The sequence below is a fragment of the Gavia stellata genome, chromosome 1 (assembly GCF_030936135.1).
Source record: "Gavia stellata isolate bGavSte3 chromosome 1, bGavSte3.hap2, whole genome shotgun sequence".
Taxonomy (NCBI): Eukaryota; Metazoa; Chordata; class Aves; order Gaviiformes; family Gaviidae; genus Gavia; species Gavia stellata.
In genome coordinates this window covers 116,292,484-116,362,059 of record NC_082594.1, presented here as the reverse complement: position 1 = coordinate 116,362,059, position 69,576 = coordinate 116,292,484, and the positions used below count along the sequence as shown (strand labels likewise).

The window sequence follows — 69,576 nt, the reverse complement described above, 5'->3', positions numbered from 1 at the left end:
ATGCCCTGTATCAGGTTTCATTCCCACTGGATTTTTTCTTTCTGAGAAGTACGGAAAAAATAATTCAATTGGTTTTGAATCACATGAGTGGGAGCAGGAACCAACCCCAGAAGATAAGTGTTCTGACCTTTACTGCACTCAGATAACTGAAAATAATAACAAATAAATACATCTTGTTTCTAAACCTGAGACTTAGGGATGTGTCCCTGCCTTATGCAACAAGAGCCTGAGCCAGGGCTGTTGGGAGGGTTGAGGATATGAACTGGCAGCTGCCTGCAGTGAGCAGCAGCCCCTTTGCTTTCCTTTTGGAAATGCAGCCGGTACTAACCAAGATATTCAGGATGGGAGGGGACAGGGCCAGTGTCCCCACTCTCCTGCCATCTTGCTGCTGGGACCCTGGGTGTTTTCCCGTGGTTAGTGCACCAGGAGAACAAGAGTTTGATTATTTCTGGCCTGTGTCTGTTTCCTTGCACTTTCTGCCTCGTCTTTTCACATACAGTGTTGGCCATATAGGGCCATGCAGGGCTGGCCACCAACTGGACCTCTGCATGTAGGCAGACACTGAATGGGAGTATGGGATTTGCTCTGCAAAAGTGTGTTAAACCCCCCAAACTGGTGGGTGTTTGAAAATAACTGAGGAAACCTGACAGGAAAGCGGACATACTGAATTGTGACTCACAGCAAGCTCCCCAGGACTGGGTCTCAGGTCAGTGACTCAAACCTCCATCACCCCCTGCAGATGCCCCTGGGGAGGTCCTTCTGAGACAGCCTGTCTTTGCAGGTCGCTGGTAACACTAAATATTTGTACACTGCATACTGAAGTGCTGATAGGGGACTGGGGACCTGTTGTGCAGTGTGCTGTCCAGACACTGGAAAGAGACAGTCCCTGTCCTGAAGGACTTATTGTAGTCCCAAATTAGAGCATTCATGGTGCTTTCTGCAGTCGTTGTGACTTGATGTTCCTCCACCAGGATGTTGCTTCCCTTCCCTCCTCTGTTACGTAGGGAGGTTGTTTGCTTGGTTTCTGCCATCCAAACCACCGCCGACTGAAGAGACGCCTGTATGCCGAGCTTGGGGAGGATGTTAGGAGGTTTCTGGCGCTCTGTCAGTATAAAGCATCTTATTTATTAGAGTTTAATGCCCAGTTGGGATGCACTTCTGATCTAAAGCTCCTGAATTCCTCCCTTTTAACACTAAAGATGCCATTCAGAGAGGCCCCCTGGGCCCAATGTGTGCTTCTGCTGAACACTGCCCTGATCATCTATCTACCGCTGTCTTGCTCAGACTTTGGGTTCAGTGATTTTGTTTCCATTAGAAGATCTCTTCCTGCAGGGGTTCCAGCAGATACCCAAATAAATATGATTCAGTGGGCCGTGGGCTGCTGTATTGCAGCGTACGGAAGCATGTGCGTTTTGAACATGCGACCTGATATGTGTATGGATACTTGCATTTGTGTCTGCTAGTGTATTTGGGCTGGAGGAGGTAGCAGCCAAGGCCTTGGCAGCTGGGAAGAAAGGAATGACAGGCTTGCCAGGGGAGGGAGGAGAGAGTTTGGTAGCTGAGGTGAGGATTGGGTGACAACTGGAGGGGGAGATCAGATTTAGGATCCATGTTGCTCACTTAAGAAAATAGCAGAAGAACTAGTACATTGTTTATTGGGGATTGTGTTTTTTCTGTGCATTATTTATTAATCTTCTGCTAATGGTACTGCATAAAGATGTGGCACTTCTACAGAGATTTCACAGACAGCTGGAGGATCAGTTCCAGGAGGTATTGTAACCAGGTCAGGCTGGTGTAGGGAATCCTGCTGGGCTCAGTTTTGACAGGCTTTGGAAAAGAGAAGATTGTTCAGGAGGCATTTGGAGGAGAGAAGGGGGCTGTCTGTGACTCACCAGGGAACAATGATGGCTGTGAGGATAAAGGGGCAGGCTGGAAGAAGACCTGCAGACAATGGTGAATTCCTGGTTTCAGCAGCTTCAGGATTCCAGCCTGAAGTACAAGAAGGCATAAGAAAATGAAGTGTTTAGGAGGAAGCTTTAGGAGTAATAAAGGCAGCTGGTTACAGAAAGCCAGCAGTAAAGAGAAAGCAGGTTTTACTACACGCTGCGCCTTGAAACGGATCCTGGAAGGCTTGAATATGAGGCAGGAGCTGGAAGAAGGGATGTACAGAAAGAGATGGCCTGTGCAGTGAACGTGACTGAATCGTTCTTGACTTACCTGTACTGTCCGATAGCACAGACCCGCCAGTTTGCAGCCTCAGCAGACGTGACAGGCTGAGCAGAGGTGTTGAGGTGCTCTGACCACCCAGGGACAGGAGGCCATGTAGGTTTGTAAAGTTTGTAGTGCAGACAGGTGGGTGCCAGGATGGGTGCTCCCAGCATGAGTCCTCCCTTGCATTTGAAAGATGTCCAGTCACTTTGAGAGGTGGGACTGGTATTTTGGTAGGTGGCATTCTTCTTTCGCTCAGTAAATACTGCAGGTGGAAATCACGCTACTGGTGCAAACCATCTTTGGGTGAGAAGCAACAGCTGAAATCCTGGCCAACTCGTGGTCCCCAAAATACCCAGCAAAAATGCAGGGCTCAGAGGTTTTGTTTTTAAGCTTTGTTTTACCCACCAGTTCAGCCATGTCAACACTAGGCAGGGAACACCCTACTTACTGCCTGCGAATGTTTCCATGAGCCAAGGGCAGGTCTAAATGGTAGTTGCCTTGGTGTCTCTTCTATCTGAGAATCTCAGTGCTGAGATGGTGCAGAATTTTTGGGGTTGGAGGGGAGAAGGAGAAGCTGCAACATAAACACAGCTTCATGGGTTGTCCTTTATTTTTCTGACTGCAGTGTAAAGCCAACTTTGTTAGATACAGTCAGACTGTGAACATGGGGAGTCTTGTAGCACAGACGGGCTTTGCAAGGAACTGCATTAGCTAGAGTCAGCCTCTTCTCTCAGCCATCACATACAGTACAGCTGAGCTGCTGTTACTGAATAGTGTTGGGAGGTAATCTCTAATTATACGCAGCATTGATGCAAATCATGCAACGAGTACATATGGCTATCGGCGTGTTTAAGAATTATTATTGTTTTTAAAGTTATTGTAAGTAAGTCTTAACGCTGCACAGTGCCCTACAGCAAACCTCCTTATTCTGTCCAGCAGTCGTGGCGGTATAGGTAGTGCTAAGTGCACTGAGAAGTTGTAACCGTAACTGTGTGAGAGTGGCCTGTAGGTTTTGAATGAACCAGGCCATGATGGGACACAGCTCTGTTAATCCACTGTGTCTATTAGAGCAGAAGGTGACTTGGGCCAACCAGCTGAAATGCCTTCAGAGAGCGTTTCTCTACTTTGGAAGAATCTGAGATCATCTGAGATCTGGGACTTGAGTTTTAACAGGGTTTATCCATTGGGGAGGGACAGTCCTTTTCAAAAGCAAAGTGTTGATGAGTCCAGGAATGATAAAATCACCCTTGGATTTTTTTTTTTTTTGTGTGTGAGCTCCTAGAAGTCATCTATGTTGGTATAAATGAGATAATTTGGCCTAATTAGTTCCAAGCTTAATTAGCAGTAATTATCCCAACATGGGAGTAATACCCGAGTAGGAAGTACTGAGTCCTCGATTAGATAGATCTCTAATTGGTGTTACAATATTGTAATTAAAGCATGCTTATACGCCTCTGCCTCTGCAAGTGATTTGTTTTATGTCTGATTAAACAGGGAGTCCGGCAGCCTCAAGGAGACCAGGACATCACCACTGATTGAAACAGTGTATTATTCTTTGTTATAGGAAAGAGATGATGAATCACATATACTAGGAAACACTGTGGGCCAAATTAGTCCTTTGAGTAATTGCTACTGGAGTTAGGGAAATTACAACAGGGGTGAATTTGGCCTCAAGTGCATAAGCTCTATCTGTATATCACACAGTTAAACAAATAGTCATTTGAATGTGCAGTCTGGCAATTACACCATCAGACAATTGCAAGTAACTTAATCTGCATTTGCGATCACTGGATTGCACGGGTGAGTTTGTTTGGCTGCTGGGTGATCGTTATTAGATTGCACATTCTGGTCAAATTTTGCAGGAGGTGGTGCCGTGTGTCCCAGGACGCGCTGCACCCCGAAGCAGTCAGCAGAGTTCCAGGTGGCCGCTGCTGGCTGCAGCGTCCTCTCCTTGGGGTGAGACCCGAGAGGTACCGCTAGGGTCACCAGGAGCCCCTTGCAAATGGAGGAGATGGACAGACAAAGTGTCCTCTTTTCTTCCAACATTGTTAACCTTTAATCTAGCTGGTCTGACCCTCCCTAGCAGAAGACACTTCAGAAGAGCGGGTAAACAGAAGTTTTTTGAAGAAATTTAGGAAAAAGAGAGCAAAACGGGAACTTTCTGAAATTAGTCAGCTTCAAAACATGAAAGCTTCCTATGTCTTTTTAAGAAACCACCTCCTTAGGAGTTGGCAAGTGTGCTGCTTTATTACTTATCTGTTCGCTACATGAGTGGGCGACTGTACTTCCTGATTTGGTTCTTCAATATAGAGAGATCATCAGCATAGGTCTGTAGAGGACGGTAACTCCTCGCCTACGGAAAGTAACAAATAGGAATAAGGATGCATGCATCTTCTGGCCGTCACAGAGGATTTCAAAGCACATTCAAGTCATATCCGAAGTAAGACATCAGCTTATTTCCATTTTACAGCTGCAGAAACTGAGGCACAAATCAGTTAGTTACTTCTCTTGCTGTAGCTCATGGAGCTGGTGCATATGGCAGCACCAGGAATGCGGTGTAGACCTCATCACCTTCTGCTTCACCCACAAAACCATCTTTCTTTTCCAAGGGGGAGAGTCCAGAAGGAGGGAGATGACTTGAGCAAGGAAATAAAATACATAAAATTCTGTTAAAGCAGTATTAGGGATAAGAATTTAAACACCCCATAGACGGGAATTCAAAGCAAGGGTTTCCATAGCAGCATTGCTTGGCCATATTGTATATACACTATTTTGCATTGCTCTCATGATGTCAAAGGCATATTCTAATATCTGTGTGTGCAATATGTCTGAATCAGAGTTGCTATGAAACTTAAGGCTGAATTATACCACGGAGGCATATTCTTGTGCAGTGCTGGGAGGAAATAATAGAACTAGGTTTTGTTAGGGTTTTTCTCCAGTGATACATTTTTCTTAGGAAATTGCTGATTTGCCAGAACTTGCTATTTTCGGGAAAAGTTGATTCCAGTTTCATGTCCCATCTTGAAAAAAAATGCAGAAAAGTTTTGAAGCTGTCAAAATGAAGTAAAGTGCTTCAAGAAGGTAAAATGAAATCTTGTGTTTAATTCACTTGCTCAGAGTTTCTAGGTATAAGTTGTGAAAACATTTTCTTTTTTTTCCTGATCAGATATAGAACAATGATTTGAAATCTCTGAAAATCTTGACGGAATAAAAAGCATTCCTCTTTACCCTAAATAGTCCTGAACTGTCCTGGGAGTGGGGGGCGATAAGGGAGCGACTGCATCACTCCATACCATGTGTGGCTGCCTGGTGCGCTGTAGTGGGAGCAGTAGGGGAGGTGACCCCCCCCGAGTACCTCTCTGCCTACCTGGTATAGGCAGTTGCCAGGTAGAAAAAAATGCCTGTGCAGCACTGTTCAAATCTTTCACAAGGCCCAACTCTCTCTAAAAACCCCCAATATCACCTGGGTATCATAAGGTTAAGTAAGCCTTTGGACCAGGAGGGTTTTGTGTGGGAGCCACTGTCTCTCACATCATTAAATCTCCCTTCAGCAGATGATGGAATCTTAGTGAGGGGGGAGCCGCTGCCTCTCCCTAATGGATGCCTCACACTAGGGATGATGGGACCTGTCCTTCTCACCTCCGTATGCACGGGCTTATGTGGCAGCACAGCTCTCCCCTGCACTCGTCTCCCTCTGCCCCCCACTTTCAGCACCTTGTCCATGCTTTGAAGCTCTTTGGGGGAGAAGGAGGGATGTTGCACCCCAGGGCTGGAAAGGAGTGCTCGCACTCGTGGAAAAGCCCTGCGAGTCGGTTTGGTGTCACTCTGCTGGCAGCAGCGTTTCCTCGCTGCCAGCATTCCCAAATGTTGGTGTAGCCTGTACGCCAACGTCTCCTTTCTCCCTGCTCCCTCATGTCGCAATTGCTAATTTCTGTGCCTGAAGAGCTGTAGTTTAGACTTGCTTTGCCATGCATTGAAGCCATTCTTGTTTAGGAAAGAAACTGCAAAAGGGGTGTGGGAGAGAGGAAAAAAGAAGAGAGCTTTTTTTTCCTATGTGGCAGCGACGGATGCTGGGTATTAGAGAGAGACAAGCTGACAAACATCTGAATGAGTGGAAGAGACTCCTAACCCAAAGGGAGGAGTTGTGGTTTAGGTTAAAGCCACAAAGGAAGTGAAGGAGGTTACCACTTTCCTGTCTGTGGGCAGGAGGTTCTCCTCGTGCTCATTTGAAGGCTTAGCTCTAGCTGATTCTTCCCTAGGAACATACTCATCTGTGTACTTCTTGAAAAGCATTCGGTCTGGCGTCTGATCTTGGGAGTGACAAACATCCCCTTTATCCACAGAAATCAGCAGGAGCTGGGAGCTAAAGAAGTGGGAATCACAGTGTAATTTATGGATCCAGATATTCTAACGCATCTTGTTAAGCCATGTGTCTTCTTTGGTGCTAAAGCATGTAGTGTATTTCTCCGTGCGTCTTCCTCTTGCTGATTCTACTCAGATTTTTTTGCTGTAAATATCTGTACCTCCGGGGCCTGCTGGCTCCCCGCAGGCCTCTCTTCTCTCTTGTTCCCAAGCGACTGGCAAATTGCGTAGCCATTCTGCTTGGATCTAGCAGTCTCGTGTGCTGATACAGGGCAGATTCTGAATGCCATCGGGTTCCTACCAGCATGGCCTGTGATCAGTAGTTTCCTTGATTTTCACTGTGTGCTGTTCTTTTAATGGCTCAGAGGCTCTAGCTGTACACAGTCAAAAAGTTTGTTGTCTCGGCTCTATAGTTTCACTCTTCGTCTGTGAGGAGAGAGTGAGTGGTTAACCCTGGTGTGCTGCAGAAGGCACGCTAGGAAGGGGATGAAAGAGTACAGGATTGCTCTTTCGAGAGAGCAAGCCTTATCCTGAGTCTGAGGAGCGTTGGCTTGCAAGCCGGCTGTCTTAACCTGAGCTGTCAACTGGCGACTGCACGGTTAGAACCACTGTCAGTGACAGTGACTTTAGTATGTGCCGCCAGTGCTTTCTGATCACTGTGCGCTACTGTACATGAAAAGAGCATCTGAAAGGTGCTCCCTGAAGAGCTGTTAATGTGGTCTCTAACCTTCCATTAACAGCTCACCTTAGCCCCTAACTCTGGCCTCAGGATGCAGCAGTCATTTCATTTACCAGGTGTGAAAACCGTATTTTGCCATGTGAGGATGATTGCTCTATCAGATGTATTAGAGTATCTATTTTGTTTTGTTTTGTTTTGTTTTGTTTTTTAAAACGGCTTTGTTAGAACTGCAAGATATCATTAAAGATTTGTATGTGGCAAGTGTGTCCTTTTTTGCAGTGTTTCCTTTTAGAGACCTTCATGGTATTGATTTCAAGTAGATTTTCTCCTCTGTTTTAAAACATTTCCTTTGCCTATGGATTTTCAACATTACTCACTGGATCTGTGTGCAGTACATTCCCCAGAGTATGTTATCAAGCCAAAGTCCCTTACTGCTGGCCTTCAGGGACCACTTCTGAAGCTGGAAAGACCATTCATTTGCTGTGTTCACTCAGTCCTGAGCAACCATCCAGCATTACATCCTTCTTACTCCAGGATGTACCCTGGCATCTAACTAACTGAGCTGTGGGTCTGCTTTCAGCATGTGCCAATGGATCCCAAACCTAGTCTGGCAACAGCCTCGAGCTATCCCATGCTTGGAGTGAGCCGTGTTTGTTTGGGTGTTTTAGATGTAAAGGGAGAACGAGCTGTATCAAGGGGAAGTAAAGAAACTGGAGCAGTAAGCAGCTGAAATTGTAAGGTCATTTGGTTTTGGTATCAGCATTTTATTGCTCGAACTCATCCTTGTGGCCATTAGAGTAGGGTGCGGCATTTCTTTTTGGAGAGGGCAGAGGACTCAGCAGAGAGGCTGGGAGTGCTGACACAGCACAGAGCCTAGAGAAGCGGGGTACCGCTGCCCTTTCAAGGGGAAGTGCTCGTGAGGAGCAGGCTGAGGTCCACCAGCCATCGCTGTGCCTCCGGATGCGGCCCTGGGATCCATGTTCTGCTCGTGGGTGAAAGAGCTCTGTGACAGCCAGCTGGAGGTCTGGGTTCAGCCATCTTTTGGTGAATCATATGGGTAAGACATTGAAGACACGGATTCAGACCTTAAAGCATCTGGCTTACGGTATTTGGCTTTGTTTACTGTTATAGCCTTAGGGACACAGAAAGTGCAGCTTTATTGAAATCATTGGAGTTGTGCTTGCTTATGGCAGCAGGGAGCTGGGGACATGTTTTTTTGGAACATGGTGCCAGGAACATAAACCCTTTTCTTTGGGAGGTGCTTTGTAAGGATGGCTCAAGTGCGTGCCTGGGAAACATTGTCCTAATGGAAACAAAACGTGGAAATGATCGGCTCTCACCACACCTCTTATTTCTTGCCCCCATTTGTGACTTTCAGAGTCCACCATCCTAAGGCTCAGTCCTTCTCTCCTTCCTCATTACCATCAAATCTTCGTTTTGAACATCGTATACACCACCAAGAGCTGGGACACCATGGGGGACACTGCAGTCTCTGCACATGGGGGAAGTAGGGACCTGGATGAGGAAGCTAGGTGACTTGCATGGGACCCAGGCAGGCTGAAGTTGTGTTACTGGACAAAGCAGCAGCAGTCTTTGTTATCTGATTCTTAAGTGGACAGTACCTGTGCTTCAGCATTTAAATGTTTACAGGAGATTTGTGCTACAGTCTTTGATACCAGATACTCATATAAAAGCAATTACCAAAAATGCAAGTGGTTCTTAAAGACACTGTAGCCAGAGTATTACCTGTGTTCCTTGCATGCTGGCTGGACTGCTGGCATTCATTTTGTCTTGGTTTGACAGAAAGGACAGGCAAAAGGTACAGGCTGTGTGGAGGAACAGCCCATCTTGTAAGCAAGCCAAGTCACAAGGAGTGTATCCCATCCAAGTTACATTACCAAGGCAGGTCCCCTATGCAGCACCATCTCACATGTTAAGTGGATGCTCTAAAATATAAGGATATAGATAGAAAAGAAACATGCTGAACTAGGTGTCTCTCAGGACCTGCAAGGCAGGTATTGTAAGCAGATGTATTCATGCTAGGGAGTAAACAGATATGATTTAAAATAAGCTGGCAGATTTTGTGCTCAGATGGACTAGGAACATTCACGCAGTCTGTTACTGCAGTTCAGCTGTGAGAGGCCAACACCTTCAGCAGAAAGGGACTTAGCAAAATGTTTGGGCAGCAGTATGTCCAGTCATGGCATCTGTTGCTAAAGCGGTCCAGAGTTTGCACCACAAAAGTGCACAAGTAAAAATGCAGAAGAACGAGAGTGAAACATTTATGTAGCTAAGCCAAAACTCTCGAGTGCCCTTTAATAATGAAGACTCCTGTTTTTGTTGGTATTGTCCTCTATCATCTAGGATCTCGCAGATCTGAAAGCTGGTGATGATTACTGCAGAAGAAAGTCAGCACTGCAGTGACGATAAGCCGATGTCTAAACTAAAGAGCAAGGGGGAAATCTGCTTGTTTTCTTTGGAGGGATCTCACTGTTTTATGTAATCTTTGTACAGCACCTGTAAATCAGTGACTGGTACTTTTTGAAATGTATTTCCTTCATCAAAAGCTATTTGAAACAACAGGTAGCACCTATCCATTCAGTCTAAGCTCCCTTGACATTTTTAAATGACAGATAATGAAAACTGTCTTCATTATAACTCAAGCAATTTCATCAGACTGTCACCAGCAAACAATGGCAAATTAAAGACTGAACAACCCTCAACTCTACTCCCCTAGGTACCTGTGTGAGAATACCCGATGTCTTTTCTACAGCTTCTAGGAAATATAAGATGTGATTTCTCAGGTGGAAAGGGTTCTGGTATGCGAGGCACTGGAGGCCAACAGGAACGTGTTAAAATCTGTCTGGAAACCAGTGGTCAGATGGCATAAAAATGGAGCACAAATGTGAGAATGATCGTGGGTGAGAGACACGGCTTATCTAACAGAGTGCTGAATTCTGCACTGCCTTCAGTTTATGAATGGATTTAAAGCATGGTGCCAAACAGAGCATATTGCAGTTGTCTAGTCCTTAGGTGACAGAGGCAGGCATGATAGTAGACAGAGCTGCATCCAAGAGGACTCATCAGAACAGCCCAGTCAGCCTGGCATTGTTGCTACCTGATCTGCGGGAATCAGTCCAGGCCCCCGAATCTGAACTGCCGAAGGGAAACCTAGTCGAAGGAGCAGCTGTTGAGGTATGGTGCTAGCTTATCTTACCCTGCTTGTCTCTCCCCAGCCAACATTGCTCCAGGCTGGCCTGGGCTGAGCATCAGTCACCCAGCTCCTTCCCCCTTTGCTCCCCCCTCCCCAGTTTCGTAGACTTAACCGAGCTACCCCCCACAGTTAGATTAAAGGGAGACAGAGAGCAGAAGGGGCATTTTCACAATAAAATATCATTTATATGAGATGGCCATAGTATAGAAGAGGCTAGCACCAGGGAGTGAATTATAGGGGTCCAGAGAAGAAAGAGGCTCTGGCAGAGAGAGGGTTGTTATTGGAGCACACAGGGAGCAAAATGACTGAGAGAGAGGGTGTAGAAAAATAGTTAGAAATAGCTGCAGTGGTGTCATTTGGAAGGAAAATCAGTCACTACTTCCGTCACCAGTCGTGTTCAGTTTAGGGAGCTGAGTGGTAAATTACAGGCAGGTTAGGACTCCAAGAACATCTGTGACCCTGTGAAATGCTGGAGAGAGAAAAGTTGCAGTAACAGTGAGTAAGATTCAGATCTCATCTATTTGAGCATGAGTATCTCAAGGTGAAATAACAGAAGGAGAGGAGGCGGGAATATTGATTTCTGCCTCACAAAACAGACAACAACGCCTACTTTTTCATAGCAAGAATTTAACCATTCGCTTTAATGGGCCAGTCTGCTGTACAGTGGGGGCTTCGTTTCTTCTTCGTTTGCAATCTAGAGGGGAAATCATGCTGAAGTTATTTTTATTTTATTGTAGCCTTGCAGGAGAGACATGAGCAAAATTTTACCCTCAAACACCTGTGTGCTGACTGTAGGGGCAGCTGTAGTCCATGAGCGTAACCCGTCTGCGCTGCTGCCCTTTTGTACAGCAGGCAGATACCCTGAGCAGCCGGATGCTGGAGGACCAGCACTGGAAGGCACAAAAAGCCTGTTATGCCAAGAGGGCTGTCCTATGTGTTGGCGACAGATGACTTCTTCTGTCTGTTTGAGGGCAGATTTAGCCTCCTTCTATTTATCCCCTGAGAAGGATGCTCCTAATGAAAGGTGCTTTCTTCAGCTGGTCATGGCTTTCTCAGAAATACTCCTTTGGGAATGAAATTTCGTTTGGTTGGTTTTACACCATGAAAGTGCACACGTGTGTACCCCAGCGCTGTGGGGCAGGCATTACAGCGAATGTAGCTGCGTGGCTGTGCAAGGGGGCTTGCTGTCTTGGACTAGGCTCGGCAGGTGGCTGAATGGAAGCAGGAGGTGAGTTTGGCAATTTTCTGAGCTGCTGCTGTGTCTTTTCTCATTGAAGTCAAAGATGGTCATACACATACAAAGGGAGTGTAAAGTCATGGCTGAGAATCTTAAAAGGCTCAAGGGTCAGGCGATTCCACAGCCAAATTCTCCTGGCGGCACCACAGCACTCGGTGGATGTTAGCAGTTCCCTGTAAAACATGGGGACAGTGTAATGGGAGCAGCGTTCCTGAGCAAACATTGATTTCGGAGTCTCCTGTATGCCAAAATTCCCCAACTTTGTTTAGTACGAATTAATATTTTTCATGTGTTGCATGAGTATGTTTCCCCAGATTCTGTTTACCTGCTTTCCCTTCTGATTCAGTATGTCTTCTCTCCTCCTTCTTCTTCTCCCTTTTTTTTAATCATAGGAGATAAAGCTGAGCATTTATCTCTATGGCTGGGTGGTATTTGCCTCATACCTGCTTATTGACTTGAGAGATGACTTTCTAAATAGGGCAAGAGCTTCCTGCAATTGCAATGTTATAATACGTGAGATTTGTTCATCGCATCAGAATTTTGATGTGGTATAATGCCTTGAAGGGAGGCAGATCAGCTGGAAGGCTCTCTGGAGATCCAGAAGAGTATTTTAAGCATAGGCCCAGTTCCGTGCTCCAACCTAAACTTGATTAAGGCTCAGATTGTAGGGATGTTCACGTGTGAATAGGGAAACACAAGATCAACCTTTTGTCTCTGTTCTGTGTAGATAGGAAAGGTGAGAGCAAGGCCTTTCTTGCCCAGCTGAATTTGCCATCATCTGTACGCTGTTGCTGTAGGGTGATGTTGTGCAGCCAGTGCTGGTCAGATCCATCAGTTAGTCTCCTTCCTAAGAGGGCTCTGTGCACTGTGCCGCCAGCGAGGCAGTAGTAATCAGTATAGGTGAGCTACAGGTGGTCTTGTGCCAGCAGTGGGGACAGAGGTAGGGGGGTGTGTATGTGTGTTTTGGGGGCAGGATGTAAGTGTGTGTATATATGTGGATACTGACATTGATATGGATGTATATGCATTTCCCTCCTCTGTGAGTCTATGAAGTCCCACACAAGTCAGGGTGCAGAGGGACTGCTCACCTGAACCAAGTGAAGAATGTTTGCAGGACTGGGGTTTGGCAAAACTGGGGAGGCTCAGGGTAATGTCTGATACCAAAGGACACTGAACTAGAGAGAAAGACACAACAATCTCTCCCCCTCCCCCAGGCCTGATTTCCTAATCTTTTAGGAATGATTTACAATAAATAAAAGACTTTCTGAAAGAAGGGTTTTTTTCCAAGTTAGCAGTGGATGTTAAACTACCCTCCCCTGTGGTCCTTCCCCATCTCTTTCACACTGTCCAGCTTTGGACTTCATCCTGCAGCAAGATTCATGAAGGCAGCTCCCCTGTGCCCGTGCAGAGGTATCGCAGCAGTATGCGAACCATAATCACCTGGATTCCTTACAGAAATGGGTTGTTTCCTTTTGAGAAGGCTCATTAGAGCACACAGCCATGTAAAACTCAAAGCTCCTAAGAAAAAGATTTCATAGAGCCTCATCTCACTCTCATCCTGCAGCTCCTCTGATCATTTACACCAGAGCAAAAAGAGGGCAAAACCCCCCCAAACCTGAAGCAAACAAACAAAGCAAAACATCCTCCTAATGATGTGTGTTCTTCACTTCCAACAGTGACAGCGTTTTACACCCATTTTGCGCAGGTGTACATGAATGCAGAACTCAGGAGGCAGTATAGAGAGAAAAGCTCTTAAGGAGTTAGTGGAGCTTCCCTGCTGGAAGGTTATAATCACACTGAAAGAGGGAAATCTTGCCTCAGCAGACAGGAAATATGTGATGCAATTTCAGCACAGAGTTGCTAGAGATAAAATAGCCCATAAACTGAAAAAAAATGTAGGGAACACTTTGCATGGCCCAAATGTGCCATGCGAAAGCTAATAGTGAGGGATCCTTTGACTGCAGAAGTGGTGTACTGGCTGCAGATGTGCATGGTGACTACCATCCTTTACCTGCAAGGAGGAGCAAGCGCACATCCCTGATTCTGGGTATAGTGACTGTTGGCAGATCCTTCTTAATGGTGACAGATTTTCTTGAAGGAAGGTTTTTAAGCATTAGTGACTGAAAAGGCTCAATCTGCTGTTGCATTTGAGGTGAAAGTTCTTTCATGTGGAACGACTGTGTGGTTGGGGAAGAGGCTCCGCTTCAGAGAGCGGATGGTCAGGAGCAGGGTGTAACTTCAGAAGAGAGTAATGCCTCCAGCCTTCACATGCTAAGGCTCTGTGTCGCCATTTCGCCTGCCCTCAATCCCATCTTCAAAAGTTCCTGTTCCTCAGATGTTTCCACCTCCTCCAGTTGTGCCAGTTCAGCCGCTTGTGGGGATGAAATCTACATCGGAGCTGATCTGGCGTTAAGGATTTGTTCTTGTTAGTAGGGCTTTTAAAAAAAGTTGGATCATTTAAACAGCTCACCTATGAGTGTGGCTACATAAATACTTTAACTGGCACAAGTGAGCAGCAATAACTGTAAGAGTGCACGGCAGGATCCTCTTGAACTGGGTCTTCTGCAGATGGAATAGTGAAATGGAGCCACAGCCCTACACACTCTTAAGGTTATTTGCATGAGTAGCTCCATTGTGTTTCAGTGGGACTCTACTTACACATGTAAAATTAAGTGTTTGCAGGGCCGGGCCCTTGAAGAGAATAAAAGCCGCGATTGGGGTGTGCCATGCTCTGAACCATATATAGAAAGAGTAATGCAAATGTATTTTGCTGGCTGGCCTATCTCGTCTGATCTGTCTGCTCTGAAGAACTGGAGCTCCTGTAGCAACTTTCCTTAGGCTTGGTTCGCTCTAATGGAAGAGGACCCTGCTTTTGAATAGAAAGGCTGATCTTCTGTCCCTGCTGCAGCCAGGGAGTTGTGAGGAGAGCGTACGCAGTGTGGTGAGAGCTGTAATGTTTCCAAGATGTTCTTGGATTTGCCGTAGTGCTCTAGAGAGCCGGGACAGCTGGTTTCTCTGGGGCAGCTTTTACGCGCTTGGCCGAGGGAGGGCAAGTCCCCAATACGGGGGGATGCTCTCGAGGCTGGCAGTGGCGGTCCTGTGGTCTGGGGCTCCGCTACCTGAAATCCTGCCTTACAACCTGTCACTGCAGTTAAGATCATTTGGGAGCCTGTTGTTGTCAGTTCCCATGGTAAAACCCTTGGAGGACAGCAGGAGGGATTTCTCAGCTGAGAATCCCTGCCTTGGGAATTTACTGCTCATGGCAGTTTACTGTGGCAGATTCCCAAAGGTGGTGGGTGAAGTAGCAACTTAACTCTTGGGAGTGAAGCAAAACACCTTGATAGTTGCTATCCGGAGCCCCAAAGAGAGGAAGGAAGAGACATAAAGCCGTTGGAGGGGAGAGGCTTGGTGTGGTTATTTGAGACCGCTGCCTGCAGAGTTGCACAGTCATTTATAACTGTTTGAAATGTGGGGGGATGGGTTTGGGGGGATGGGAGGGGAGTTGGAGGAGCCACAGCATCTGTGAACTAATAGCATTTTGTGCTCCTTTTCCCTGGTCTAACTCTGCAAGGGACAAGACAGCAAAGTACCGGGTCAGAGGAGGGAGGAGAACAAAAAAGGCAGTCCGCTAACACCTCGTATTTTATCGCTGCTGTTGTATGTGTCAGAATTGAAGCACAGAGTAGGATTTTCAAAGGTACCTTCAGGAAACAGAAGTTGGGTGCCTGGCTTCCTTAGGCTCCTTAGGAAAATCCCAGCCTCTACTACCCAGGGGAAACAAACTTCCTTTTAAGCAAACCATGATGGGTCCCTGATGTCAGTGAGGGTGGGACTGGGTCTTCTCCCCAAAGCACCGTAAGGCATATCTGTTCCTTACACCTTGTTTTGCTGCCTGGCTGGTCTACTTCACACAGCTACTGCTGTTGCAACCTTTCCTGGGCGCAATCCACTGAGCCCTCTCTAGTGTGGGATGCGTAAAGGAGAGGAGGAATTGTAGGTGTTACATAAGGAAAGACCTGTATCAATGTAAAAATAGAGAAGGTTTATATGTCAGGTAAAGGAGCGGGCTGAACCGATGGCAACAAAGGTGGTGGTTCAAGTGGAGCTGATCAGTCAGGTTTCACCAACACTTCAGCTTTAGGAAGTGCTGCCATGATCAGTGGAAAGGTACAGGTAGGGCTAGCGTCAGTGGATGCGTTGGAAGGACTGGCCAGAGACCAACGGTTTCCACCTCTGGGTTGAGGATCCTGGGAACTTGTAGCCTGAGGGGCTTGTGTGGAAAAAGTAACGGAGAGAAGTAAGCAAGAGGCATCAGTGGGCTCAAAGTCTGTTCAGCGGGAAATGTTTAGGGGGTCTGGTCTGCAAATCATGAGAGATTGAAAACCGCTGTTAGGAAGTATCTACCACAAGGAAGAGTATCTATCTAGGGTAAGAGGTGTGAATTAGCTACTGTTGCAGTGCTCAGGAAGTTGTAAAGAGTTCTTTAACAATGTTACCAAGAGGGCACGGACAAGGGAAAGGAACATGGAGAGGGACAAAAAAAGGAAAAGCCCCGTAGGGGTTGAGGGCTGAGCAGAGGAGGTGGTTTTATCTGCCAGAGCGACGCCCAGTGCGAATGCTCAGTGCTGAAAGGGTCTTCTTCCAAAGAGCTGGGTTATTTAAAAGTGTGAGTTGGACAGGGTAAAGAGCGGGTCGTTTGAGGATAAAGGGAGAGGGAGAACACACTGCCTTTCTATTCATTTTTCTTGTATTGGCAAAACAGGTTATTCAGGCATCGCGGATATGCAAAAATGATCAGCCTGCTTTCTCTCGTTAGACTGCAGCGGTTCTGTGCATCTGTGTGTCACCGGTGGTTTGGAAAGCCCTTCCTCACAACCCACAAGATCGCCCATTTTAAGAACATTTTGTGGAGGTGAAGGAGAAGGATTAGTGGATGTTGAAAGCGCTCTTTTCACAGAGTAAGTCGCAGTCTGAAAAGGGCGGGGGATTGCTACAAATCTTCAAAACTCTTAACTGCCAGCTGGTTTCAAACTACATTCACATTTAATCCCCCAAACATGGAGCATTTGTTCAGGATAGGGCCCTTGAGCACATTTAGGAGTTGATAGGTTGTGTCTGTTTGTCATTACTGTCTGGTTCCTCCCTGCTTAGTTGCGAGCTGCTGCTTAACCCAGTGCTTTCTCCCATCAGAAAAGGCCCTCAGATCTCTCAGAGCAGCTCCATCAACACGCCGGCCGCTGGTGGGCAGAGCCAAGTCGCTCAGCCACCAGGTAGGAGAAACATGCTTCTCCTCCAGAAGTTCCCTCCTGCTTTCTTTCTGCCTTGCCGATGGCCAGCCGTTCCCTGCCGCCTTCAGCGATACGTGGAAGGGAAATTCCATGCTTGGTGTCAGCGGGCCGAGCCAACGTTTTGCTCCGTAAAGGTGCTGCCTACCTGCCAGCCAGCGCCTCTGGGCAGTGCCCCTTTCGGTATGACGGCTGTGCCGGTGCCTGGCTCCAACGCCCAGGGCCTGCCTCGGCTTCCCACTGTGTGGGAGCCCCTCCGCAGGCAGCGGGGGCTGAGGCGGCGCCCGGCGAAGGTGCCGTGGCAGGAGCTGCCCTGGCAGCCGAGGTGGCTCTGGGCGGGACGGCGCTGAGGAGGGCTGGCGGGGCGCTCGCTCTGGGCCGGGCGGCCGCCTTCCCGCGGCCCCGGCCCCGGCCCCGGCCCCGGCCTCGGCCTCGGCCCCGGCCCCGGCCCCGGCCCCGGCCCCGGCGTGCGCCTCCCCCGGGGCCGTGCGAGGCCTCAGGGCTTGGCGGCGGGCGGGCGCCCCCCCTTCCTCCCCGCGGGGCCCGCGCCGTTTCCGTTAGGGGTGCCGTTAGGGGGCGGGCCCCGCGCGCCGCCTCAGGGGAGCGCGAGGTGCTCGCGCGCCGCCGGGCGGGGCGGGGCGGGGCGAGGCGAGGCGAGGCAAGGCGGGGCGGGGGGCGCCGGCTCCCGCGCCCCGCGCTGACAGGGGCCCGCGCCGGCCCCTCCCCGGGCGCCTCCCCTGCGGCTGCGGGCTGCGGGCACCGGGGCACGCGGAGCCCCCGCCCCCGCGGCGGTGCGGCCCCGCCCGGAGAGCGGGGCGCGGGGGGCGGGGTACTCTCGGCGCTCGACTCCGCGGGGGGGAGTTGGGCGGGGGGGGGGGGGGGGTAGCGCGGGAGGGGCGGTCCCTTTAAGAAGCGCCCTGGGCGCGCGGTCTCTTTAAAAGGGGAGGAGGGGTGGGGCCGCCCCGAGGCGGGGGACAGGCTATGTTAATGGCGGGGGCGGGGCCGCGGCGAGCGGGGACGGGTGGGCGGTGCTTCCCGCGGGCCCGGGGGGCGCTCTCCGCGGCGGGCCTGTCCCTTTAAGAGCCCGGCTGCTACCACTGTGTAGGCGAAGGCGGGAGGAGAGCGTGTGCGAGGGGGAAGGGATACAGTCTCCGCCCTCTCGCTGGGGAGGGGCGGGGCGGGGGGGCCGGGCGAGACCACTGCCCGGAACGGGGAGTAAGAGGCGGTCCCGCCGGCGGAGTGAGTAGGGGACAGTACCATTCCCGGGGCGGGGCGCGCGCGACGGGCGGTACCATTCCTCTCTCCGGGTTGCGGGACGCGGCGGGAGGGGGGAGGCGGGGGGGGGAACGGTGTGGGGAAAAGGGGGGGGGGGGGAAGCGGGCGGGGGGAGCGGGCGAGAGGGGCTGCGATGGGCGGTACCATGTGTGCGGGAAGGAGGGGGGGGAGGCGCTGGCGGACAATGGAGCCTGTGTGTGTTTGCGGGAGGGGGAAGGACCCGCCGTCGCCGGGGGGAGACGCTGCGCCGCCCCCTCCCGCCCGGGGCTGAGAGGAGCCTCGGCCCCCGCCCCTCCCCCACGGCCCGGCGGTGAGTGAGGGGGAGGCGGCGCGGCGGGCACCGGGCGACCACCGGCGCTGGCCGCCGCCCGCCCAAAGTTTGAGAGTTGGGGGAGGCCCGGGGGCGGCGGGGGGCCGGGGGGGCGCCGCGGGGAGGGGGCGCCGCCGGCGGCTGAGGGGAGCGCTGCCCCCGGGACGGCGGCGCCCCGGCGGCTCTGCTGGCGGCCCCCGGGCGCCCGGGGCTCTGCTCGGCTCCGTGGCGTGCCCCGGGGGCTGCGCTGCGCTGCGTGGAGGAGTGTGGGGTGCCCTGGGGGTGTGCTGCGTGGCGGGGGGTGGAGGATGCTCTGAGGTGCGTGGGGTGCCCCGGGGCCACGCTCTGTGGAGGGCCTTGTGGGGTGCCCTGGCGTGCTGGGGGGAGCCCCAAAGGAAGGGGTGGGGGGTGCTCCGTGGTGCAGGGGGTGCCCGGGGGCTGCGCTCTGTGGAGGGATGTGTGGGGTGCAGGGGGTGCCCGGGGGCTGCGCTCTGTGGAGGGATGTGTGGGGTGCAGGGGGTGCCCGGGGGCTGCGCTCTGTGGAGGGATGTGTGGGGTGCAGGGGGTGCCCGGGGGCTGCGCTCTGTGGAGGGATGTGTGGGGTGCAGGGGGTGCCCGGGGGCTGCGCTCTGTGGAGGGATGTGTGGCGTGCTTTGGGGTGCACGGGAAGCCCTGGAGGTGCTGTGCGGAGGGGCACATGGAGTGCTTTGCATTGCATCGTGGTGCAGGGGGTGCCCTGGGGGCTGTGCTCTATGGAGGGGTGTATGGGTTGCTCTGGCTTGCAGGGTATGCCATAGAGGTTGCGCCGTGTGGACAGATGTGTGGGGTGTCCTGGGTTGCACTGTGGTGCATGGAATGTCCTCAGGGCTGTGTTACATGGAGGGGTGTGTGGGATGCTCTGTGGTGCAGGGGATGCCCTAGGGCTTCTGCTGTGTGGAGGGATGTGTGGGGTGCTCTGAGGTGCAGGGGATGGCCACATGGCTGCGCTGTGTGGGGTGCCCTAGGTTGTGCTGGGGGCACTGGGTGCCTGCATGGCTGTGCTGTGTGGAGGGGTGTGGGGTGCTGTGGGTTGCAGCACTGGGGTGCTCTGGAGGCCGTGATGTATGAGTAGGTGTGTGGAGTGCTCTGTGCTGCGCTGAGGTGCACCAATGTGCTTGGGGTGTCCCAGGGGCTGTGCTGTATGGAGAAGATGGTGTTGAGTGGATTAGAGAGGTAGTTCTGAGTTTTTAATCCCAGTGAGGGACTGGGGCATAGATAGGAAGGGCTGCAACACGAGGGCTAGGCTGCTGGGATTGGGGGTGCGGGCTGTCCTAGGAGAAAGAAGCTGGTGCAAGTGGGATGAGAGCTGGGTGTGTGGACTCTGCGGTGGAGCTGAAGTGAGGGGCTGGGGCACAGAGGTCTACAGTAGGGATGTAGGGAGTTGGATACGAGGTGAACCATGCAGTGAGGGGGTGGGAGATGGTACGTGGGACATGAGATCATCTGGGATGTGCTGTGAGGAAGGGATAGGGTGCTTTGTTGCAGGAAGAACTGAAATACAGGTGTCTGCAGGAAGGGATGTGGAGAGGTGGATGAAGAAATGTGGAGTATGAGGTATGCTGGGGAGAAATAAGTTGATACACGAGGGGATGGATATAGTGATGGGAGGGTGTGAGGAGCTGGGACTTGAGTGATTGGGAGAAAGGGATATGGGAGTGGGATTGTGGTATGGGGAAGCGTTGGAAGCCAGAATATGGGGTAGGAAGTGCTTTCAGCACGAGGGAGGTGGTGCATGTGGTTGTAAAGGGAATTGTAGGGGTCCAGAGCTGGGAAGCAGTGTAGGTAGTTCAGGGGAGCAGGAATCCAGGCAAGCTAAGCATGTAGTGTTGAACTGGTATGTGGGATAGTTGTGCAAGAGGAGTTTGTGGGATACTGAGAGTGTGGGAGGGGATCCTGTATATAGGGATCGTGGGGAAGAGCAGTATCTGACAAAGCAGGGGAAATGTGTTTATTTGGAAGTGTTTCTGCTAGGTAGAGAAGAGGCTTTGTGCGTGCGTGCATGAGAGGGACTCTGTGCCCTGGCCTACTAGAAAGGGGCATATGGGAGGCTGTCAGTGGGATGAGAAGCTAAATCTATAGAGATACTGCAAGTTCATGAGGTTAAGGGTTGGATGACGGCGGGGGGTGGGGGAGGAAGCCCCAAATCTCAAGAACCCCAAATGCTTAGGAAAATGATGGGACAGGTGGATGTATGCAAGCAGCAAGGCTCTACTTCTAGGGAGAGAGAGTACCCTGTATTTCTGTGCTGTCCAACTTTCTGTCCCTGAGGCCATTGTGTAGGTGATGGGATGATGGGACTGAAAAGGCCTCTGATGATGGAACCTTTGGGATGTGGAAGGTGGATGTTACTCTGGGAGGGCAGACAAAGCATAAGGATGCAGATGGGAAGAATCCGATGTGACAGTCAATTGTGGGTTGTTATCTGGATATAAAATATTAAGGTGGGATGATTACATGGTTAGTGGTTTAATAGTAAACAAAATAAGAAATCATGAAATTGTCATGCAGCAAAGAAAGAAAGTGTGAAATAGGAAGTGGCAGTAGGGAGCCAATTGTGGAACAGTTCAAAGCTCACCAATGTGAAAGGGAAGATGCTTTTATTCTCCAGATGCCAAACCTAACTTGGACTCTGAAACTGGTTGGAAATAACCATGAACCTCACTTTCTGGGAGAGGAACATCAAGGCTTGTAGCTCTTACCTTGTAAAGTAACATCTTCTTAGTTTGGGCATTAGCCTCACTGACTTTGGGGCAGAGACGAGAAGGTTGTGACAAGTCAAGTTTGTCTCATTAAGCCTCCCTGTTGATGACTAGTTGCTCTACTGTCAAAATACAGTTGGAGGAAGCGGGGGAGATAGTTCTTCCAGTTTTGAGGGGTTCCAGTAACGTTTTTATTTTCCTTGAAAGTATTTTGTCCTCGATTTCTCTGTGAAAAGCCCACACAGACATCATAGGATGCTCTGAAGCATCCTTAAATGTATCAAGCTTTTAAAGCGGGAAGAAAAAAAACTTATATAGATTTTTTTTTTTTGTTGTCTTTTTTGTTGGAAGGTAATATTTGGTCAGTGGTTGCTCAAAATATTACAAAAACAAGTGTTGGAAAGCTAGGCGAGGCATTACGTGAAATGAAATTAAAAAAGTAATCACAGGGTATGGAATGAAAGAGTTAACATACCTAAACAACTTTATTCCTGTCGTCTTTTTGTTTCCTTCTCTCCTGCTTTGTATTAGGGCTGTAATGCCCGATTGCTGTCTACAGTGGGGTGTTACAGGTGTTGCACTGGTGAAGGTAAATAGAGGCTAACACACAGTTGGTTTGTGTTCATCCTACGCTTGCAGCAGAGCTGTGCTAGCAGAAGTGCACATGCCCATATCCCATAGCAGACTGATCTCTTTCTTCTGGGAATCACAGGGATTGCTTTGGTGAGATTTTATAGCCATTTTGGACAAGTTGACACGATGGCTCTGTTGCGTGGTGTGGGATTTTTTTTTTTTAAACAGTGATCTCCAAAGAGATTATTTTTAATGAATGTGTCCTTTTTTCTTACTCAGAGCATAAAAATGGCTCAAGGGCTCATATTCTTTCCCTGTCTCCCTTGCTGGCCCCTCCTCAAACAACAAAAGAAAGGCAGCTTTCTTTTTTTAACTTGGAGTTAGCAACGATGTCAGTTTTGGGATTTTGGAATTTTCCCAGTGGGGTGGGTGCGTTTTTGCGTTGATCTGTTTTTTGGGTTGGGTTTTTTTGTGGAGAGGGGTCTGGGGATCCTGGGTCTCACTGCACTGTTGTGAACTCTTAACACCTTAATTGAAGGGGTGGAGATGCTGAATCACTAACAAAGACCTCCTTTATCCAAAATGTTAATCAATCATTGACGTTAAATAAGTGTGAACAAAACCAAACAAAAAAACCCCCACCCTAAACAAGTTTTTGTCTAAGTCCCCCTGCCATTCAGCTGCTCATCTTTGGTCAGATTAACGTTAGAAATTCTTCTGGAGATGTATATTTTGTGTGTGTGTACATACTTGATTTTGGCAATGATTGGTAAAAGTTCTGTTGCTGACTTCTCAGTATAGTTTTCCCAATACGGATTATTTAGCTCATAGATGCAATAAAGATGTTTGGGGAGAAACTGCGATCTGCTGTGGTGTGAAGGAAGTAGCTAGACTATGACAGTACTGTTGTAACCATCTTTTTGTGGGCTAGGGGTGTGTGTATAGGTGTGGTTTTAGGGTTTTTTTTTCTTGTTTTTGGGGAGGTGTTTTGCTTTCTTGTGATCAGTTAATTTGTTTATTGGTCAAGACAGTCTTCTAAGCTAGGCAGGACTTGAATTTTAATGTGAAAGAAAATAAATAGGTTTCTGTTCATACAACCAGAAACTTTGTAGATCCCTTCTGTATATTATGAATACAAAGGGTGTGGACTCTTTCTTCCCTGTGCTTCACTCCCTCTCTGCCCGCCTTCCCCCCCCCCCCCCCCCCCCCCATCTTGCATTTCATCTTTACAGTTCATGTACTTGGATTGTTTTCAGTTAGGGTTAGTCCACAGCCAGAGAAACTACATTTGTCACTAAATATCCAAATATAGAAACTAAGGCAACTATAAGCCACAAGGCTAAAATATTCATATACAACAGCTTTTCTGAACAGTTTATATGTTTTAGGTGGATAAGAATGGAGTTCCTTTGATCCATATTTTCTAGCTAGTCAAAGGCTTGCTACTCTGTTGATTGTATGTTGATTTTTCTAGTTTTTTTTTTCCCTCTTGAGTTCCTGACATGCTGTGTCAATTCTGTTGCCTAACAAACTGTGCCTATGGTTTAGGAATTTTGTTGGTCTTTTATAAATTCAAAGGCAAAAAAACCAAACCCAAACCACAACAACTTTATCCTGTGGAGCAATTTACACTTAAGTGAGTATTCAAACTAATTCCCATCTTAAATGTCAGCTGTGTTACCTAGCAGGGTTTGATCTCTTCTCCTTTCTAGAAGTTTACCAGAATGTCTTCAGATCGATGCAGGCAGCCTTCATAAAATACTTCTGTCTATCTAGTTTGTGTGGCCTTGGACTTCACAGAAATTTCTGTGCCTCTGTAAGGTCTGTGGTCTGTTTACATAGATACGAAGTCCTTTAACCCAGCAAGATTTGCTATGGGCTTGGATTTCCCGCTTACAAGCTCTGCTGGAGTCCCTCTAGTCTTCCTGCTGGCAAAATGAAGGTGTTAACTCAGGTTTTCAGAGCAATTTGTGAATGGAAGGAGATTTCATTGCTGAGGACTGCTCTGCCTATCCTATTTAAAATAGCTTTCCCGCTGGACCTTTACTTGTCTGTTAGTTGGGGTTTTTTTCTGTTTTAAAAGTTTAATAATTTTGGAGTTGGACCTCCTTTGTGGCAGGGACTATACAAGTGCAGAAAAACAGGAACCTTACTCATAATTAGGAATTCCAGATTATCTTGAAGAACTCGAGCAAAAAAACCCCATCTGTTAGGAAATTTCTGGAGAGTTGCCTTTCAGACGACGGGGTCTTACAAATGCTAGTTAACTCAACTACAATAGCAAAACATAAGGTGACATTTTAATGTGTGCTGAATCCAAACAAACTGTTTCAAAGTTGACTTTAATTTATATTTTTGAAGAAGCAGGGTTGTACTTTGTGGCTATACCCTTACGTATAGGCCTAGCCGCCCTCTGTTAGTATGCCTGTGAGCATTTCTTTTGGTGCTAGAGTTGGCTTTTGAGGAGTCCTTGGCTCTTGCCTGTTTTGGCTCTGCACCACCCCTCTGTGTGTGCTGGTACTGCTGCTGGAGCAGCTGTATGCTGAAACGGATCAAGGAACTGATCTGGATTATAAGTAGCCTGGCAAAAAAGGATTATACTTAGCCTGCATCAGTTTGCCAAACTGGTTCACTGTTTGGCCATGCAAACGGTTGTACAGGCACATCAGACAGTGTGGTGCAGGCGTGGAAGTAAATATTGGTAGCAGCATTTTAAGCTGGTGTTGCTGCCAAAATGAATGCTCATCTAACTATACCCCTAAGAGTCTGCTAAACTTGCTAAATGTTATTTACACCTATTTGTTACAGCTTCCCTTGCCTAAGAACAGTTCCTTCACCTTACCTTGTTCTTTTTGCCAAAAATGTTTCTCATCTCTGAACATATATGCAACGTACAAAAAGAGAAACCCTCTTTAACAAGCTTTAAACAGGGCAAAAAGAAGACTATGGTGGTTTAGCTATGGAGAAGTTTCTGCTGCTTCAAGACTGTCTGATGATACAGAACATGTAGTGTAAATTGATGATAGACTATTTAGTATGGTTGCAATTAAGCAGTGAAACTCATACTGTGAGAATCATCAGGAGCAAGAATTCAACAAGAGTTAAAAAGGATCAGATGTCTGTAGGAATATGAAGAATATTCAATTATCATAATCAGTGACAGTAGAAAATTTGGAAGAGGTATTAAGCCTGTGGTCTAAACCTTGATTTTTATTCTGCTCTAACAGATGTGCTTCTATATTGGGAAAGAGAGGGAGGGAATAGCTTGTTGTGCCTGGGTTTGCTGCAGGGTTCTTGCACACTTCTCTGGAAACTTGATTGAGATCAGTGTGTGAGATATGCCATTAAACTGCATAGGCTTCTGGCTGGATCCTGGTGACCCATCCTGAAATCTGGTCTGATCTACCAAACTGTGGCTATTGTGAAAAGTGAACTGCTGCTACCTGACTTTTTACATCTGTTTTACTCCTACTTCTGTGGGTTGTTCTTACCTGCTGTTCCTCAGAGTTGGATCTCAGTGATCTGTTTTTGATCTACGTTGACAACACTCATTGAATTTATTTTAAAGTCTCTTATGAAATTGCAGTTTACTATATCTGAAGAATGAATGTTATCTCTTTAGAGTAGATAGACATCATCCAAGATCCCTTTTTTTTTTAAGACAGACTTAAAAGCAGAAGTGAGCTTTTCCTTGTTTGGCCTCTGAGAAGGAGCTTGTGGAATAGGGAAGGGAGATGAAAAGTGGAACTGTAAGGTGGTTGGATTGTTTGTTTGTTTTTAAAGGCTAGGCAGAATCAATGAAATCCTTTTGAAGGAAGGAAAATGGAAAGTACGCTTTACCAGTGACATAATTTCTTTCAACAAAGCAGGGCTGAGAGGTGGTGGAGCAACGTCCTCTGAGAGTTCACTGAAAATTGGGTGCTGTAGCCCTGAAAACAATACTGATTTTAAGTGCTCCTTAGTGATACCATCTATGGCAAGGCGAGTGTGAGATATAGGCAATAATTTAACTGTATGTAGAATTGAGGGAGAGCTTGCCGCTTTCTACATTGAGTTCAGAGCAGTTGTGACTCAGGTATGGATAGCCATATAGCTGCCTGCTCAACTCCTTGCATTTGCAATTACTCTGAGCTGGTTGTCCTGTTTTCATGGCTGTTTGGCCTCTTAAGAAAGCAGTGCCACTGTATTCTTGCTACTTGGCTTTCTGGTGGTGCTCTCTGCATGGTAGCAGAGAAAGGGAGCTTTAAATTAATGTGCCATCTTGTCACCGGATGGTCTCCATGTGCCTGTTGTTGTCCTATGTGCCTTCTTAACAAAGGGTGCAGATATCTGTTTTACCTTATCAGTAGGATGGCTGGGGCCCATGAGCTCTTTTAAAACCAGGTTAGGTTGGATTTGGTGGCGAACTTGAGAACAGAACCTGGCTCTTAATGAGCCTGTGATTTATCTACTTGACCACGTTACTTATGCGCTACAAATTGCTTTAAATCTGTAAGTCTGCTTGTGTATGTTGCATGAAACCATCTTTGCCACCCTCGCAGTGTGTATAGAATTATGCAAAACCTGAAGGAAAATTCTGGTTTAGTGGTTCACTGATAAAAACACTGGGTAAGATCAAGCAGTAGACCCTTTTTCAGGTTGCTCAGAGCTGTGCTCTCTGCATTTTGCTAAACTGACTTCTTCAGGTGTCTTGATATTGGTGTTCCACTGCTTGTGAAATGGCAGTATTTTATCTATGTACCAATCTGGTTTTGTTTGAGGATTGATTAGAAATGTATTTGCAGTGTAATATAAAACAAAGCTGTAGCTTGTTGAGGTGAGCAGCCACAGCTTCTACAGTGAAAGCTGTTACGATGGAGTGTTTAGGCAGTCTTATGTATAGAGAAACTCTTCTCAGAACTTTTGCTAGTGAAATTGAAATTTTCCACCACATTTTATGTGTATGTATGAGAAGGGAATAAAGAACTTCAGGCCAAAATGGCTTGACAGCTTGTTAGCAAGAAAATGCTTTCTTCTGTCTCTTAAAAAAAATATATATATATAAAAATTTTAACCTTCTTGTGGTTGGGGATAGAAAGTTGAAACTGTCAGGCAAATAGCCACCATCCAGCAGAAATGCTTCTGGATGTTCTTGCGAAAGCTAGCTTTGATTTGACAGTTATGAGGCTTTGAAAATAGCGCTCTGTTTATACAGTACAGTAAATACTTTGAAGTACGTTAGGCTTTGCTGTACATGCGTGGCTAACTAGAAGAATATTAAACGTGTACATGTTGTGTTGAGTGAGGGAGGATCCCGCAGCAACTGGAATTGCATGCTCTTCATACTTTTATAGGATCATGTCAAAGCAGTAGATTTGATAATAGACCTGATTATACAATTGCTTAATTTCTTGTCAAAATAACATTTTTACATGCAGTGTTTTGAGATCTTTTAGGTGACCTCATGTTATTTATCAAATGTCAGTTTTTCATCCCAGCAGCTTTGATATAATCATGTAGCATCGTGGAGTACTGTGTACATGCAGACTCTGCTTGCTGGAGTTCTTTGAAGTGCCTTACTCCTTAGAAGAGTCATTGCTCTGTCGAAGATCCTACATTTAACGATAGGAAACCAGTACACGGAAGCACTGCACTGTGTTGCCAAAGGTTGTGCTACATCTAACATGCCTAATGTGGGTATAAAAGCGAAGAAACGAGAGGTGCAATGCACGAGGAACACATACCCCTTGACACACATATTACCCAGCAGTAAGCTGCATGGGATATAGTAATTCTTCAGCTCTGCCCCCATGGGAATGCCTGCCTTGCAGTGCTGAGCTCCCCAGGAGCGAGTGCCTGGCGTAAGGGAGAGGAGCAGAGGGATAGCTGGTGGTGCCACTGCTGAACAAAAACTGGTCTCATCATGGGCAATGCTGGAAGGTAGCAATGCTTAGGGGAGCCTTGAAAAACTGCTCATTTGGGATGAGAGAGACCAGATACCTTGTAAGGTGAAGGCTGACATGAAGGAAGGTGTGTGTGTTGCCCCCAGCAGTTCTGACAGGTGTTGTGTGTGATGTCCCCTTGCAGTGTACTGGGGAATCACCGCTTGTTTTAGCACCGGGTTTTCCTTGGAGGAGGTCTGTCCTGTACTGACCCATCCCAGCCCCACTTAGCTTATGAAAACTGACAAGATTGCAGCCTGAGGAGTTATGCCTGAGGACTGTTTCTTATCTTTCATTCTGGAAGCCTAGTGAAGGGATGATGAAATGAAAAGAAAAAGCAGTTGTTTTTTTCCGTGCTAAACTTATAGGTGGCTTATTTCTCCTAAGCCTTCTGCTTAAACAGTGTGGTGTTACTACATGTTGAAGAAAAAACTGGTGTCTCCTTAGTCCTGTCTTCCCATCCGTTATTTCTGCATCTTTTTTTTTTCTTCCCCCTCTCCACAGATGAGTTTCTGAAGAATGGGCTGCTAACAAGCTTGATACACGTGTCTTGTACCTATGGTGGTTCATGCTGATGTCCCTATTTACATTTTAGAAAAAATAAACCCAGAGAAGTACGGGAAAAGAGATTGCCTCTGGCTTCGAACACATTACCTACTTCCCAAAAAATAGATGAAGTTTTGACAGAAGGCAAAGCTATGAAAGCAGCCCGCAGAAAGCTCTAGCATTATCCACTGGACTCCTGCATGTAACGCTGACTGATGCTGGGGCTGTTAACTGCTAACATGATATAGTAAGCTGCAGAAGCCTGTCATATTTTAGGGCAATACTGTTAAAACATTTCTTGAAAAATCCCTTATTGCTAGAGCTTTTGGTCTTTATCAGTGTTAACAATAGTAGAAGCTCTAGAGCAAACAGGCTGCTGCTAAGGTAAGTGACACTCCATGTAAAATGCTTAAAACTCCAGTTGTAATGTACATAGACTGCTCCCATCATTGCTAACATAGGTGGAGCTGAACTGATGTTGGCAGCTGCGCTGGAGTATGCCAAGGCTGAGCTGAGGTCAGCGTGACGTCATGGTGCGCTACGGGTTACATGACAGCACGCCTAATGCCCTGGCAGCAGTCTGGCTGACCTGTACCTACAAATGCCACTAATGCTGGCGAAGCTGAAATGGTGTGAGCAGCAAGGGGAAGTGTTCCTAGCATTCCTCTACAGAAGCGGACAGTTGTAGCTTAGGCTTTGTGGGTTTTTTTTAGGGTTTTTCTTTTGGCTTTTTTCCCCCAATTGATTTTTGGAACTCTGTCAGAATTTGCCAAGAGGTTGTTCTAGTCCCAGGTGGACCAAGTAGTTCAAGTTTGGTGGTTGGTTTTTTTTTAACATGATAGCAGCTGGGAAATTGAAAGGGACTTCAAGTGTCTCTGGCTGTATACATCTTGCATCTGCTCACCAGTGTCCATAAGTGTCTGTCTCCTCCATTCCTTTGGGGAAGGAGTTGTGGAAAGAGTTGTATAAAATCAGAAGCTGTCTAGGACAGCCGTTCATCCCCACTGTATTAAAAACACAGTGAAATTTTGTTAGATGCACTAAAAATAAAGGTTAACATACATGTAGTTGTCTTTTTGACAAAAAGTGTTAGTGTTACAGCTCTTAAAAGTAATGGTTATGAGTGTAGTGAACAATGTGCCTGTTGCAAAAGATTATTTTAGAATGATTTCTGTAAATACGTAAAAAGAGTAATTACTTAAAACAACTTTTATGTGGTGGCTACTGTTGGTTATCCATGTGCTTATCAGAAAGAGGAAGGAAGAGAATAGTTGGTGGAGATACCATTGTCTGAGGGTAGGGGATGGTTACATGAGAAATGTCATAAAACACTTTATTCTCTGAGCCTTTGGGTTTGTATTGTGCTTTGTCAGTTATTTCCTTGACTACATATTTTAAGGATGGAGAGCAAAAGGTTGGACTTTCTGTGGCTGTCCCTGTTTTGAATGGACTTCAGGAGAGACTGGTTCTTTGGGAAATATCTGTGTGGGTGGTGATAGGAGCTGGGGGGGAAAGCATGGGATAAAGAGTATCTGCACTGTCTTAATCAAGATATGTGGATGGGCAGGCACAGGTAGGCTCAGTGGAGCTACATTTATATGACCATGCATACTGAATTTGCATGGGGGTGGTTAAGTGTGGGAGGTTTATCCTGTGGTCCTAAATTATTAAATTAATCTGAGCTACTCGAAGGAACTTATCTTCCTTGTAACAGCATAGAGTCTTGCCCTGTCATTGTGCTTGTAGGTCATCAAGGTGTTACTTTTAAGTGAGCCTATCTTTGCACAGACTCTTTCTCTGTGCTTCAAGGCATGGAGGTAGTTGCGGGCAGTAACCTGCCCATGTTAGAGGTTAACAGGTGCATGCACACCATGTGTAAAAGAGGAGCTATTTTCTCTGTGGAGGTTGTAACAAGCCTGGTGAAGATTGTGTTGTCCCCACATTCATGTAGCAAAATGTGTTTAGGTGACAAGTTCTTGATTCTTCTTTTGATTGAGAGTCATTTCTGCTACAAGACCATGAGCAAAGAGGTTATGCTGTGCAGATTTGGGATTAGCAGTGATTTCTCTGATGTGCGCAAGGAAGAATTCTTGGCTTTGGGAAACTCTGAGGACCTTGCATATGCCATCACTTTTTACTGCCAATACATAAATGTAGAAAAGTCCATACTGTTTCAGGATAAGTTAGGACCATCTAGAAATTGGTGACTGGCTTGTGAGTCGCTATCTAATCAGCTTAGTATTAACAAGTTAGCTCTTGATGTTGAGAAAATGATTTATAAGTAAACAGGATTTGTCGCTTACTAGGGAATGACAGAACATGGTATTTTCCCCAAATCAGTAGCTGTTTTGGGTAGAGTATGGTCCATGTGCCATATGAGGTGCCCCTGGTGCGAGTGGCCACTGCCTTTCTGGCAGACGGAGCACATGAGCAAATCAGCTGAAAGTCTACTGTGTGATAACTGTGTAGTTTGATTAAAGGATGAGGTCTGCAAACCCTGTGATGGAAAGAGCCGGGACAGTAGGTAGTCAGGCCATCTACTGATGACTTGCTTGGACAAGCAGAGTTATATTGTGTCCAGATGACATGCGTAATGATACTGTCTTTAGCCCCAGCAGTTCTTTAGGTACCCAATGTATTTTCTGCCCTTCTTTAAGAAAAAGAGCGGAGGGACCTGGAAGGAGAAGGATGCAAATGTGTTTAAACAACCAGCTTAAGCCTTGCTGTGCCTGTGCCAGCAGTCACTGCTGCCTCCTTTATGCCAGTGCCAGTGAGCATGTGGCCACCTGGTTGGCTGAAACAGGAAGCTTGTCTCCTGAAAACTAATTGTAACTTATCTAGAGTTAATTTTCAGCTGGGTCACAAGTGCTAGCAATGGCTGGAAGGGACAGAGTTGGATAGACTTAGGCTGGTTGAAGTTGCTTTCCTGGGTCCAGCCATGCACTTGGTGTACAGAAGGTAAGGCGGTATTTTTGACAAATGTATTTGAATGCTGGTGGATCCAATGCTAGTTGTATTGGACTAGTTGTGAGTGTTGATCTGCTTGAGGGTCGGAAGGCTCTGCAGAGGGATCTGGACAGGCTGGATCGATGGGCCGAGGCCAATTGGATGAGGTTCAACAAGGCCAAGGGCTGGGTCCTGCGCTTTGGCCACAACAACCCCAGGCAACGCTACAGGCTTGGGGACGAGTGGCTGGAAAGCTGCCCTGCAGAAAAGGACCTGGGGGTGTTGGTCGACAGCCGGCTGAATATGAGCCAGCACTGTGCCCAGGTGGCCAAGAAGGCCAATGGCATCCTGGCCTGTATCAGCAATAGTGTGGCCAGCAGGAGTAGGGAGGTGGTTATGCCCCCGTACTCTGTGCTGGTGAGGCCGCACCTCGAATACTGTGTGTTCAGTTTTGGGCCTCTCACTACAAGAGGGACATTGAGGTGCTGGAGCATGTCCAGAGAAGGGTGATGAAGCTGGTGAGGGGTCTGGAGCACAAGTCTGATGAGGAGCGGCTGAGGGAACTGGGGTTGTTCAGTCTGGAGAAGAGGAGGCTGAGGGGAGACCTTATCACCCTCTACAACTACCTGAAAGGGGGTTGCAGAGAGGTGGGTGTTGGTCTCCTTTCCCAAGTGACGGGTGACAGGACAAGAGGAAATGGCCTCAAGTTGTGCCAGGAGAGATTCAGACTGGATATTTAGAAAAATTTCTTTACTGAGAGAGTGGTGAGACACTGGAATAGGCTGCCCAGGGAAGTGGGGGAGTGACCCTCCCTGCAGGTATTCAAGGAGCGTGTGGACGTGGCATTGTGGGACATGGCTTAATGGGCATGGTAGTGTGTGGGGTTTTTTTGTTTTTGTTTTTTTTTTGGTTGATGGTTGGAGTTGATGATCTTACAGGTCTTTTCCAACCTTAGTGATTCTGTGATTACAAGATTACAAGCACATGCTTTATGCATTCATGGGAAAAGATGAGGAGGACAGCTTTTGCTAAGAGGTAGGGGCAGATTTAAAGGTGTAGTTAAAAGCCCTTAGTAGGGGCAATATCTAGAAATTGGGACTGGTTCAAGGGATTGAAGAGTGTCCTGTGTCCCGTATCCTGAAGTGTCATGGGGAGATGTGTGGGGTGTAGAATACTCATGTCAGTTTATTTATTTGCTTTTACTTTTATATGATCTTAAGAGAGTCTGACGGTTCAGTAAAAGCACTGAATAACACTTCCTGCATCCTCTTTGTTTCCCAGTTGCACTCTTTATCAATGAGGTGTGTATAATCAAGTACTTTATTAAACAGCAGCTTATTAAAAAGTAACATACAGTTCAGCTGCAACTGTGCAAAATAAGCAAATGCTTAACAAAACTGGTAAATGCAGCACGTGGTGAAAACCAGTGGTAGCTCTTGGGGGGTGTCTTGGATGTCATGGAATCACCTTTTGCCAGTGCAGCTGTTCTCCCTCTTACGTGGTTGAATGAGGGTTGGAGAAATAGGATGTTCCCTTCCCAGTAAAATTACAGTGAAGGAGCGCGTTGGTTGATTCATTGCCTTACCCCACCTCTCTGGTTGCACGGGGAATCCACTGGTGGATGCACATGCCGAGGTTTGCTTCCTGGTGGCTGTCAGGATGAGCAGTTGCTCAAATGGCTCCTGCTGCTGTTCTTGGTCCCTCCTGAAGCTGTTGCTCTTCTGGAGCAGTCTCTTACTCCGCTCTCTCTCTTCTTTCTCTCCCACTCCACTACCACAGCTACAATTCAGGGTGCTGGCTCAGCTTGCATTCAAAGTCGTCATTTGTTTTCTGTAGCAGCAGGTCTCTAGCCTTTTTTTCTTTTTCTGTGCTGATTTCGGGCTCTCGCCACCCTCAGTCCAGCACAGACTGACAGTCTCAGAAAGGCTGCGGGGGGGGAAAAAAAGAAGTGTGCTCTTTCTTGTACACAGAGAAAGAGGTTTCTTGCCTTTAATGCTTCATGTCACAGTAAGGCCACAAGTTTGATACTTTTATCTACTTGGTATGCCTTTATTTCATCTCTCCACATTCTCCTTCTCAAAGAGGGAGAAGACTGAAGTGAATCAGTGATAACTGCAGCTGTTCGTGCTGAAGCAGCCATAATGTTGTACACCTCCAAGTACCTGACCACTTTTTACTATCAAGCTTCTGCAGTTTAAGGGCATAAAGGAGGAATAAGCTAGTTCAGATGTTTTTTGTCCTTCTGTTTGCAGTACAATAATGTGGTGGCTAGTTCATAGCAGTACAGGGATGGTTCCTGAATAAGTTACCAAAAGGTTAGTTAAGATGTGCATTTGTGTCTTCTTAGTTACTTTGTGGTAGCTGCTTGTGTACATGCTCTCATCATTTTGCTCTTAAATTCACTGTGTAGCAAGCTGTCATGTGCCGACTATGGGCTAAGACCGTGCAGGTGAGCAGCAGAGATGGTAAACTAGGGGGTGAAATTACATTGCAATAACTCGGCTGGGTAGCCTTAAAGAGGGATCGTCTCTGATCATTTGTGTCCCTCTTGCAGTCCTGAGCTATGGTCTGTAAGGCTGACATGCTCCTGTTCTTTGCCAGGTTGAACTTGAATGTTTCAAGCAATAGAGCTCCGACCATTTGCTGTGATAGATTCTCTCCATCCTGATGCATGCTGGTGTTCACATGTTTTCCCTTTCAAGGGAAAAGGTGATTTTTGTTGCTGCTTTGATAGAGGTGTGTCAGTACTGGCAATGGTATGGCTTAGCCTGTATTGTTTCATTGGGTGGGGTGGGGGAAAGGGGAGAGGAGATATAACTGGGTAATTGGATTCAGGGATGATTGTGCTGCTGTGGTAGGTTTTACTGGATGAAGCAGCTTGTTGCGATAGGTGTTTGTTTCAGCTTCTGTCTGCAGGTGTGACTTGGCTAGATAAGGATGGTCTATCATGTTGATGATTTCATTGTTTGATTTGGCTGGACTGGGTGGAGAATGTAGCTGCATTGTTTGGGACTAGCTTTGTAGTTTGGTTTTGTTGAAGTGGATTACATGGCAGTGCATTGCCACATTATTAAGGTGAAGCTGTAGTAGATAATAGTTGGAGAATGTTGGAGGGAAGAGAACATGCACAGGGTTTCACAATGTGTAACTAATTGAGCCTCGCAACAGCTCCTGTGTTCTTGTTGGGAGATCTGGTCAGCAGAATGCATTGGGATTGCACAGAACCTCTGGTAGTGATTTCAGTTTGCAGTCATACTTTAACTGCAAGGCTGTCTGTGCTGTGTAAATAGCTGAGAGTGCTCTGAGACACCACGCTGGCCCTGACAGTGTGAATGTTGTCTGGATTCATACTGTTCTTGCAGCTTCTCCAGTTTTCACAGTGGGTGGGGGAGAAGCTGGCAGGTAGCTGCTCTGTCTTTCTTTACTGGCCTCAAATTTACCGTTGAGCCATGCTTCAGAGTCTGCGTTTCCTTGTATTATGGAAGTTTCAGGCTCTTAAACTTGCTTTAACATGTGAGTGAACATTAATTGATGCAGTGTTGTCTCCATTATTGAAAGTGTGGCTGACTGGTTCTTGGGCCGTGAACTCTTTTGGCCTTATAGGAAATAACGGTAGTGCAATGTGGGGCTATCCCCTCTATCTTGGGCAAACTTGCAGTATGTCTTACTCAGGAACGTTTGCAGTTGGAGTCCCTTCTGCCTGTCGTGTAGCACAATGATGTGAAGTAGGAGCTGCCAGAACAGTAGATAGTGTTCCTTCCTTCTAAAACATGCCTGGTTTTCCCCTAGATGTGACTGACTGATTGTCTGGCTTTACCTGATGCTTGATGTTTTTATTTATATGTTGTCTGGCTGTGGAGGAGGTTGTATATATGAAGCACAGGGGTTTGGTGGAAGTTGCTGGACCTCATAGTGAGGGTAAGGTGAGCCTTTGAAGAGAGATAGTGCAGAGAAGGGGAGGTTACATGTCCAAGCTTTGTGCCAGCTTCTCTAAGCACAGATGAGCTCATGGGAATCCAGCTACCTCAAATGTGGGAGTGCTAAAGCAGGTCTGACCTATTTCCCCTCCATGAGCAGCCTGCATCTTCAGAATCTTCCAGTCTGATGGTGGCTTTTTTGGTGCTGACAAATCTTGCCAGTCTGAGCAGAGGCTTCCCCTTGTCAATGGTTCAGAGCAAGTTTTGATTCGTCTGCCTCCGTGGCTGGATGCACAGGAGGGACTCACAGCTTGGCTGTGCTTTTGTGTTGGTGAAACTCTGCCTCTCTCTTCTTTTTCCAGGTGATCTTTTCTTGTGAGACAAGTGGTTCACAACTCATGGCCTCCACAATGAGTACTGCTGTGTCGTGACACCAGGGGTCTTGGTAAGCTACTTGTTAGAAAGGCGAGGATCTATCATATCTCCACAAACACGTGCCCATCTCTTTTGTCTCTACAGTTGAGGTTTGAAGTCATTTTAAGCCATCCAAATTGTAAGCTGCAAACAAGTGGGGTGAGGCTACTTTTCACCTGTTCTCACCTCCTCCTTTGAGCTTGCAGTGGCACTGATATGGTTACATGATCAACCAGATCAGGGGACTGATCCAGCTGAATAGAGATTTCTGCTGTTTCCCTTGGGTTAGTTCCCATTCAGATCTTTCCCTGATCTGGTCAGGAGAGAGGTGGTGAGAATGAGTAGGCAGTTGAACCATCCCTTTTCCCTGCAGCTATTGCCTGGCATACCTTAAAGCAATCCTGAAAATACAGCTGTGGATGTAGCTTGCCAAAATGTCTTGAAAAGTGGCTTGACCGTTCACTGTCAGTGACCCTACCTCTGATTTTAGAGCAATGATAAAGGCTTTGCTATGGTAGGCAGACTCCAGCTGCAAAAATACATTTCTCTAGAGTTTTTCCGTTATTGAACCCTAGATTCCCAGACATACATATGTTAGAAGTGCATTTAGAAAAATCATGAGGCATTCCATTTCATATTATAAAAGATGCTACATTCCCAGTGTGCAGAAATGAGAAGTGGAGGACGTTGAGTTGCCGTTGTTCCACCAATGAATATATTGATGTATTCTTTATAGCTCTCTCTGGTAAGAAGAAATTTAAACTGAGATTGGAAAATACAGTTCCCTTGCAGGGCGTATCAATTCTAATAGATGGAAGATACATGTATATAGGATAATAAAAAAGTAGGGTTAGACAATTGGAGGGTTTTTTTCCCCTGTGAAGTACTTGAAAGTTTGGTGATGTCAGAAATACTGTGCAGCCAGTGTGATCCTGATTCTGTTCTTCATGTTTTCTAATTGCACTGTGCAAGACTGGGAGTCTGAGAAAATTCTCATCTTATAATAAAAGGTAATGTGATAATGCATAAATATCAGAAGTGGAAAAGCAGAGGATTAAACAACTAGAATACTTAAGTTCATCGCACAGGCATCCGCATCCTGCTTTTAGCATTGAGCTCTGCTCACTTTAATGCTATTGTTCCTTTTTTCTTTTACCTGAAATTCACTGTGTTTTCAGTCACAGCTTCACCTTAAGTGGGGGGCCCCAAAGTGTCACTGAGTTCCACTGACTTTTACAGATGCATAAATCTCTTTTCAAAAGTGGAGTTGGGTGCTGTTGATAATGTTATGGTTTTGTTGTCAAAACAGACATAGGAGCCAAATTTACATGCAAAGACAGCACAGTTTAATACCTGTGAAGATGTTCTCTCTTGTCTTCAATGTGTCTGTATAGCACCAGCTCCAATTACAGCATGGAAGTAGTAACAGTAGTAATAGATTAACTCCAACACTCAAAATCAGTGGGATAACCAGCTGATAGCCCCAGAGAGGCATGTGGATCCTGTGGAGTGTGTGGCTCAGACTGGAGTTCATCTGATTGTGCCTAATAGGAGGCATTAAAAATGAGATCTTTATTGCAGAAACATTCCCTCACATTAATGGGTTTGTGCAGCACAGTGGAGGTGAGAATAGGAAGCAGGATGATTTCTCTGGGTCATGAAGGAGGCATGTAGTAGGGAGGAGAATTTTTGGAGGTGATGCAGAGCTTCATGGAATGACTGCAATGTGGAGCACTATCATGTTAAAGTACAGCAGTGCAAAGTCACTAAAAAGTGCAATGGCACAACCTCACAACCAGATAAATTTGGGGAACTGGAAAACCATGGTGCTTAACACTACAAGTTACTGATAACTCTCCTTGGCCAGAGGCAGTCATATAGTGCCCGTGTTTCTTAATCCTCTGGTGTCAGCATGTAAGCAAACCAATTTTTGTTTTCTAAATGCAATTTGAACAGTAGTTTCTTCATAAAATTCAAGACACTCCCAGTCTGGTGAGATTTATTTTTGTTTTGTTTGATATACACAGGAAGAAACTGCTTCTTTGGTGCTGAGAAGGAATACTGAGAATATTTACATTTGAATAATATTTAACTAGCAATGCTTAATACATTAACAACAAATCTTGGTTAGATTCTAAATTAAATGGATTTGCATCTGAGTAGGTGAGATGAACAGGAGAGATTTTGTTGAAACATAAACAAGACAGAAATTTGTTCCAAAATAATTTAGCCCAAAGGACGTAAACAGTAATGTTCAATAGTTAATAGTTTCTTCCTCCAGAAACAGTTTTATGTGCCTTATTGCCTGCATCATGAATATTGTTTCTTAGAAAGAAGCTGAAAAAGTGCTGATTTCTGGTTTTGTGTCTTTTTTTTAGAGCCTCAATAGTCTGTATAGTGTTGCTGAGCAAATTTAGGAAGGTAGTTCTCCAGTAATCTTTTGGCCTTTCTAATAGGTATAATGAGTGACTAACCTCTGGTATTTTCAGAGTAATCACAGCATAGTTGGTTGCTTACAGGTGGCCAGGAAGGCATTTTATTTTATTTTCCTCCCTTTGTGCAACCCTTAGCACACATCATTGAACATATGTCTAGTTATATTGGACCAAGGAGACAGAAAAGATTTGAGCAGAGTTTATGTTCTTAATGGCCGTAATCTGATATTTCTTCACAGGGGAATTCTGGATAGCTAAGTCATGTTGGGGATTTGTAATTCTGGCTTCCTAGTCACTTGCTGTGAGGTGTCTTCAAGCTGAGCACAGATGCAGAATCAAAGTGTCCAGATACGAGGTGCTTCCCTGTTTTGTTGACTCCAGAGTGATTTGCTTTGGGTGAAGGGAAGATGGCCTCACTGCCTCTGTAAACTGAATGGCCAGCCAGGGCTGCCTCTGGTTGGAAATACCCAGCTGTACTGAGCCATCTGAAAGCTCTTCTCCTGCGTCTTCTCAATAACGTGGGTAGAACTGCCATTTACTGCTTCACACCAGACACATCTGCTTGGGAAGTTCCTCACTGGTTTTCTGTTCTCTTCTTGTGGGGTGGTTTTACAGTGTGCCCTGGAGATGCGAGACTTCCCCTGGGCAGCAGGAGGCACACGTCTAGAGAATGCTGGAGCTGCAGGAGGGAAGCGCCCAGTGCAAAACCAGAGAGGAGCAAAGAGAAAAAAGGCAAGCAGACAGCCAGCATTGAGAGAAGCGGGTGGCAGAAAGTGTTTCGACGCTGCCTCTGGCGGCACACTCCCCAGAGGAACTTGACGAGAGCCCATCTGCGTGTGTGTGAGTCTGTGAGCTCAGGATTTCTGTCAATGCATTCCAGTAACCCCAAAGTGAGGAACTCCCCGTCAGGCAACACACAGAGGTAAGGAAAAGAGCCTGCAGTCAGCTGCTCTGGATTGGTGCATGATGCTGTCCCTGCTCTGCTGCAGGATTAGCCAAGGACTGGTGCATGTGACTTACTGGTCCTCCTACATGCTCCCATTGGACCTGCTGAGTACCTGAGCACTGGCTGCACAGTGCTGATGAGCCTCCACGTTTGCTAGGCTTGAGATGAGCTGAAACCTGTAAACCCATGAGGTGTGGATTCTACATTCCTCGTGCCCTCCTCCTTCCCATCAGATGTAGGCTGTAGGAGAGTAAACATGCTGTTTCTATCTGGGTTTTTTTTTCTTCCCCCTCTTCTAATCGTCTGTTTCCCCGAGGGGTAGCTGGGCAGCAGAAGGTCTCTCCTTCTGTACTTTCACACAAAACACTTCCTCCGTATTATTGGCCTGAACAGCCTGGAGAACTGATCAGCTGTGCACTGAGATCCTCTGCATCATTCACTTGCCAGTGCAGCAGGTCAGCATCTCTCCTCCGCTAATTTGGAAGGGGAAAAATATGGAAGTGAAGCACTATCCAGGGACTTACAGTGGTCTGATTGACAGCATTCTTGAGTTTGATTATTTGCTCCTAGAGGTCATCTGGAGCTTAAGAGTAATTCAGAGGGAATGCCTCCGAGTCAGATGTCTGTCCAAAGGAGGAAATGGCTTGTGTGAGTCCCACAATGAGGATGCTAGCAAGCACTGCCTGTTGGAAGTGGCAGTGATGATGGAAAAACAGTGCAGAAGATCCGATAGCAACTGAGTAACTGGAGGGTGAAAAGGAAGGGGTGGCTAATATGTGTGTAAAACCCAGAGAAACAAAATATTTTTAGGATGCAATTTGCTGAATGAAAGAGGGAAGGAAAGATTCTGAATTTCCTTTGGCAAATTACAGAAGCTTCATCTGTCCCATTTTGCAGGAGTGTGCAGGGAGATGGTATCCTTCTCTTTCCTTATTCAGAGGCAGGTTGTAGCTGGTTTAATTGTTTTCACGGTCAGAGGTTTGTGTTTTCCTGGCAGCTCGCCCCAATGTATGATGAATGCTGCAGTAATGCTGGGTTTTCCTTGTGCGCCCTGTAGAACTGGATAGGGAGGTGCAGGGGAGGGGGGGTGGGGGGGGTGGTCCTAGTCTGATCACAGCTGCAGCATGTAGTTGGGGTCCAGGAGAGTGGTGAGGTGAACTTTATTGTGCCTTATTTGTTTACTCTGAGCTGGTCTTGGTGTGAGGCTCTTCTCTGTGCACATAGAAACCGTTGTCTTTATTGACAGAAGCCCCAGAGGTAGGTCCTCATGTGACAGCAGTTCCTGGGATCTGGCAGGTCTGTAGCTTGCCCTAATGCCTTCTTGAGCAATGAGATCCCATCTTGGATAATAACCCTTTCAGGGCATGTTCAAAAAAGCGCCTGCATGACTCTAAGCTTGCAGGCATTTTTTATTTGTCAGCAATTGTCTTAGCTTGCAAAGGTGGCAATGGTTGTTTCTGCTTCTCTCTAATCTGTTCCTACAGGGTTGAATGAATCCGTGGTGTCATTTGTCACTTTTTTCTTCCTTTTTTTGCTCTGTCCCTAGTAGCCCCAAATCAAAGCAGGAGGTGATGGTCCGTCCCCCTACAGTGATGTCCCCATCTGGCAACCCCCAGCTGGATTCCAAATTTTCCAACCAGGGCAAACAAGGGGGCTCCACCAGCCAATCCCAGCCCTCTCCCTGTGACCCCAAAAGTGGAGGTCACCCCCCCAAAGTGCTCCCTGGCCCAGGTGGGAGCATGGGGCTGAAGAATGGGGCTGGAAACGGTGCCAAGGGGAAGGGGAAGAGAGAGAGGAGCATTTCGGCAGACTCCTTTGAACAGAGGGAAGCTGGGACTCCTAACGATGACCCTGAAATCAAAGGTATGTTTGCTAGGATTTGTGCGCAATTAGTCTGAGTCCTTTGTGAGATGCAGAATTGCTATGCAAGTGTTAGCGAAACATTTATTTGTCTGGGGTTCTGTAAGTTCCAGCCAACGAAGTCTAAAGGTCTTGAGAGCAGGTGAAGAAGAGAGGTTGTCGTAGCTGGTATTGGTAAATGTCCTGTTCCCGCTCAGTTAAAGTGCAGACCTGACTCTGGTGGGAAAGTTCCTTTGTAACTCTGAAACTCCCGCAGAGGAACTGAAAGTACAAATGCAACCTGTTGGTTTCCTTCTGGCCTTTGGCCTTTCAGGAACTGTTCTGTTGTAACTGGGGTTTTGAACAATATGCAAGCCTCTTTTGTCAACACAGATACATAACTTGTAGCACTCTGGCTGGTAACACAAGCCAGAGAGTTGGGATTTCTGTGTTCTGTTCCTGGCTCCAACATTGCCTCTGTGAGGCAGTGCAAAAACAGACTAGAAGTGCAGTTGTGCATCTTTCCTTTGCTGTCTGTTTTCTAGGTCACGTGGCTAAGGTGGCTGAAGGGAATAAAAAGTAAAGTTTTGCACAGAGTGTTCTCGTTGCATACAGACATATTTATATTTGTTCATTTTAGTGTGTAGTTGTCCTGCTATTATGTGGCAGACATACAGACAATTAGACAATTCAAAGGGATCAGCTCTGGGAACTGCCACTTGCCTTGGAAAGGGCCAAGATGAGCTTTCTCCCAGTGGTACCTGAAGGGCAGCATGGCATTAGAGGGAAGATGCATGGGGTAATAGAGGAATTGCCTTTAGCAGTGCTTCAGGGAGAAGCGGGAAATTTCAGAGGAGGAAAAGCTCTAGTCAGTTACCAGAAACGGTTTCTGAAGAGCTCCCAAGGTAGTGATTCCCCTCTTTTCCTCTTTCTCCCCTTCCAGACTGCAATTCTGCTGATCATGTGAAGTCCCAGGATTCTCAGCACACACCACACTCCATGACTCCTTCAAATGCTTCAGCCCCAAGGTCTTCCACACCTTCCCATGGCCTGACTGCTGCTTTGGAGCCAGCAAGTGGGCAGAAGACTCCATCCAAAGTGGTTTACGTCTTTTCTACTGAGATGGCCAACAAGTAAGTAGGTAGATGCTTGAACGCCTTCAGGGAGCGGGGTTATATTTGTGCTCCCTTAAGACATTCTCAAGTGCACTTTCTCCATCAAGTGCGTTTTTGTAGAAAAAAGTTATTACTTGTTTTGGGGATGCTGAAAGGGCTGGAATGGAGAATGTCACTACCTCTTGCCCTCTGAGAAGTGATTATTTATTCCTCTGAGGTGTGGGTTCTTTTTTGGCAAATGCTGGTAGATACTGTTTTGCAATCCATGCAGTGAGTAGCAGCCAGGATGGCTTAAACTGAGGCATGAACCCTGAATGCTGATGAGTTTGTAGATGTAAGCATCCGTCTTTTGCTACTCATCTAGAGTGAAATACGTGTGGTTAAGTCACTCTCCCTTCTGCTAGCTGAAGGGTAGAAGGGAGGACGGTTAAGAAATATTGATTCTTAGCTTCAATTGGATATGTGCATCTGTCTGTCTTTGCAGGGCTGCAGAAGCTGTGCTGAAGGGACAGGTGGAAACCATCGTGTCCTTTCATATCCAGAACATCTCAAACAGCAAGGCGGAACGAAACACTGTACCCTTGGTAGGGAATACCACATGTGGGTGGGAAGGGAAATGGTAAATGCGCTTTGTGTGTGTGATTCAGACAGATGGATGATTAGTTTTAGGGTGGAAAAGAGAGGGACAGTTGTTGTCCAAGGCTTCTGCAAATAAATGTCTTTGGATCATCCAAAGAAGAGCTTGTGTCTTGCAGTATTTGGGGAGTGTATTTCCGACCCATTGATTGTGCAGAGCTAGTACAGAAGCAAGGGGTATCTGCTGTAATACCTGAGCAAAGTATATTTCTGCATGGCCAAGATGTTGCTCTGTAATCACTGCATAAAGGCTACCCTTCCTTGCAAAGTCTGGGCGGGTGGTGGCGAGACAGGACATTTCATTTGCACCTCTGCTTATGTGACATGGCTGTAAGATGAACGAGTTACAACATGTGGCTTTCTCTTGCAGAACCCCCAGATCACTGCACTTCGGAGTGAACCCAAGCCCCTGCCGCAGCCGCAGCCCCCTGCCACCCAGGACCAGAACCCTCCCCAGAACGCCAAAATGCAGCCGACTCCACCCGTGTCAGCGCCAGTATCCAAATCCACTGGCCCCACGTGCCCCATAGATCAGGACAGTCCCAGCGTGGAAAGCAAAGTGATGTCTGTGGGCAGCCCTGCCAACTCTACCCCGTTGCAGACAGAAGGATTTGGGCAGAGTTCAACCCCCAATAATCGAGCAGTTAGCCCAGTTTCCCAAGGTAGCAATAGCTCAGCTGCAGACCCCAAAGGTCCTCCCCAGCAGGTGTCTGGTGGGGACCCATCTAATTTGGGTGAGAATCCAGATGGACTGTCACAGGAGCAGCTGGAGCATCGAGAGCGCTCGTTGCAGACCCTGAGAGACATACAGCGCATGCTTTTCCCTGATGAGAAGGAGTTTGCGGGAGGGCAAAGCGGAGGGCCGCCTCCAAATGCTGGTGTGCTGGATGGTCCCCAAAAGAAACCTGAAGGGCCGATACAGGCCATGATGGCTCAATCCCAAAGTTTAGGCAAAGGGTCAGGGTCTCGGACAGATGGAGGGGCTCCGTTTGGCCCTCAAGGACACAGGGACATGCCCTTTTCCCCAGATGAAATGGGGCCACCACCAATGAACTCCCAGTCAGGACCCATAGGCCCAGACCACCTGGACCACATGACTCCCGAGCAGGTGGCCTGGCTCAAACTGCAGCAGGAGTTTTATGAGGAGAAGAGAAGAAAGCAAGAGCAGGTGGTTGTGCAGCAGTGTTCCTTGCAGGACATGATGGTCCATCAGCATGGGCCTCGTGGGGTGGTCCGAGGCCCTCCCCCTCCCTACCAGATGACCCCTGGGGAGGGCTGGGGACCTGGGGGTCCAGAGCCCTTCCCTGAAGGCATGAACATGTCGCACTCTCTGCCCCCCAGGGGCATGGCCCCTCATCCCAACATGCCCGGGAGCCAGATGCGCCTGCCTGGTTTTGCAGGAATGATGAACCCTGATATAGAGGGCCCCAGTGTCCCAAATCCTGCTTCCCGGCCTGGGCTTTCGGGAGTTAGTTGGCCAGATGAAGTGCCAAAAATCCCAGATGGACGAAACTTCCCTCCTGGCCAGGGTGTCTTCAGCGGCCCTGGCCGAGGGGAGCGGTTCCCCAATCCACAGGGCCTGCCCGAAGAGCTCTATCAGCAGCAGCTGGCTGAGAAACAGATGGGCCTCCCTCCTGGCCTGAACATGGAAGGCATCAGGCCTGGCATGGAGATAAACAGAATGATGCCCTCCCAGAGACACATGGAGCCTGGGAACAACCCCATCTTCCCTCGCATGCCAGTGGAAGGGCCGATGAGCCCCTCCAGGGGGGACTTCCCGAAAGGAATACCCCCACAAATGGCCTCTAGCAGGGAGCTGGAGTTTGGGATGGGCCCCGGCAGCATGAAGGGGGACATGGGCATGAATGTCAGCATGGGATCCAACCCACCCCTGGTCCCTCAGAAGCTGAGGGAGGCAGGAGTTGGGCCGGAAGAGATGATGAAACTGCGCCCCGGCGTCTCGGAGATGCTCTCCTCTCAGCAGAAAATGGTGCCGCTGCCGTTTGGGGAGCACCCGCAGCAGGAGTATGGCATGGGTCCCAGGCCTTTCCTTCCCATGTCTCAGGGCCCAGGAGTCGGTCTCCGAAATCTCAGAGAACAGATCGGGCCTGACCAAAGGACTAACAACCGGCTCAGCCACATGCCGCCACTACCTCTCAATCCCACCAGTAACCCTAATAGCCTCAACACTGCTCCCCCTGCACAGCGCAGCCTCGGCCGCAAGCCCTTGGATATCTCCGCAGCTGGTCAGGTGCATTCACCAGGAATCAACCCCCTGAAATCCCCCACGATGCGCCAGGTCCAGTCTCCCATGATGGGGTCTCCCTCAGGGAACCTCAAGTCCCCTCAAACGCCCTCCCAGCTGGCAGGAATGCTTGCGGGCCCCACTGCCGCAGCTGCCGCTGCCTCCATTAAGTCCCCCCCTGTCTTGGGGTCTGCTGCTGCTTCTCCTGTCCACCTCAAGTCTCCGTCTCTCCCCGCACCTTCTCCCGGATGGACTTCGTCTCCAAAGCCTCCTTTGCAGAGCCCTGGGATTCCCCCGAACCACAAGGCATCTCTCACCATGTCTTCTCCAGCCATGCTGGGGAACGTGGAGTCGGGTGAGTGCCGCCTCTGCTAGCCCGACTAGGCTCTTCGGTTCTCGTCGGGTTACCCTGAGGTGTGCAGCAAGGGGAGAGGGAGGAGGTTTCTTGCAGGGTGGCAGTGCTGCGAGGCTGAGTGGTGCTTGGTCCAAGGGTCTGGTTGGTGGCTACACAAGCGGAGCCCAAGTGCTTTTTCTCCTCCTGTTGTATTTGTGGGTTTGCACTGTGCATCCCGTGTGTCAGGGTGAGGGCTGGTCACTCGGATGTGAACGTGAAAGGGTGGGGTCAAGAGGTGTGAAAAGACGTGGAGTGTTAATGGGAGAAATCTCTCCTCGGAAGGGTTTTTGGCTGTTCTGCTACAGCTCCTGGTGGCTGTAGCTTTGTGGAGAAGTTCCTGCTGATGTTATGAAAATGCTTTGAAATAAAGGCTCCTATGAATTGATGCTGAGCATAGTTAGCCAGTCGTGTATCTAGATATGGTTCAGGTATGGTTATGGCTTTCTGGTTAACCACTGCAGGCAGGGAGGTGTGCTAACATTTTTTCAGGCTTCAACCATTTCGGAGAGAGCTAAATACCACCGTATGTGGCATTCAGTAGCATGCCAGAGCTGTGAATGGGACCTCTGGGTGCAGGTGCTGGCACTGCCCTCTCTGCTCCTGAACGTCTCTGGGCTGCTGGCTGCACACCTCTGCCCTCTCCTTCCCACTCCCAAACCCTCCCGGAGCTTGTTCACCCCTCGGTCCAGGCTCCCAGTGCCACAGCCCTGGGCGGCCTTCCTGCCCGGCAAGGTCTCCTGGCTGGGAGAGGCCCGGAGAAGAGGTTTGCCCACGTTGCCCTCTAGTGCTGCTGCGGGTAACAGCGCGGTGGTGGCCGGGATGTGCCTGCCGGGGCCGGGGGACCGGCGGTGGCGGGGAGGGTGACCCCTCGCACCAGCTGGCCGGATTGCTGGCTGGGTCGCTGTGCTCGGGAGAGGAGCCTGGATGTTAGCGTCTGCCGTGGCTTGCTGAGGCCGTGCCTGGCGTCAGCCCAGACCTACAAGTCAGAACCGAATGCTCTAGTCTGCCCAACATCGTGCTTAACGAATGCTTTTACGTGCAGCTCTTCCAAAGCATAAATGTTTTGGCATTGCAGGTATTCTGTATTCTCCTTTCCTTTTTCTGGGGTGAGCCGAAGAACGTGCAGTGACTTTTCAGTGATAGTACAACGTTGGTTTAGCATCTTTTCTTCACGTGTAGTTTGGGTGGCATGAAATTCATCGGTGAAGAACAAAGAAGATTGGAAGTGCAATTAAATTATTTCTTGTTTTGGGAGAGCAGAGGATGATAAGCTAATAGGTGCAGAGAATGTTTCTTTAACTGGAATGAGCAATAAATATGTGTACGTAAAACCTGAAATTAAATATAAACTAGGAGTTTTACTTGTAGCTGCTGATGCAGCTTGTCAGAAATCTGCCTACATGCCTTGGCATAATATCTGCTACAGCTTTCATTGTGCTGCCTGTGTCTTTCGTGCTTGTTTGATGCCCCCTAAAGAAAAAGAGAAAGGGGTTACAGTTGGCGTTTGGATGCAGGAACAATTAATTGACTATGGATTTGGATTTTTATGGCATAGACGATAAGCCAGTAAGTCTGTCTTCTTCAGTGCCTGGAAGTTGAATAAGTAGGCTTTTCGGACGTACCTGATAATTCTTTGTGTGGATTTGTAGAGGTTGAAGATAGTTCCAGTAGAAATGCAGAATCCAGGATAATAAATGTTAACTGTCTTGACCAATAGGCTCATTTTTTCTGGTTACCTTTCACAGGCATTGACTATGTTAGTCAGACGGTCTCTTGCAATAAAAGGGTTTTTTAGTTTTTGAGATTTCTGGGAGAAAAGGGTGGGATTTCAGGAAAAAATAAGAAGGAAAAAAATTACGTGTTTTTCTTTCTCTCTCTCTTTTTTCTTTTTTTTTTTTTTTTCCCCCTAAGGTGGTCCACCTCCTTCCACAGTCAGCCAGTCTGCTCCTGTGACTCTCCCTGGAAATCTTCCCTCTAGCAGTCCTTACACAATGCCTCCAGAGCCGACCCTCTCCCAGAATCCCCTCTCCATTATGATGTCCAGGATGTCCAAATTTGCCATGCCTAGCTCTACACCGCTCTATCATGATGCCATCAAAACTGTGGCCAGCTCGGATGATGACTCTCCTCCAGCACGCTCCCCAAACTTGCCACCTATGAACAGTGTACCAGGTAAGAAACTAAAAGAAACATAAGCCCAAGCTATCAGACAATACAGTAAGAGTGATTTTTATGGAAGCTTCATCAGCTGAAGATAGTGGGAGGGAAAAACCTTGAAGAGTATATAGCCATGGGTTGTTTTTGAAGAAGGCAGTTGCAATGCTCTGAAATGGGGAGACGGAAATTTTCCTTGCAACCATTTTTTTTTCTGTCCAGAAAGTGTCTGTTTAGAAAGTGCCTAATCTGGAAAACCCTTATGTATGGGAGAAATTTCCTCTCAGGCAGAATGGAATTACTTGTGTGAGTGAAGGCTGCTCATGGGAATAAGGGTCAGATCTACAAGGGGTTACCCAGAGGAAACCATTCTTCCCCTGTCTTAAAGCAGTGTCATAGAGTCTTCACAGTTTTGGGTTTGGTTTTTGCTTTTTTAACACTGAATCATCTGATCTCTTCCTGGGTTTTGTGGATTGCCTTTTTTATAGAAGAGAGTGTTAGAGTGCTTTCTCAAAGCATACATATTTTCATATAGGAAATGTGTAATGGCAGATGACCTCAGCCAGGACTGAGGGAAATTGTTCTCGTCCTTACCTGAGAGAGTTAAAGGAAAAGTAAAATAAAATATTGTCCTTTTGGGCTGTCTTGTGTGTGAGCATGTTTATATGAGAAATCTAATCCCTGCTGATAGCTTAATGTTTGTGGGTGCGTATTTAATACAAAAGTAGGCTGTAGCCCCTCCACCCAATTGAATTAACGTAGTTGAAAGAGGGGATGAGTGGATGTTTCATAAGAGTGGCAACTGGCAATGAATTCTTGATGAGTTTACCTGTAGCTTTGCTATCTGTTTCATGCAGTAATGATCAGAGTGGCTGAATATACCCGGGGAAGCTGGCTAATTGAATAAGTTCATGATGATTGCTCATTAACCTCATTGATCGCCGCCTCCTAGTCTTATGAGGGTTACCTGATTTATCACTTCTTGCGTTTTGAAAGGAGATTCAGTCACCTCCCAGTGGACAAGTGTCCATATGCTGATAATCTGTCACAGACACGTTTATTACTGCCTGCATCTAGACTGCCAGGGAAATAGTAAAGGTATGGGTTGGATTGAGATCCTACTTACAGAGCAGGCTTTAGTCCCTTTTTGATAGGGTAGTGACAAGCTTAGGGAGGCAGCTGGGTAGATGGCATCAATTTTCTGGTTAAAATAACATTTTCCAGAGCCACTACTGATGTTTTTTTACTAGCATTAATTTTTGTGTGTATATGTGCTGACTTGGTAACCTTGCAGAAAAGTCTCTGATAACTTTATTGATTATTGATTGTTATCTAAATGTGATTCCTTATTTCTTCCCTAGGAATGGGCATTAATTCTCAGAATCCTCGAATTTCAGGTCCAAACCCAGTGGGTCCAATGCCAACCCTTAGCCCAATGGGAATGACCCAGCCTCTTTCCCATAACAACCAGATGCCCTCTCCAAATGCTATGGGACCCAATATACCTCCTCATGGGGTCCCTGTGGGACCCGGCCTGATGTCACACAACCCGATGATGGGGCACAGTTCCCAGGAGTCTCCAATGGTACCTCAAGGACGCCTGGGCTTCCCACAGGGGTTCCCTCCTGTACAGTCCCCTCCACAGCAGGTGCCATTTCCACACAACGGGCCCAGCGGTGGACAAGGCAACTTCCCAGCAGGAATGGGCTTCCACGGAGAAGGACCTCTGGGGCGTCCTACCAACCTGCCCCAAAGTTCGACAGATCCAGCACTTTGCAAGACTGGAGGCCCTGGCGGTCCAGACTCCTTCACTGTTCTTGGAAACAATATGCCTTCAGTTTTCACTGATCCAGAGCTGCAGGAGGTGATCCGTCCTGGAGCCACGGGAATACCTGAGTTTGACCTGTCCAGGATTATCCCGTCGGAGAAGCCTAGCCAGACACTACAGTATTTCCCTCGTGGGGAGGTGCCAGGCCGCAAGCAGCCACAGGGTCCTGGGCCTGGGTTCTCCCACATGCAGGGGATGATAGGAGAGCAGACCCCGAGGATGGGACTAACGTTGCCTGGCATGGGGGGCCCTGGGCCAGTGGGAACTCCAGATATCCCTCTTGGGACGGCTCCGTCCATGCCAGGTCATAACCCGATGAGACCGCCTGCCTTCCTGCAGCAAGGCATGATGGGGCCACACCACCGCATGATGTCACCAGCACAAACAGCGATGCCTGGCCAGCCCGCGCTAATGAGTAACCCCGTGGCCGCTGTGGGCATGATCCCAGGCAAGGACCGAGCCCCCGCGGGGCTGTACAGCCACCCGGGCCCTGTAGGGTCACCGGGTATGATGATGTCAATGCAGGGCATGATGGGACCCCAACAAAACATCATGATTCCCCCCCAGATGAGGCCCCGAGGTATGGCTGCTGACGTTGGCATGGGAGGATTTAGCCAAGGCCCTGGAAACCCAGGGAACATGATGTTTTAAGCTGCTACCATAAGACTGGATGTTCTGATCCTTGTCAAGATGAGATTCCAAGTCCTGAGGGCTTTTTTGGGAGCTTCAGGAGTACAGTTTGGCCATGCAATAGGTGAAAAGAGACCAGAGGATGCTTTGGGAAATCTCGAATGTATGGAATTACCTGAAAAAAAAAAAAAATTATTCATTTTAACAGGTTGTTTTTTTTTAAGATTTATTTTTTAAAAATTATTTTTGTGGACTTGGGTATCCCGTGACGGCACCTGCTTTGAGAATCTGTAGCTGTATTTTGAGAATTGCCATTTGTCACAAGTTGCACCATTCTCTGTATGTTTACGTCCTTCGGACTGGCTTCTCCCAGGACTCTCGGTTATTTTTGGGGTTTTTTGTGTACTGTACTATATTGTAAAAGGGATTTTAGCAGAGACTTTAGTCTTTGGGGTGAGAGGAGAATGGGATTCTAGGCTGTTTACTTTAGGTGGAGAATCCATCTTCAGAACTTTGGACTATTTTCCTTCAACTCCAATGTATAGAAAAACCAAACTACGACCTCAGAGCAGAGTATTAATGAAAAGCACAAAAAGGAACTTAAGTTCAGTGAGGGGAATCTTTTAAAAGAAATAAATAATAAGTTAAGGACATATTTTTCAAATTATGGCGTGCTGTCCAGCACCTTCTGTCTCTCCCTCCCACTCTTTATTAATAGGCTTCTCTCTCTCCGTCCCCCTTCTGTCTCCTCCTATGGCAGCTGCAATACATTGTGTTATTTTGGGGAGTAAATCTAGGAGAGCCTCTCCTCATGTGGGGACTTTTCCCACTTTTAGGAAGGGGCTGGACTTGGACACTGTTACATCCTACAGTAGTCTCTTTCACTGTTTCCTATTCTCCTTTTCTTAAAACCCCAAGTGATTTTATTAATGTGGGAGTGGAACAGACACTAAAAGTTATCCAGGATTTTTTTTTGTGGTTATTTTTTTTTCCTCCCCAGCGTAAAACGTTCTGTGTAACCTCCATTAAATTTGGTACAAAACCACTCGCCAGGGCTGTGGTGTCAGAAAAATAAAATATATTGTTTCTTACAAAAATGAACTGTTGTCTTTATCCAGTCCAGTTGTTTCTGTGTATGTCAGGTGGCTGGCCAGATAACTGTTTACTCTTCCTTATGATCACAGCCAGCCTAGAGGCCAGGTGGGGTAAGCTTTGGCAGCTCCTAAAAGTCTGGTCTGTAGGCAGCTGCATGCTCCTTGCAAGGCACTTTTGTTCACTTAATCCTGAACTGAGCTTGTTTTTCCTCGGAGTGAAGTCTTATTTCGGAACGCCCGAGGGACAACAGTTAACAGACTTTCTTCCTCAGTTTGTTGAGGGTCAAGGAATAGATGAAACTTGTTGTCTCCGTCACTTCCTCCTGGTGAGTGTTTGCAGCAGTACAAGGTACGTGGTTTTGAGCTTTCCCTAAGCAGCGGTGTCTGTCTGCCAAGCGCCAGAGTCCAACCCTGTGTGGGGCACTGGGGTTGTATGTCCCCCTGGGGGCTTTGGATTGGGTAGGGTCTCTGACTGCCAGCACTCAGAGGCCGAGATAGTGGGGAACGTATGAACTTAAACAGCAAAAGTGAGAAAGAAATCATCAGTGAGCAGATTTTTAGCAAGACAACCCTGCTGGGAAAATTGTTGCTTTGCTGCAGTTCTCATCGATTGCTTCCTAATCCCCTGTCTTTTCAAACTTGCCTTTTGAGAGAATTTCAGCAAGAAGGTTTTATGGTTTTGTCTGAGGAGTGAAAGACTGGAAGCTGAAACATGGATTGGGACTTGAGCCCTGCTCCTGGAGAACACCAGGATGAGCCAGATGTGGATTTGTAGGGCTGAGTGTGGGCTCTGTGGCTGGCTGCTCTCTGGTCCCCCAGCACTATATATGGAGAGTATAATCTCTGTTCCTCCTTCCACTTACTGTTACTTGAAATTATTTCAATGAGTAGTTTCCTCAAATGGCTGGCTATTAGTGAGAAACTTCATGTGGAGAATGAGTATCTTTAATATACTTGTGGATGTGAGTTTTTCCAGAGTTAACTGATCATTAACAGGTGGAAAGAGAATTGCTGTCAGTGGCCGGAATACCAAAGTTTCGTTGCTAGTGTTAGAAAACGAGTGAAGCCATGCACCGTTGGAGGCACGCAAGTCTCAGAGCCTTCTGTTGGCTGCTTCCAAATTCACCTTTGTGCTGTCATGCAAATTTACAGTGATTTTGGGTGAGAATTACTCTTTTGACAAAGCGTAGGATGTATGTTGTGGTGCTTCCCTCTAACAAGACAAGCAGTGTGCCTGAAGCACCGGCTTGTCAAGATTTTAGAAAGAGCTGACAATGACACAGTGTTATTTCAGTAGAGCGGAGTTACCTCTTCTTTGAATGGTTGCACAGCTCCCTTTTGAGGACCTTGCACAGGAATTGTCACAGTGCAACCTTTTTAAGTGTTGCCACTTCTGCCACAACTCCTGACTGTTTTTACCATGTTGAACAAAGCAAGACTTCTTGATCAACATAGAAATAACCTGGAGGGTTTGGGGTTTTTTTAACAGTCTTTCTCAGTGCCTGGTATGCCTGTTGAGGTATTTTGAATAGCAAAGGATTTGAGGTGACTGTGAATTATTCTAGAAGAATTTACATAGAGGATTCACTGTTTCAAAGCCACTTGGTAGTGAAAGGATACGTTTTAAAGATGCTGGATAATTAAAGTTCCTTCTGTGTCTGTCTAACTTAAGATGTTGGCATTGGGTATCTTAATGGGATTTTTCTTACAGAAAATGCAGAAGACATGGATTCTCCTGAGTCCATGTAGGTGCACTTACCCTCAGTGGCATTACCTGGTTTGCACCAGCCGTTGGACAAGGGATGCTAATGCCTTAGCTCGCTCTGGTCAGAAAAAAGACTCAGTAGATATAGACTGAACTTCTTTGTTTTGCTCTGATTCTACTTCTCCCCTTTTTGCTTTGCAAATGAAAAAGTTTTCTAGCTGCCAGCCTTGCAAATTCACCTTGGGATCTGTAAGTCAGGCTCTGTTCTCTCCTGCTTATTTATAATCAATAGTAACTGTGACTCAGCTCTGGTAGTCATGGTGCAGTTGAAGATGGAAAGTGGGGTTGCCATTTTTAGTTTTCTTCCCCTCCCCCTCTTATTATTTTTTTTAAACTTTCAAATCGTCCTCCTCCACCTTTGTTTGAAAGAATGAAATAGACTTTATTCATACATGCTTGGCTGCTCTTCCTCTCTAGTAACATGGGAGGAAACAGTCTGCTGTTCAAATTATCTCATCCCAGATGGCTGCGCAGCCGGAGTGCTGAGAGACTTAAAAGGTAAACCCAGCAGATGGTGAACTTCTGAAACGCAAAGTAATGTGCCTGCTAAATCAAAAGTTTAAAATATTTGAAATCTGTTTGTTTTAAAGTAGTAGACTGTTGCAAACAGGTCATCTGTGAAGTCCACTGGCAGTTTTAAGCACCATCCAAATAAACTCGAGCTTTGTACCTGTATCATGGGCTAGCTAATCTACCAAAGAACATGACAAGCAAGTAGCCAGCTTTACGAGTTCAGTCCTGACCTCCTAGTGGTATCTAACGGGCTACGCTTCAGAAGACAGACCAGTATGTGGAGGTCTAATCTGCACCAGTCTTGGTTGGGATTTGAATGCTGGTGGTGCTTCTGGTACAATATATGTATCCTGACTTGGAGTAGATGTTGGGTAGATGTTGTAGACTCTTCCTGATGGTAAGTGTGAATCTTAAACATGCTTCTTGGACTGTTGGAATGCAGCATTTGTTGTGCCAGAGTGTTGGGGCTATTACAAATACAGTGTACACAGGGCTTAATTTTGTGGTGCTCGGTATGCTGACCATCTACTATGCTGGTTCTCATTCTGGTGGCACAAAAGGCTACCTTTCAGTGGTGATGGTCTTCTGCACTCACGATGGTGAATGCTTTCCTCGTGCAGCCTTGGCAGGCTGTTGGCTGAAACCTGTTCCCTATTTTGATACTTCTCAAGAAGAAATGATCCATGTTTGATATAGGCCTGTATTGAGTAGAGTGTAGTAATTTTTAACCTAAAAAAGGTAAGTTGTCTTGCATATGTGCTGTGTCATCTTTCTGGTGAGGTGACCTCTAATTGAAAGATTTTTCAGATTTTAGCCAGTCCACATAGTTTCTAATAATTTCTGTTAATGGTGTTTATTGTGGTAGGTGTGTAACACATAGCTTTATCATGCTTTTTCTGCTTAAGGTTAAAGTGCATTATCAGCAGTGTTCTTCAGGCTTTAAAAATACCCAAATCCAAACTGCTAGCTTTATTATGCTGGGTTTATTGACAGCTATACCAAGCTGACTATCCTCTTGATCTCCTTTTGACTTTCAACCAGCAAACCTTTTGTGCGGAGAGGTGTATGTCCTCATGACTCATTACGCACTCAGGTTTTAAGCTTACGATTGTTTTCGTTTTGAGTCAGAGCATGAGGCAGGAAAGAAAAGTGATTCTGTTTTGTCTGGGATACTGGAAACTTTAAAGGAGGATGTTTTACATGAGGAGAAAACAAACCCCTGAATTTAAGTTGACATTTTTCCTGCCAATCACCTACTATTGTAACATTGCCTTAAATGAAACATACTATATGAGGATAGGTTTGCAATGCAAAATGAAAAAAAGTCTTTTAGGTTTAAGTTGACCAACCTGTATTAACTGCATTGGACTAAAATAGCAAGGGAGGCAGACTAACTTGGGTTAGCAGCTCCAGCGCAATTTTGACGGAACCTGAGGTTGAATATGTTAGCTGCTCACGTCAGCAGTTCTCATATTAACAGCCCAGGGTAAGAAAGTTTTGGATTTCTCTTTCTGTCCCCTGGGATTTGTGTCTTTCCCAGTTCTTGCAAAGAGTTGGCCTATTCATGTAAATGCAGCGGTTCCTTGGGAAATTTTTGATTTCTGGAAATTTTTATTCCATGTTCTCAGAAGTGCCTCAGCTCTTCCGTGCTGTGTTTGCTGTTCAGCATTTCCCACTTACCTGTGTCCTTTGGTCTTAAAACTCTTCCACTGTCCCACCAATCCTCTTCTGAAATAATTATTTACTCTAGTTGTGGTCAGAAATAACTCCTCCTTCATACTGTGGGCCACGACTACCATGGAGCTGCTCAGTGGGATGAGACCAATGCATGGCCCAACCACTTCCACACTGAGGGGAAGGGTGAGGCTTGAGTGGGGCAAAGAGGGCACTGCAGAAACCCTGTAAGAGACAATGATGATGTAACCTATTCCCAGGGGAGGCTTCTTCCTAGCCACGGCCAAGAAGCTGGCCTGTTTTTCTGAGGTTGTCTCCTGTTGCTGAAATGTATGTTACCCTGCCTAGAGTGATATGATTATTTTAACAGTGTGAATGCAGTGCCCTTTAACAATCTTACGTGCACTAGGACAACTCGTGCTGTTGAGTTCTGTGGGTCTTGACCATGTTGCAATTTTTAACCTGGTTGCTAGTCAGGTTTGCTGGGAGATGCTCTTAGCTCTTGTTTAGGAGAAGGTATGTGAATTCCCCCATTGTCTACTGGTATGGCCAAAGTTTCGGATGCTGTTCCCTGATACCCCTTTTCCAAGCAGTCCGTGCCTCACATATAACTTGCAATTATATGCCTAATGCTTCCATTGCCCATTCTCCAAATACTTTATACTGTGCATAAGAGAGAGCTTGATTAGAGCAGAACACACTGTTCTTAAGCAAGGGTAGGCCATTGATTTTTATATAATGGCATTATGTTTTCAGGCTGTATAAAAACTTGGTGGAAAATAACAATGTTTTGTTTGCTTTTTTGTCAGTTTCTAATAGCAGTTCAGTGAGACCTCCAGCAATGTATTTAGTATTCAAATTACTCTGTTCACTGTGCGTGGTGTCAACATGTAATTGTGGTGGGGGCAGGCTAATGAAAGAGTAGAGGTAAATTCAGCCCACGCTTCTCAGGAGAAGGTGCTGTAGTGCCTCCAGTCACATATCTGTCAGTGACTTACATTAACATCACTGCAGTCTGTTTTTGCTAAGTGAGAAGGGGTAACACAGAACGAAAACTGCAGGGCCATTTTAATAAGTGTTCCCCTGATTTTACATATCCATAGCCTTTACATATCCCAAAGAAAGTAGGTCAGGATCCAAGTTTTATTTACTGATTGAAAAATGGGAATTTTGGCAACATAGTGATCCTTAGTACTGTCTTACAGGAAAAAGGGTCATCTCAGCTAGAAATACTTCTGTTGGCTATGCTTGTGTATTCCTGTTTCAGCAAGTGCAAAATAGATGCAATGCTGCCCAAAGCTGAAGTCAATAGCAGCTTCCCAGACTTCCTTGTTTAAAGCACATTAAGCAGAGTTCACCAAGAGTGCATGTTCTTATACTTGTACCACTGTGGTTGTTTTGCATGTTCGCAGCAGACTTTCTGTAATTACAGGAGTGCAGGGAAGAGGTTTGGAGGCTTTCTGTCTCTCTGGAGAGGTTTTGTGTGCACAAAAATGCCCTCAAGAAGATGGGGTAGCTAAATGCTATACAATTTGGGAGGTTCATCTGTCTGCAGAGCAACCCTCCAACATGACAAAAGAAAGGGAAAGGCACAGTGGCTTCTGCAGTTCGCCATACATAAAAGCAATCGTTATGTCAAAGCTCTCAAGTCTGACAGCACAGAGCAAGCTGGGCTTCATCCCACAGTCCCAGAATATGAGAAACAGGTATATTTTCTCTTGTATTCCTGAAGCAGCATGGCAATTTAAAAAGGTCTGTTCTCTCCCTTGCTGCTTTCAGCCTCTCTGTGCTTTTGTGTGGCTACCTCAGAAGTGAACTCGAGCTATTTTGTTACGCGGCTTCTTTCATCTGGCTGCTAACCGTGAAAAGTGACACTCTGCCACCCTGTGTCTGGTAGGAAAAAGTCCCCTCATCTAAAATACCTTTAGAATAGGGAAGGCTGGCAGGATTATAAAGAAAAATAGTCAAAGATTGTGACAATAAACTAATTTTAATTTAACACAACTTAATCATGAGTCAGTTTGCTGATTCCCCTCCATTTGGGAGCACAGGTTATTGTACTCCTCCGGACTGACTGAGTACTGTGAAAGAACTTCTAAAAATTCTTCAAGTGGGCAGAGACCTGCTCTACATCCTCTCACCACTTGCTCCTGCAAAGGCAAAGAGACAAAATCACAGATCTTGTGCATTGCCAAAGCCCTTTTTTGCTGATACTGATGCATTCTGTGGCAGGGAAATACGCTAGTCAAGGCAGAGGTTCGAAGTCTTTGCCTAAACTCAAGCTAGATCAATAGCCAGCTCAACAGAAAAGATATCTTGGCTACCACGGATGTGCTGTTAGGTGTCTTACTCTGTTCTCTGGCTTAACAGCATGCTTGGAACAAGTCTTGTTTCACAGCTTTACACGCACGTATGGCAAAATCAAAAGCCCAAGATTTGTATAAGGGACTTCCCCTGGGATCTTACCTCTCCATGGTAAGACACGCGAACAAACCACTCTTTGGACTGCTGGTGCTGATACAGTTCCAGGGTCACATCTGCAGCATAAGGTGGCCACTTGCGATCAAAGGTCCCCAGTGCCACCAGGAGAGGAATAAGGGTAATGTCATGAGAAGCATAGAGAATGAGCTTTCTGTTAAAAAGGAGAAAAAAAAAAAAACCAACAAACAAAAAACCAACAAACCTAAAATGTTAGCTGTGTTCCTCCATGGATAGCTGGTAGCACTCATGCTTTTTCTAGCAGATGAGCACTCATTCTTTTACCCCACACATTCAGCATCTTTCTGAAGCAGCTTTTCACGCTGACAGCAAGTCAGAATTGATAATGATTAGAGGAAGACATCTGCCCTGTACCTGGCCTTTTCAGCTGGAGATGAGGGATCTACTGCTTCTGTAATGTTCTTCTGTAAGGTATAGAAAAGGAGACCAACACTCATCTGAAGAACTTCTCTATAAAAGAAGCAGAAATAAATCTACTAGTTTTTAAACTTTCAAATTAAATAATTTCAAATGAACACCTGGGAACCTGCTTTTCTCTTACAAATTGATAACATGTATTTGAGCGTAGCTAAGAACTATTAAATGCAATTCCTATGGTTACTTTTTATTTCAGCAGTTGCATAATCACCAGATTCTAATGTGATTGCAGATTGGGAGGGGAGAGGTGTTAACAAGCAGTCTCATGAGGTGTGGCCCACAAAGGGAAATGTAGAAACTCCTTGATGTTCTCTATGCTATTTTGTTTCCCTAGTTGTGACTTTGGGATGCATGGTTTTCAGCTAGGGAAGATGACTGTAGCTGACTGCAAAACAGCAACTGAAGTGGTTGGGGTCTTTGGTGGGAAGGGAAGGGACGGGATTCAAGAAGGTGGCAGCTATATTTAAAAATTAGTTTTTATCCCTGTATTCAACAAAGAGGAGATCTTTAGACAACTTCTGGTGTGAAGAAACTCCCTCTACCTGATGAATACCTAAGTGGAAATGGAGGATGAGTGTTACTGTGGGTAACACTCAGGTGTTGTGGGAGTGGGGGAAATCAGTCTTTTAGTACCCGAGATCTCTAATACAAGTTAAAGAAAAGGCTAAGGGTAACTGCCCTAACAGAAAAGGCAGTCCTATACCACCACGTGAGACGAGCTGATGAATATGGCAGCTGCGAATAAATCTGAAAGGAAAACAGCTGTTAGGTTAGCAACTTGGTCACCTTTACAAACAACTGTGGAGGAGGTAATTAACTGCATGTAAAAGCAGATTCTTTTGCAAGTAGTTACATGTGTGCAGGGCCTGGCATCACCTTTTCCACTAGCACCAAGACTTCTCAGCCCAGCTGTTTAGGTGCCATCCCTGGGATAAACTTCCCAGGTTGGAATTCAGATTGTAGTTAGGCATCTGCAAGGGCAGCCTTGCCTGTGCAGCCTCAGTGCTCAGGCTGGAAGCATCTCCTATTCTCTTCTGCTTTTGCCTTTGATACAGGTTCACTTAAACAACCGCGGCAACTGAGGCATTCACAGCCTACCTCAGTACCTTACTACTGTTCCTTGCAGACTACTCTCTCCACGACTGTCAGCAAAACAGGACGTAAGCCCACATCTTGGCCTCCTCAGTGTGGACTCCTTTTTCCTAGCTCGTATTCCTGACTCAAGGTATGGGACTTTACACTGAGATGGCTGAGACACAAACCTCATTAGGGGGAAGTAGCCTCTGATGGGGGAATGCAGCAGATCAGAAAGGACTTCTGTCTGCTGCAGTAAGCTGGTGTAGCTCATCCACCCTGTGTAAGCCTAAAACGACCCTAAGGCTGGAGGCAAGGATACAGTCAATCACCTTGAACCGTCTTCCAGAAGGAAAAGCAACGAGTCAACAGATCGACGCTCAACTGTCTCCTGAAAGTTCTTCAGCACGGGGCAGCTTGGCAAATTGTGCACCTGGAAGGAGAAGACGTAGCATAACAATAGGGTTTGACCCTTTCTGAACTCAGCCTGAAGACACATGGATGACTGCCCACAGAAAACAGCTGTTCATGTCTCAGCATTTGTACTACAGTATTCATGTGAGGAGTTCTAGGATGGTTTTAAACATACAGGCTTGCTCTGTGTCCCAAAAGGATGGATGTTTGTTCTTGAGGATACATTTCTATGTGAAGGGAGTGTAATGCCTTGAGCTATTCAACGGCCAGACCATTAGCTCCAGAAAAAGAGGTACTAAGTGGGGTACAAATATGCCCAGCTCCCTTTCAGTAGCAGAAGCAATCTGGCTCACGGGTAGTATGCTGGAACCAGGATTAATATGACTCTGTTAGGTGCTGACTGCCAAAAAAGGGAAAGCACTTTCTAATGGGGTAAGCAAGGCCCAACTGCTCTCTTAGCTCTACTTAAGTACATCTGAAAGAGATACCGGATTTCAAGGCAAGAACATAAATACTGGAGATGAGTCTTCATCCATCCTAGAGCAAGGCTGACTCCACATCTTGCTTTTTAAAAAGACCATGCTATTTCTATAAATTTTCTGGATTGCATAGAAAGGTACTGGGGTACCCGCTGGGATCAATGGGTGTTGGCACTCTTAGGCTTCCTCCATTTACATGGTAAAGGGATGTTTCTTTCTGTGACAGTGCAACAGAACTGCTCAGCTCACCTGCTCAGCAAGAATGTTATCAAGGAGGAGAAAAAAATCCACAGACTTATCACTATCAATACCCATCTTCTCCTTAATTGTTTTCAAGTCATCAGAGATACCTGGCTGTTGCAGAGCATTCTTCAACTTATGCCTGTCAGGGAATTTAGAAAACAAACAAAAAAACCTTTTCACACATCAGACTTTCTTTTGCTTTTTTTTTGTGAACCCAGCCCCGTGGAGCTGTCTCACATCAGTGAGGGGTAAAAAGAAGCGCCATAGGATACTGAGGGATTTCAGATGTTGGGAGTCTAGCAGAGTGGACAGACACTTGTGTCTAGATGTCAAGGATTGGAGCTGGCTATCTGCTGTCACAGAGGTGAGGGGAAAAAAATAAGATGGTATGTGAACACTTCAGAAGTGGTTCCTATAAGCAAGGGCTGTGTATCAGTTAACAGATCTGGTCATACTGGAACAGTACAAGTCTGTGTCTTCAGGGAGTAGCCTTTAACTGCCTCATGAAAGAAGAAAGGGTAGAAGCTTTGAACTGATTGCTGTATGGTGTGGGAAAAGGAAAATACCTAGATACTCACTTGTAGCTTAAATTCACCTCTTGCTTTGTTAGAAGCCAGTTGCCTCTTTACACTCTTATTTTAAAAAGTTTAGCTGAGAATACCTATGCTGGCCATGTACTTCAAGCAAAATATGTTGCATAAGTTTTGTTTTCTCTGACCCTGATCTGTTGGGGAGGAGGTGGGAAAAGTTTTTTAAGTTTGCTTTTTATTTTTTTTAGGAACAGCTCTAGTTTCTGTTTGAAATCAAAGGTGCTAGAAGTTCTGGCATAGGTAGTCTGTAAGCTGAGAGAGTGCTTCTTACTGCAGCTTAAAAAAATCTACCTTGATGTGGTCACAAAATGTGCTCCGCTGGTGGGCTGGGGGGGAGGGAGTGGAAGAGCTTGCAGTTTACTCTCTTTTTGGACAGCTGATGTTACTAGAGGAGGCTGAATGTACTGCTTCTATGGGCTGTCACCTCACCACTGTCAAGAACAATCCTTTGCCTGCAGAGTTAAGCATTATATAATGAGCTTTTGCAAGTGAATTCTGACAACTCTTGAATTTTGGACAAAAATATACGAATGTATAATCCAACCAAACTGTAATACATTTGCCTCTCTTGTTCAGTTTCCACCCCATGCCCAACCTGGCATAGGCATTTGGAGTACTTGACTTTGCAAACATAAGTGTTCTTTCTATGTAGGATGTTCCTTATTTTACTTCATTAGTCTTTGTTAAATCTGTCAGGGCTGAGTATGTTTCAGTTTCTTCAAGGTATAAATGTGACAGGAATGTTGTAATAACCCCCAAACCAGAAGCTGAATATAAAAAGGAGGCCCAATATGTTCACACTTGAAAGGCTTGTTACGGGATGTAGATGACATTAATTCTGCCCTGCAGCAATGCTGCAGAATAGCTGTACATTACCTAGTAATGAGTGTTTGGTAGACACAGGCTAAATTAAATTGGTCTTTCAAGAAAAAGTGTCTATATCTTTTTTCTCCTGGTGGCACTGCTTGGTATATGGTATTTTATACAACTAGCTAACCATTCCCAAAGTAAGTGGCAGGGGAAGAAATTGGGAAATAGGAAGAAAATGTGCTGTTTTAAATTACTACTGCTGAAATGAAACAGCAGTGAAATCATATGGGGAGGTATGGCTGGCAATTACCTGCTCAAGCATTTCAGGCGCTGGCAGTTGTGGTAATTGGGGTAGAGGATTTCAGAGCTTGCTTCATCAGTGACAATGACAACAGATCCTGTGGAATGAGAAGGAAGCTTCTGTGATCACCAGTGCATCTGTGTGTCTTTAGACTGCTTTAATCACTCTCACAGTCTTTGTGCTCAAGTCCATTGTTGTCAACTAGCAATTCCCCCTGAGCTATCACCTGCAACACAAGCCACTGTGCTTGTTTCTGTGCACGCAGCATTTAATTCCACAGGGGTGTCTGCTGTGCCCCTTGTAAAGCTTTCTAGTTGTGTGTTCATTTTTTTTCTAGTGTTTTGTACGTGCCAAAAATCAGTTTCTGTGTCATGAGGTGTAAGGAGTTCTGGTAAGTCGCTTCTACTATTTGTTCGCGGAACTGAATACAGAGGGAGCAGAGGCAAGATCTTCAAAACCCAGAGCATATTTCTAGGAAGTACAAGTAGTTGTTAACTGTGGGATACAGCTGAAAGTTACTCAAGATACCAAAGTGGTAAAGGATCTTGGCTGAGATACTTGATTTTCTCTGAGAAACTTTTTTCAGATGTGCATCTCATGAACATTGGACCTGGAACTTTTTGCCCTCTTGATTCTGAAGCAGGTTAACGCTAACCTCCTCAGTAGGTCTGAAATTGCAGCATTCAAGGCAACAGATCCAAGCTGAGCACCAGCAGAAAGCTACACAAAGAGAAGGAGCAAGTGACAAGTTGATAAAGAACATACAGAACCAGGAGAGTGTGGGGAAGAGGGCCAGGCACAAAGAACCAGGGAAGAAGTAAGAACCACGAGCCAGAGAGAGTTGGGATGTGTGAGGTGTGTGCATCGAGGGAAGACTGAGAAAGGAAAGGCACTGGTCAGAAGTCTCTCCAACCTTCTTTCTGCTGTTGGTACAGCCCAGCTAGCAGGCACCGTGCGGACTCCAGATTCCGGAAAATATTAGTAGAACGGATGCTGAAAGAGAGAAAGCAGTTTGTGAAGTAGCACTTTCTCCTTCACGTGGATGTGGCTGCAGCTGGGGAGGACTTGCTGGAACTGAGGGTTCTGCTTTCACCCTGGCTTTGGAAACCTGTGGTGGGATTCATCTTGCCTCGCTATAGCTATCTTAAATAGACACCTATATCTGAACTGTCTAACTTCCCTTCAGAGACAGTGGAGATAACAAATTGGTACTTCTCTGGTGTAATTTTTATCTCATCCTAAACCAGACACTCCCAGCATTACTGATGTGAGCAGCAGGGATGTGCTTGAACTCATTGAAGTTTAGCTATTTAATCTACAGTGATTTAAACTGTGGTCCAGAAATGCCTGTTTCTCTTCACTTACCATAAAGGTCCATAATACCACTGTCAACGTCTAAACGTGGGTGAGATGAATCTGTCCCTGGCATCACTCTCAGGACTGCTGGGGAATTGGATGCTTTGTGTCACGAGTGAGTTCTAGTACTGGGCTCTGCAGACTGAGCAAAGATGAAGGCCTAGGGCTGAGCCAGTCTGCTGGTGAAATGTACGCTGGTCAGAAAGCTCCCCTGGCACAGGGCTACTCGTTTGGAGGGAGGAAGCAAGACAAGGTCCAGCAAGGAAATGAGACTCACAAGACCTCAGAAGGCTTAAATGTTGATGAGAGAAGGTTGGCTTCTTCCACATAGCTTCTCCTCAGCCTTTCCCCCAGGGCAAACATCTGTTGCATCCCTACTGTTGTCAGCTGTCCTGCAATTGCACCACCCTAAGTGCGAAGAAAAGGAAGAGTCTCCAGTGGAACATGGAAATAAAGAAGCCTGCAGAGGGAATGTGAAGCCACCATGAAAAACAGCCTCACCTTGAATGTGGTCTTTTTGTATTGCTCCTCATAGGGTGAGGGAGGTCGAGGCCCTCCATTTAAGTCAGTCACCATGTAATCAAACTTAGTCTGAGCAGGTACATCTAAAAGCGTGGGATGCCATTCCACCTGTTTCAAAACAAACAGTGCTTCAGTGGAAAATGAGGACTTTCAAGAGCATTAAACCAATGCTGGGCTGTTACTGTGTGCTGCCTTGCCAATACCACAATACAGAGCCAAAGAGAACCGATCTCCTCATATAGCACATACAGAAACGACAGCAGTACTGCATCCTGGATGCTGTGCATCCCGCACAGATGATGTGCGTGAAACGCAATACTTGCTTTCCTCCCCTTACAGGAGAAGAATCTGTAGGAAATCACTGCTGCTGCTCTTTGTTACACGCTGAATAGCTTCTTTAGCAAACTCCCCCAACTACTGTCTGCCGGCTCAGGAGCCTGCCTCGTTGGAGGCTACGGGGAGATGGATCAATCGCAGTAACACCGAGACGAGTAAGCACACGTTGGCGGAGCACCTGTTGTAACGTGCAGTGCCGCAGCGCTGGGCGCTGAGGAGCAAGCTCCCTGGGAGCAGCGGTAACTTGTGTTCTCGCCGCTGCCAGCGGCTGCAGCCCCGGGTCGCCCATCCCTGCGTCCTTCCCCGGAGGACTCCCTGCAGCCGCAGCGGCGATCGCCCCTCTGCCCTCACCCGTCCCGCTACCAGGCGCTGGGACCACGCTACCGCGTTCCGCCTGAACGCCTAAGTTCCCGCGTCTTCCCTGAGCTTACTCTCGGCAGTGCCCCGGGAAGGGAAAATCCCCATTCAGGGGCTGAAGGAAGCCGAGCAGCAGCTCAGCAGCAGCCGCCACCCCGCCGGCTCGGGCTGGGGGCGCCAACCGCCGCCCCGGCCGCCCGCCCCCGCAGCGCTCCGGCCCCGCGCCCGGCCCGTTCCTCACCGGCGCTGCCCCCGGGAGGGGCCGCAGCGGGGTGCGCGCCCCGTGCCGGAAGACCACCTGCACCAGCTTCAGCTCCAGGTCCCGCCGCTCCCTGCCGACGCCGCCATCCTGGGGGGCGTCGGCCGCCGCTGCCCGCCGCCGCTGCGCCCACAGGGCCAGGCCGCCCAGGAGGCCCAGGCGCGTCCCCCAGCCCATGGCGGCGGCGCTGTCACTGCCGGCACCCGGCGGCACCGCCGCGCCGCGCCGGCCGAGGACGCGGAGGCCGACGGGAAGTGGAGTCCCCCGCTGGTTCCGGTTAGCGGCAAAGGCCCGGCGGCGGACTACAGCTCCCAGCGGGCACCGCGCTGCGGGGGGCGGGCTTGCCGGGGAAGCCGCCGTGCGCAGGCGCGCGGGGCTGGGCGCGGCCCAGGGAGGGGGGCGTCCCCGCCTCACCCCGCCCCGGCGGCGCAGGTGGGGCTCGCGGCGCCACCGCCTCGGGGCCGCCCGGCAGCCGCCGGCGCGGGTGAGGCAGCGGGGCTTCGTCGCCGTCTCCTCAAGGCGGGCAGCCTCCAGCCTGCCTCCCTCCCTGCCTCCCTGCCGCTGCCTCTCCCTGTCCTCTCCGTCTTTGTTAGCTCTTTTTCCGTGGGGGAACGGGCAGGCGGGCGCTCCCCGCGGGCGGACGCGCTGGGTGCAAGCGTGCGGCCTCTCGGGAGGGAGGGAGCCTCCTGGGTGGGTTTTTTCCTTCCAGCTTTCTCCCCTGAAGGCACGCTTGGCCGCGGGAGTGGCGTGTCCAGGGGGAAGAGCCCGCGCTGGTGCTCGTCGGTGGGCTGAGTGTTTTAGAGGGAAGAGCCGACCGGGAGGGAGAGGGTCCCCGCGTTCCTCCCCATCCGGCCGCTCCCGCCCTGCTCTGAACAGCCCTGGGCGAGGGAGGAAGTTTTGGGGAGAGGAGGATGTTGCATTCGGCTCAAATCTCACGTGGAGCACTCACTTGGTCACAGCGCTTTGGTCTTTAGTCGGCCCGTGTGGATGTAGCACGAGCAGCGGGAGAAACTTCCCTCCCGCGCGAGCGTTAATGGCAGCGTTTTGCTGAGGGAGGGAACAGCTCTGCTCCTTACCCCTGTAGCTTGTTTCTCTCCCTACTTCTCACTCTCTAACCTCACCAGCAAAGGGTTGCAGTTGGTGCTAAGTGTGGCAATGGCAATTTGTTTGTTGCTCTTGTTTAAATGAGGGCTTTTTCCACTGCTGAGTTTGCTAAACAAGGTCTTTCTCAGTTTGGATGCGCTGAGAAATCCAGGGTGTCTGTACCTGGTATGGGACACCATGGTATGGGAGCAGTGGGCCTTGACCTAAGCTTGTCTGGCCTCTCGTTCCCACCACAGCTTCTACAGCGCTGGCATTGCCAGGGCTGGAGATGAGCTGCAGCAGTGAGGAGGGTGAAGGCATGGCCCCGCCATGTGGGTAACCTGATGTTACCTGGAGGGGTTCAGGGTTGTTTGTAACATTAGAGCTGCCTCTTGTCATCCCCCGGCAGCACTTGGCAAAGCTGTCCCAGGGTTAATGTGAACCCAGTGCCTGGAGGTGCATGTTCCACTCCTCTTCTCTTCAAACTGTTGCTTCTCCTTTCCCAGCAGTGATGTGGAGGACCAGTGAGTCAGTACAGATTAACACTTCAGTGCTATTCAGCATCTTTTTAGCATAGTAGCTAATAACTTTGATGTATGTGAAAGCTAGAGAGCTGTGTGTTCACAAAGCCTTTCTTAGACATTATAAAGCAATCAACAGGTTCTTGTCTCCTTGGTTCCTGTGAACCTTCTGGTTCAAGACTTGGTGGCAATGTCACAGTGGCATAAGTAATATTTTTATCAGGGAATAAATAGTTTGCTTGTTCCTTAGACCACATCCGCTTGACTTATATTTATTAGGGATTCCTGTGTTTCCCCTTGTCTGCCATCCTGCCTCCTTATGTATGTTATAGGCTCCAGTACTCCTTTTCCTGTAGGTTTGGATCTCTACTTTACCCAGGATCTCTTTTATCCCTCCCTTTCTTCCTACTTGTGCTGATGGTTCTCAGTGCCCTCCTTTTCCTGGTTACCCTTGTCCTCTGTCTTCCCCCCGTTTCTGTTTACTCTTTCAGGGTGTCAACATTTTAAAACTCTCCAAGGAGATCATGGGAAGTTTTACAGAAATTTGGGATGTTGGTGGAAGCTATCAGTTATTTTACTGTTTGTAAAAATCAGTTCTTTAACGTGTCCATAGACAATTGCAGACCTGACTACACTTCACTCGCTATCCCCCTCTGCATTTTTCCCATTTGGAAGCAGGCGCTGTCTGTTGGGAGCTGGAGCACTCCCTGAAACACTGCAACTGGTGGATTGTGGTCTTTGAAAGGTAGTGGAGTAGAAAAATGCTGTGGAGACTGGGCCAAAGAGAGCATCTACAGTAAGTGACGTCTTCACGAAAGCTACTGAGTGCAGATTGCTGCAGTGAGGTGTTGGTGTCTCTGGGGCCTCATAAAGCACCTATAGTTTGTTACAAGGGTAAAGGAGTCCCTTCTGTGCTTCATTGCTGCTCTAGTCCGGAGCATCCCTTCCGCTCGGGAGGATCTTGCTTCTGTTTCTAAGATTGTGGTTTTCTGCTTGGTCTGAAATGTGCAGGTCTGTTGCCTGTCTGGACTTTGAGCTTTCTGGTATCTGTATGTTTCCTGCTGCTTTTCCTTTGGTCTGTTGCCAGTGGCACACCGTGGGTGACGCAGAGGGTGAACATCAGAAAGCTATACCTAACACTAGGGCTGACATCACGGTTGCTGGCCTGGCATCAGCAGCCCTCTACGCCAGCAGAGACCCTTTTCTTGGCCCCATTGAATTCAAAAGCTGAGCACCTACGGCGAGTGCTGGCAGCCTGTAGGCTGCCTGTGCTGTCTGGGGCCAGCTGGGACAGTGAGGATGAGAGGACACAGTGTCCCCATCCCCAGTGTACCTTCCTATCCCATCTACCTCTCCCTGGTTCCCAGCTGTCCCGCTTTCCATTTTTTCCACTGCAGGCAATTAAAGAAATCACGAAAAGAGAGACAAGATTGCTTCCCGTGAGGTCACCCCTGAAAGAAAGAGGTGCCCGGTGTGGATACATGTGGCACAGCTGCCAAGCTGATATCAGGCTGGGAAAGAAGCTCAATGTAGGCTGAATGCACGTGCCTGTCAATGTTCATTTGGCAGAACTGGGATCTCCTGCTCCCAGAGGGACCCCTGGAAACTCATCTATGACCCCTGTCGCCAGAGCGGGACTCTGTCAGTCTGACTCTGCCAGACTTTAAAGGCAAGTATCCTCAAACCATTCTGGAGTACAAATACCACGTTACAGATAAAAATCTGTGGCAAAGACAATTGAATAATTTGCCTTGTGTTGGGAGGAAGACCTAGATGTAGAAACCAAGTCCCTTGAGTGTCGATTCCGAGGATGCCTTATCTGTCTTAGTAGTGGTACCCAGCATTGATTCAAGCAGAGCTCACAGGATCTCTGGTTGGAGGGGCGGTGGCAGGAGGCACCAGAGGAGTCACAGGCAGCTGGTGCATGTGGGGAGCAGGACAAGGGTGAAGGAGCAATAGGAGGGAGAGGATGGTGACCTGCACAAAGGCCAGAGGGAGGAGTTGCCGCAGGTGGTGAGAGGTTGGCACAGCCGCCAGGATGTGCAGATGGGGGGATTTGGTGATCTCCTGTCTCTCAAAGCAGTGCTGTTCTGAAAGGGTTACCTCAGTTTTCTGAGCTTAGAGCACGTGAAACACAGAGGCATGACCAGAGCAGAAAGATAAGGAAAAAATACTTCAGAAGCCAAGAAAATAACAAACAGAGGAATCAAGCCTAGATCTTGTGTTACGGGAGGGTGAGGTGGGCAAGAATGCTGGGGGGAGAGGGAATAGGAAAATGTGGTTAAGGGGAGGGAGGGAAGAAGGAAGAGAGCGAGACGTGATGTGATAGAAATGAGCAGAGGTGGAACAAGGAAAGAGGCTCACAGTGAATTTATTGAATTTCATTCGAATGTTATCCTGGAAGAAAACTCCAGTTCCTGTGAAGTTGTGAAGACTGGGACTGCAGGGTCCCTCCTGGGGGGAATTGGCTGCTGCCAAGCAGCATTACTATTGAGATATATTTTAGAATATACCATGCCACAGCAGGTGCATGCAATTAGAGGAGAGCTCTCCAAAATAGCAGGCGGCTGTCAATTTTTCAGCAAATGGTGTTGCCCTTTTTTTTCTTTGTCCAACTGTGTAGAAATTTATTCTAAGATGCATCATCTTTACAGAAACATTTTCAAAGGACCTGTTATTTTTACCCTTCTGTTGCTTTTTGTGACCAGACGAGGAGCAGGAGGCTATTCCAATGGCCACTGTGGATGCGCTTTGTTTCACTGGGGGGAGTTAATGAACTATAATGAACAAGCAAGTTTTGGAAAACCTTTCTCTTTGAAAGCAGAGTGCAAATTTCCTCCTGTCTGGAATTTAATCACATTACAATGATTGTTACCTTTGCAAAGCATTACCGTTGCTATAATTTATCTTTTTATAGTGTTTCACAAATGTATCACACCTCAGAACACTCCTATGTAAGTTTGCATTTACATCCTCATTTTCTTGAAGAGGAAACTGAGTCATAGTGAGTTTCATAATTCAACCAAACCATGCAGTCATTGTGTGGCTGATACATTGATAAGGTATGTGACCAACTATCATGATTAGATTTTTGTTCCACGACGTGGATTGAAATTAAATAGCGTTTAAAAAATACCCACCAAAGAAACAATTTAGCCTGATGAGTTCCAGTGTTTTCTTGTTTCTTGGATTAGGCAAACGCCGCCTCCCTGAACAAAGGGCTGTAGCTGTTGTGGCGTAAATCAAAGATTTACCATAAAATGTCAGCACGGTAGAGACACAAACAGAATTTGGGCACTCCTTAGGTAGCTGGGTTTTTTTCCCCCGAATGGTAGGGGTCAGAAAATAGACTTGTATTACCTTGGCTTCTTTGGTTCCTTCCCAAGTGCTTTTTGCTCAGCAAGGGGAGTGGGCTGGAA

At 47.3% G+C, this 69,576-nt stretch overlaps 3 protein-coding genes across 4 annotated transcripts; 2 read left to right on the top strand and 1 right to left on the bottom strand.

The window, feature by feature from the left end:
• The first annotated feature begins 38,690 nt into the window (after window positions 1-38,690).
• Window positions 38,691-38,906, top strand: LOC132319726 (uncharacterized). The gene has a single exon (XM_059831245.1). It carries the CDS (start codon window positions 38,691-38,693, stop codon window positions 38,880-38,882), a length of 192 nt encoding a protein of 63 aa, XP_059687228.1. The 3' UTR covers window positions 38,883-38,906.
• Window positions 38,907-38,914: 8 nt separating this feature from the next.
• On the top strand, window positions 38,915-49,954 carry BCL9 (BCL9 transcription coactivator). Of its 2 annotated transcripts, XM_059831140.1 has the most exons (7): window positions 38,915-38,985; window positions 40,556-40,872; window positions 41,792-41,981; window positions 42,448-42,547; window positions 42,970-45,199; window positions 47,150-47,410; window positions 48,754-49,954. In XM_059831140.1, exons 1-7 carry the CDS (start codon window positions 38,933-38,935, stop codon window positions 49,869-49,871), a joined length of 4,269 nt encoding a protein of 1,422 aa, XP_059687123.1. In that variant the 5' UTR covers window positions 38,915-38,932; the 3' UTR covers window positions 49,872-49,954. The 2 variants fall into 2 exon arrangements, with proteins under 2 accessions (XP_059687123.1, XP_059687037.1); XM_059831054.1 differs by lacking the exon at window positions 38,915-38,985 and having other exon boundaries at window positions 40,500-40,872.
• Window positions 49,955-56,876: 6,922 nt separating this feature from the next.
• On the bottom strand, window positions 56,877-64,730 carry ACP6 (acid phosphatase 6, lysophosphatidic). The gene is made up of 10 exons (XM_059819691.1): window positions 64,536-64,730; window positions 63,581-63,709; window positions 63,357-63,487; window positions 62,637-62,716; window positions 61,733-61,820; window positions 60,029-60,161; window positions 59,219-59,319; window positions 57,750-57,845; window positions 57,363-57,528; window positions 56,877-57,046 (listed from the first exon to the last, which is right to left on the bottom strand). Exons 1-10 carry the CDS (start codon window positions 64,728-64,730, stop codon window positions 56,906-56,908), a joined length of 1,260 nt encoding a protein of 419 aa, XP_059675674.1. The 3' UTR covers window positions 56,877-56,905.
• Between the last annotated feature and the right edge of the window lie 4,846 nt (window positions 64,731-69,576).

Coding starts and splice junctions, on each gene's coding strand:
- LOC132319726 (XM_059831245.1), top strand. CDS start 38,691: ATGCGAGACTTCCCCTGGGCAGCAGGAGGCACACGTCTAGAGAATGCT.
- BCL9 (XM_059831054.1), top strand. CDS start 40,500: ATGAATCCGTGGTGTCATTTGTCACTTTTTTCTTCCTTTTTTTGCTCT. Junction 42,548..42,969: donor AACGAAACACTGTACCCTTG/GTAGGGAATACC, acceptor TTTCTCTTGCAG/AACCCCCAGATCACTGCACT. Junction 47,411..48,753: donor ACCTATGAACAGTGTACCAG/GTAAGAAACTAA, acceptor TTTCTTCCCTAG/GAATGGGCATTAATTCTCAG.
- ACP6 (XM_059819691.1), bottom strand. CDS start 64,730: ATGGGCTGGGGGACGCGCCTGGGCCTCCTGGGCGGCCTGGCCCTGTGG. Junction 63,488..63,580: donor ACAAAAAGACCACATTCAAG/GTGAGGCTGTTT, acceptor CTTCGCACTTAG/GGTGGTGCAATTGCAGGACA. Junction 57,047..57,362: donor GCGTGTCTTACCATGGAGAG/GTAAGATCCCAG, acceptor TTGCCTTTGCAG/GAGCAAGTGGTGAGAGGATG.